The sequence below is a fragment of the Chenopodium quinoa genome, unplaced genomic scaffold (assembly GCF_001683475.1).
Source record: "Chenopodium quinoa cultivar QQ74 unplaced genomic scaffold, ASM168347v1, whole genome shotgun sequence".
Lineage (NCBI taxonomy): Eukaryota > Viridiplantae > Streptophyta > Magnoliopsida > Caryophyllales > Amaranthaceae > Chenopodium > Chenopodium quinoa.
In genome coordinates this window covers 2,999,529-3,071,140 of record NW_018744367.1, presented here as the reverse complement: position 1 = coordinate 3,071,140, position 71,612 = coordinate 2,999,529, and the positions used below count along the sequence as shown (strand labels likewise).

Below are 71,612 nucleotides of genomic sequence, written 5' to 3'. Positions count from 1 at the left end.
TAAAACCTATAATTACTTGATTAGTAGTTTGTGCAAGCAAGGAAATATTGATGAAGCATTCTCTGTTCTCCAAGATATGCTTAGCAGAAACTGTTCCCCAAACCTAATTAGTTTTGAAATACTGATTCATTTCGCCTGTAGATATGGAAGGCCAGATCAGGCTGTTATGTTTTATGACCTTATGGTTTCTAGCAATGTTAAGCCTCATCTTTCGACTCATTATGCTTTCATCAGAGGCTATTTCCATTCCCAACAATTTAAGGAGGCATATAGATATGTAATTAGAACTGCTGCAGAAGATAAATGCTCGCATTGCTGGGTGCAGGAAATTTACAGTGTATTGGCAAGCCTTCACCTAAAAAATGGGGATCTTCTTTTTGCTTACAGTCTTCTTGTAGAAATGCTTGGGAAAGGGCTTAAGCCTAAACATTCTGTATTTCTGAGAGTCAATAAGTGTCTCCACCAGACTGGGCATGCAAAATGTGCTGATTCTCTTAAGGCTCTGTATGACAGTCAAGTTGCTGGGTGATCAACCATTTTGTTCTTCCTGTACCTTTACAGATGATGTATAGTCTCTTCAAAATAGAGTGTTAGCTCTTGGAAAATCTTTTTAGAAATTTCATTGAAGTTTAAAGATGGCTGCCCACAAGCTACACTGTTCACTGTTGCGAATCTTTTTGCTGGGCCAGGTTTGGACTCTATTTTACAATAGTATCTTGGTCTATGTGACTTGTACTCTTCATTTGACCGTAAGTAACTGCATTAGATCCTTGACATTCCGACTTGGGTAAGATCATATGGATACTTGACCCTTCATTTTGGATCAAAGCATGGAAACATTTCATCAAATAGTTGAGCATGACATATACCTGAGTTTGAGTAACAGGGATTGTGGCTACTTCAATCCAAAGCCTCACTTTCACAAATTTACAGAAATGTAATCCCAGTAATCCACTCACCCTTAGACATTGTGAAGTCTTCATCAGTATAAGTATGCTTCTCTGCTACCAGCCACCCCATGGGTTACTGCAGTTATATTTCTGAAGTGTGAAGAGTGTCATCCGTGCATGTTTTTCATTTGGCCGAGGAACACATCCTTTACACTGATTATGAACAAGGCTAAACTCTCTGGATAGCTGATTTTGGCTGTGTGAAAACTCTTCATTTTCTTTAGTGTTGACAATCATCTTTCAAGCGATGGAGCCAAGTTAATGGATTTAGCGCTGCACAAAACATGTTTGATTTGGCCTTAGTAGGCAATCTGTGGAATAGCTGTAGATATTGTGGAATATCGTAGCAGGGATGATTAGCTGGTTAGAGATTTTTTAGTGATTGGTTACCTTGTCAACTGATGAACTTTGTTGTTTCTGTATAGATTGGTAATGCATAATACAATATCTCCTCATTTTGTTCCAGATTCAGGAAAGCTTCCTAGAAGATATTTTACTTGATATTAATAAAATTGATGTTTTTTGTTTTAGCTTATTGTTAAATCTCCTTTCTTCTATTTTCTATTGGATTCATAAGTTGTCAGCAATGTTCGAATCAAACTGAGCAATGATTATAAAAGATTTGGATATAAGCTTATACCTTTATTAGTAGTGATTGCAGAATAAAATTAATATAATCTAAATTATATATGAATTAAACTAAGGAAAACAATTAAACTAAGCATTTTAAATTAAGAGAATATCAATAAACTAAAGCCTAGGGCATAGGTTCACCAATAAATAATATTCCGGGATGAAGAACAACAATCAATTATCAATGCATAAATTAACCAGATTATAAAGGGATTTCGCTACGTATTATAATCACAGAATTAACTTAGCGGTATTAAATTGCATCTCTCGAATCTTGACTTAACCATTTATAAATTAACCTGCCTATTGAAACTAAGCCTAAACATCAATTCTCATATGTTGAATCTCGAATCAATATTGCATAACTCATACAATTAAACTGGGCCTAATCTAATTGCATAGCAGTAAATCAATCCATAGGAAATTAATCTAAAACATTAACATTCAACTATAATAAATCATCCCTTCATATTGTTTACGGATCCCCAAGAACCCTAGAAATAAACTACTCACGCATAATTAAACCTAAACTAATCCAAACAATTAAAGAAGACATAATTTTGGGTCAAAAAAAGAAGAAGACATAATTTAATTAAAGCAATAAATAAAATTATTAAAAATAAAAGGGAAAAAATCATTACCGAAATAAAGGTAAAATATATATAAATTGCATAAACCAAAGAGTAATAATCTTGAGAGTACAAATTGCTAGAAAATCTTAAACTCAAAAATCTAGAATATAATTTAACTAATTAATGAATGACGTGATAAACTCACTTAACAAAAGCGTAATTATACTAAGCAAGAAAATCCTAAAATAATACGAAGATAAAATCAGCTCATCAGGACTCGAAGAAACGCGCGCCCGGCAGGCGCCTGACTGCCCGGTCGGGCGCGCCTCCGGATGCAAATGTTCTTCTATCTCGCTCGGTCGGGCGAGCCTCCGAGTGCATGCTACTTCTCTTCCTCTCACCCATTCGGGCAAGTCCACCGGGCAACCTTCAATTCTTCGACCTTGGGCCTCTTAACTTGGCCCATGTACGACTTCTTCTTTGGAACTTTGCACTTTCGATCCATGCCTCGATTTCATCTTCTTTGTCAAGCTCTTAATAACCGGGCTCGATTACTCCAATATGGTCCTGGGCTTCGGAAAACGGTCATATAAATGCGCTCTATATCCAATGCTCGTAGTGGCTAAATAATCCCGGGAAATGTCTCAAAATCCGCAATTCCTATAAAATAATATCAAAGCTACGAAAACACTAGAAACACATATTAGTAATAAAAATAGCTCCGTAAAGCCAAAAATACTCCTAAATATGACCAAGGGACAAGGGTAAATCACTATATAAAGTATACATATCAAACTTCCCCAAGCCAAACATTTGCTTGTCCCTAAGAAAAGATCTCATCAATGAACAAATAACACATACTTCATCCCAAAATCATTTAGAATCAAATAGATACGATTCAAGGCAAATCCAAAAAATATGCATCAAAATCAACCAATAAAATCCATCCGACTACTAATCCTCCCTAACAATCGTCAAACAAAGCAAACTACAAGTGTATATGGCATTCATGACTAGTGCTCAGACACTCTTCACTCATTTTTGTAGCGGATATAAAATGTATCTGATCTCTCTCCATCCAACCCCTTTTATGTGAACAATGCCCTCCCAAACTCACAACACTCGTGTGTTTAAAAAGACAAGCACTTAACCTAATAGTCGACTTGGAATATGTCAAATCATTCTTTGCATTGATAAACAACTAATTTCACATTCATACAACTCTATGCATAAAAGTCGAAAGATCTTTAAAGCTTGTAATGTAAGGCTAGGGTGAAAAGGTAGGACAAATTTGGGAAAATGTTGGAATAAAAGTCATGCTTAAGGGAGCCAAAATCCTAACAAATAAAACCAAGGCGAAAAATAAATAATGACCAAATCATCTCCAACACAACTCAACCCCACCAAATCACCAAACAACCAATCCAATACTTCACAAATTTTCCAACACTTACAATTTCACTCATACAAATATGATATTATACAACTTAAGTGAACAAAAAACCTTGAACTCTTTCTTTTTTTTGAACTTGAATTTTTGTTTGAAACTTTTTTTTTCTTTTTCTTGAGCAACCTTAATTTAGAACACTTGAACTTTGACAATTTTTTTTTTCTTTTGCTCTATTTTTCTTTCTTTTGAAGTTCACTTTTTTTTCCTTAAACTACTCTTTTATTTTTCACACTTTATTTTCTTCAAGAATTTTCTTCAACTTTCAAACTCATAAAAAATAATCCACAATTATGAACAAACAACTTCTCAAACCCACCCACATTGTGCAATAATAAAGCACACTACAAACTCCCTCATCTCACTCACTATTAGCTCCCCCAAGCCAAGTTTGGGACTAGTAACCAATAAGGCTAATTAGGTTTGTAATGTGGCTAAAAACAATAAATAGGGCACAAGCAACAACATGGGTAGCAAGAAGGGAACAAATGTATCTAAATTCATCTAAAGGCTACCTAAGAGAACAAATACCTTTGTCCTCCTCAATGTGCATAATAATGAGTCATACAAACATTACTCAAAGTTAAAAACCAATACTCAACTTCATTAACATACCAGGAAACTAATACACACATTTCCTCACCAAATCAACAAGTCAAGCACCAAATCCACAAACAGTTGGACAAAGTTGGCTCACATCAAGGCATCAAAACAATCAAACATCAAATCGTGGCTAACCTATCCACAATATTAATCATCATATACCAAGAATCAAAACAATTTCAAAAATTTGTATATGGGGCACAGGGAAGCCTGATTTATCATTCATTGGAATGTATTTTTGAACTTTTGAATTTTTATATTTTTGAATTTTTTTGTATTTTTTTTCTTTTTTCGAAAGTAATAAAAGCTATACTAGAAAGCAATAAAAACTAAACTAAACACACCAAAAATCAAAAAGAGAAAGAAGAAATAAAGGTACCTCAACAAAAAATTTCCCCGAAGCCAAGATCAGACAATGTCGTCTCTCTCTGCATATCCTTAAACCTTTCCCAAGGTTCATATAAAGACTCGTCAACATCTTGGGAAAAATTAAGGATTGAGCTTCTGGTTAAAGCTGTCTTCTTTGGGGGATAGTACTTCTTATAGAAAGCTAAAGCAAGAGAATTCCAGTCAGTAATACCAAGTGGAGTTTTATTCAATCCATTATACCATAATTTAGCTTTACCACGTAAGGAAAAAGGAAAAAGAATCTCCTTGATTTAGTCCTGCATGACCCCAGCTTGTCTAATGGTGTTGCAATATTAGCAATAATCTAGAATATGAAGATTAGGATCCTCATTCTTAGCGCCACCAAATTGCTTCCTCTCTATCATGCTAATAAACTAAGGTTTGATCTCAAATGGCACTCCTTCGAGATCCGGTGGAGGAGCAAGGTGTGGAAGCTCTACCTAGGAAAGCTGCGAATAATCGCTACCATGGTGGTGCGTGGTGGATTCATGTCTAATTCTTCTATAGATGAACTTGTGTTGCTAGAATCTGATGGGTGTTCCAAAAGGTTGTTACCTTCGGAATTGGCTCATACTTGTCTGTAGAGATTAATCTCTCTATGGAAATAACGTTCGATTTCAGGATCGAATGGAATGTAACCTAATCTAGAACCCCTGGCATAAAAACAAAAATGAACAAACAAATATGAGAAACTATCCCAAAGAACTAGTGTTCTCTAAGATAGAAGAAGATAACCTAGACTACAAAAATAATCAGAAATAAAAAAATTAAAAACCGTTTCTCTGGCAATGACGCCAAATTTTGACAGGCTAAAGTCGTATCACCAAATCAAAAGTAATTCCTAAGTCCTCTAACAAAAGCAGATAGGGAAGTAGGGTCGATTTACTCCTAATAAATTAATATAATCTAAACTATATATGAATTAAACTAAGGAAAATAATTAAATAAGCAATTAAAATTAAGAGAATATCAATAAACTAAAGACTTGGGCATAGGTTCACCAATAAATAATATTCCGGGATAAAGGACAACAATCAATTATCAATACATAAATTAACCAAATTATAAAGGGCTTTCGCTACGTATTACAATCACATAATTAACTTAGCGGCATTAAATCGCATCTCTTGAATCTTGACTTAACCATTATAAATTAACATGCCTATTAAAACTAAGCCTAAACATCAATTCTCATCTGTTGAATCTCGAATCAATATTGCTTAACTCATACAATTAAAAGGCCTAATCTAATTGCACAGCAGTAAATCAATCAATAGGAAATTAATTTAAAACATTAACAATCAACAATAATAAATCACCCATTTATATTATTTATGGATCCCCAAGAACCCTAGAAGTAAACTACTCATACATAATTAAATCTAAACTAATCCAAGCAATTAAAGAAGACATAATTTAATTAAAGCAATAAAATTACTAGCTAGAAATAAAAGGGAAGAAAATCGTGACCGAAATAAAGGGAAAATATGAATTGCATAAATCAAAGAGTAATAATCTTGAGATTACAAATCACTAGAAAATCTTAAACTCAAATATATGGAATTTAACTAATTAATGAATTTAAATTAGGCCTTGTACTATAATACTTTGTACTCCAAGAGTACCTAAGACTAATTGGTGTTTGATTAGCATGATTAAAATTCAAATAAGACTTGAACCGACTTTTCTAGACCCGACTCGACTAGACTTGACTTAACCTGAAATTGACTTAATTCAAAATTCAACTTACACAAACATAATAATTTAGCGTAACTTAAATCTAAACCAAACTCGACATGATTAAATTTGACTCGACCAAACCCAACCTATGAATCTAGTGAGCCAAATTGACACCATTGTGAACGGATACGGTTTTTCCCCACTAATAAGTAATAACCCAAGTCGTCATTTCTATGGAAAATTGTGTAGAACTACCCGTAAGATAGGGTCATTTGTGAACAACTACCCGTTTATTTTTTTTATTTGTTTAGAACTACCCGCAAGTTTAAAAAAGTTTGGGTAGCACTACCCATTAACGTTTTCCATCCAAAAAACCGTTAGTGGGCCCCACATTGTACACGTGTCAATTATTTATTGGATAAAAAAAATTAAAAAGTAAAAAAAAATAACAAAAAAAAAAAACACTAAACCCAAACCCCAGCCACCAGCCCAGCCGCTGGCGGTCCAGGAACCCCAGCCGCCAGCGGTCCCGGAACCCCAACCACCAGCCTCCACCACCCCGAAACCCTACCCCCCTTCTCTCTCGTCGCCATTTCTCCGCTGATGCCGGCCCCTCCCCTTCCCCTCCTCTTCCAAAACGCACAAAAACGCCATTGAAGCTCCATTGAAGCTCACGCATGAAAGCTTGAGGAACATCATTTCTTCACCAAATATTATTAAACTTGTACCAAAATGTTCGCAATTCAACATACAATCAATTAGAGCAAACAATTTTGTGAATTGCTTCACCAAACAAAAAACCCCAATTCAATTTTTTTAGGGTTCATCACAAAAATTGGTGGTGATTGGAGTTTAGGCTGGTGGTGATGGTGGTTGTTTGGTGTTGTGGGCTGTAGGTTTTCCAGTGGAGAGGGGAATGGGGTTGCTGGGTTCTGGTGGCCGGTGGGCAGTGGGGATGGGGTGGTCAGGGAAGGAGGGTGGGGTTGGGTTCTGTTTTTTTTTTTAATCCAATAAATAATTGGCACGTGTACAATGTGGGGCCCACTAACGGTTTTTTGGATGGAAAACGTTAATGGGTAGTGTTATCCAAACTTTTTCAAACTTACAGGTAGTTCTAAACAAATAAAAAAAAGGGTAATTGTTCACAAATAACCCTATTTTACGGGTAGTTCTACACAATTTTCCCTCATTTCTATTTCACCCAAAAAAAAAATCGTCATTTGTATGTAATATTAAAAAGCATATTCTCTCTCCTTCTCTCTCTCCTCCCTCTTGTGTCTGCATCCATCTCTCGTCCTTTTCATCTCTCCTCTTCTCTTCTGTTTCAACGTAATTAATTGGTTAATGCTTTCAGATTCTTCTGACCCTCTTCTCTTTTCCCCTTCACTAACTTCCTCCTCCCAATTTCCACCCAAAATTCAGTACAAATTTAGCAATACCCACCAATTTTTGATCGCAAATCATGGATCTGTGGTCTGTTCATGTCAAATACAGTAACCCAACTCCCATTTTTGCTCGAAATTCATTTCTTGATAAACCCACTTCCTTTAATTTTGCCAAGAATTCACCATTTTCAGTTGAAGATTGTGGGCGTTTATTTGATATCAGTATTAATTCAAAGCGCAAGCATTCTTTTTCTTATGGGTATAATACTAGTTCTTCCTTCATTGTTCAAGCTAAGGGGAAGAAGAATTCTGATAATTTTTCATCTTCTTCAGGTACCCTTTCTATCATTCTTGTGAAAAATTCTTCTGGGTTGCTTTAATTTTTGCATTTTAATTTACCTGTAATTGTTTTTAGTGCTGATTTTATTTGCTTTTTTACTTATTGTTATTGTTTTGATATCTGCATTTTGTTATTGGTTTTCTGGGTTGTGTTTTAGGCATTATCGTAGTTACAGATTTTGTAACTGAGTGGATGTCAATTAGCTTAGTCGGGTTTGTGCCCAAGACCTCGGATCAATAATTTCCATTTTTTGCTCTTTATACACCAAGAAAATGTATATGAAATATTGAATAAAAATGAAGTAGTCTTGCAGTATTAGTGACTGAATTGGGAATATGATCGGGTGGATGTTTGTGTATTGGAAGCGATTATTATGTCTTCTTGAGTATTAAGGTTTCGTTTCGAGGTTTTGGTACATGGTTTGGTACTTGTAATGATAGAAATTGGTACAAAAGTCTGGACTCTTGGTTTCTTGGCTTTTGATTAGTTGCGCACTGATAGGCGCCGAGATGAATGTTACAAGTACTGGTGCTCGAGATGGATCACATGAACATTAATATAGTTTGTTGCAAGTTCTTTGTTCTAGCTTAATAATCAAATTTGTACTAGTTATCTTAGTATTTATTAGGCATAGGTGATTGGAGTGACGTTTGATCACGTACTACTACGAAGTTTGAACTACTGGAAAAACATATTCCTGAAATTTGGAAGGGTCTCATCAGAACTTGTTAAATTTATGGCTTCTTTTTTTTTTTTTTTTTTTTTTTTTTTTTTAATGTTTTGGTACTTATACTGGTAGTGAGTAAACAGGACTAAAAAAGCAATTAGAAATTTGATTGAAAAAAAAGGATGGAGAATTTCTCGAGAACTTTCTTTATATTTTGTTGCATTATTTGGGTCTAGAAATGTTGTGTACATATGAAGTCAGTAATATGTGACTCAATGTGCTCTTTATGTTACTTTATGATGAAGTATGCAAGGAAATATTGTATGCAAATGTAAATTAAGACAAGTGTGATATGGTGAAGTTGGAGTTAAATCTGTTGAATAAAGTGTTAATATTCTGGTTATATATCATTCACTTTGATAGTGAAGATGGGTTATCTTATAGCCATGTAGTTTCTCAGTTGTAATATGGAAGTTATTCTCCTGAAAAAATGTGCCATATTTTTTATTCTTGTGGGTCAGATTTATTAAGGCTTCACTTTCAATTGACGAAACAAAATACATTGAAGAGAAACATGCTGGATGACTTGTTACTGGAATATCTTAGCAATCCCGCGTCCCCTATCCATGAATTCGTGATAACTGTGGGAAAAAAAATGCTGACATTGCTGACAGGATAAAGAACTAAAGCTCTGCCTACTGCCTTCCATGCCCAACGTTTCACCACTGCTTCTTCATTATCACATGCAGTAATCTCACTATTGTCTGGACTTCTATGTATTACCTGAGGTCCTGAGGTTTATGGGTGGTCTAACCTAGTATAGGTCTATGAGATGAGCTGGATTTTGGTTTTTATGTACGATACTACGATGTATTCCTTATGAAGAGGCTATCTTTGTGGTGGTTCTATTTTCAGAAATTTGGAGTTACTGACTACTGAGTGTATCTTATGTAGAAAGAAACATATGATTCTTCTATGAATTTGGTGTTTAACAATGAAGTGCAAAAGGTTTGGATGGGGATTTAAAGACTGAGAGTCTGAGATTGACTGCTGATGTAGTGGTCTATTTAGCAAGTTAAGTAAGTCAGCTAGCTTTAGATACTCTTAAGGTTTGTTTGAGTAATGACCTTTATTTCTTTTATTTATGAGCAGGGTATAATACTTGTTGCAGCTGTATTAATAAGGAGCAGGAATTCAAATCCTTTCTTTGTTGTTTGGTGAGGAGAACTAGATATGATATTTTCTAAAGAGAGGAAAACATCATTGTTCAGATGGAATCACCAATTCATGTTTTTTAAAACTATATAAGTTGTCTACACAAACGGTTATAATGATGGAAAAAATAACATGTAACTCATAATTAAGGGCAGATCTATGCAGGATCCAAGGAGGCATGTTCCCAGTTTTTATAATAACCTTTTGATGCAATATATGATAAAATAAATTAAATGTGCAAGCGTTACACAATTACACATTGAAACAATAATTTTATTGGTTGAGTCATACCCTGCACAGCCCATGCACTGGAGTCCATGTTTCGAGAAATCTTTGGTTGATCATAACTTTTGTAGTTGTAAGTTATTGAAAAGCTGCAATTGCTTGGCATTTAATTGTAGCTATAGTGAAATTTTGGATCATAAATTCTTGAAGCTTTGAAAGCTTGAATGTAGAGATTATTCAAGCTATATATATTTCTATACATCTTTAGTGTATATATATATATTTCTTTACATCTTTGTTGTATATGTATTTCTTTACATCTTTATTGCTATTGGAAGAAAGAGATTGTAGAGACGTATAAAAAGGCACATTATGAGTTGTCTTACATTTGATAAGTTGAGAGATAATAACTAATCTGTCAGCTACATGTAGAAGTGATTATTGGTTTTAAGTTTCTTATTTTTATTTTTGGCCTACCATAGTTTCAAATCTCCCTTTTTGGGCACCAAGATATAAAGGGAAATACATAATAATCAAATCTTGGTCCAATTTCAGCAAATTGCCTCCTTAATATCTTGTATTCGTGACTTCGTGTTATATTTCCTCACATCAAAACAGACCTTTAATTGTGCTTATATATATATATATATATATATATATATATATATATATATATATATATATATATATATATATATATATATATATATATATATATATGGGAGGGATCCGGTGAGAATAGATCCATATGTGAGAATTCATACTTATATGAGAATTGATCTATAATTTAGAACATACGAGTAAAAATTTAGAACATGTGATTCCAATTTAGATTTAGAACATATGAGTAATAATTTAGAACATGTGTGTGAATAATAATTTAAAACATCTGATTTAAGAATTAGAACATGTGAGTAAAAATTAAAAAAAATCTGTTTTATGAAATTTAGAACATATGAGTAAAATTTAGAACATCTAATTTATTAGTTTAGAACATGTGAATAAAAAATTTAGAACACCTGGTATAAAATATAGAAAATGTGAGTAAAAATTTAGAATGTAGTAAAAGTTGGAACATATTCTTTCAAATCTAGAATATATAACTAAAAATCTTAGAACACACGTTTTAAAATTTAGAACATATAAGTTAAAATTTTGGAATAAGTCATTTAAAATTTTTAACATCTAACTTAATTAATTTATGGTTTAGAACATGTGAGTACTAATTTAGAACATTTGATTTAATTTAGAACACCTAGGGAAAATTTTAGAACATCAGATTTAAAATTTAGAACATACGAGTAAAAATTTAGAACATAAAAAGTGTTTTCACACAAGAAAGAGTTCTCACATAAAGGAGGGGTTCTCACGAGAGCCTTCCCCTATCTATATATATCCACCTGCTGAAAATTTTTGTTAGAAAATGAAGCATAATAAATACTTTCTTGTGAATCCAGTCAAAACCAAAGAGAGTTTTGTGAGCATGGCGTCTTTCTCTCTAATGCATGAATGCATCCATCATCTTAACTTTGAGCTCCTTGATAAAAGCTCCTCCTATAAAAAACCCAAAAATATAATACATGCTTTATATTAATGCTGAAGCCCTATCCAGGTGGTATTGGGGGGGGGGGGGTGGGAGGGTAGGGATTGTATGTAGGTAGCAATGTCAAATTTGCCACCTAGGTCAGGGTGAAGCCAAGTCAAATGGATTTGGCTCATGCTAGATAAGTATTTCATGCAGATTGAATTTATGTTCATGTCACTTTGGGTTTGGTCTGGTTGTTCTCAGATCTGTTTCATATAGCTATAGATGTTGGCAGCCATATTACGTAATTATAGGGGGGTTGTTTCTAGTTGACTTATGATCCAATATACACGGACTATTTGCAACCAAACATTCAATATGATATCTTTGGGTCATTAAAAGCCTTTTTAATTGTGGATATGATTGTAATGTAGGAAATGGTGACCATTCAAAATCAGGGGGCAATGGTTCCAAAGGAAATAATTCTGATGGGAAGAAATCAAATAACAATGCAAATCAAAGGCCTCAGCAAATAATCCAAGACTGGAGAGAGTTTAGAGCTACACTCTTTGCTCGTGAGCAGGTAATTGCCTATTTTTTTGGGTTATCAATTATCTTTGTTGCTCAATTCTTGCTGGTACCCTGTAAGATATCTTCATGTCCAAGATTGCTATAGATAAGTTTTACAGTCACAATAATTCTAGAAAGCTCTGCAATGTCTATGATGCTTTGGTTGCCTGTCTGGTCATTTGATCTCTGCCACTTCTGAATCTTGAATAAATTTACTCATGGCTCCTTTTTTGTTTTTTATGCCTTTTTTGACACTCAATTTTGTTGCAAAAATTGTATATTAGTGCTTACAAAACTACAAGTATGTTAGAATATGAATCCTTTGTACGATAGCCATGTGATTTTCTTAGTATATTGCTGAAGATCTTTGCACAGCTTGTAGAAATATTCTTAGGCTTTGCAACATTGAAAAGATAAGTGAAATAAGACTTTTATTTAGAGATGGCGGGAGTAAGTCATAAGATACACTTATAATTTTGATTTTGATTACTAACTTGAGTTTCGATTCAATCATGCATCCAAAAATTCCTTGGGATTTTTAGATAGTTATCTGTGATGCCCTTTTTATTTTATTTTATTTTTCATTTTCTATGAGGCTGTTCTAAACTGTTTGCTGTGATCTCATATGGATTTTGATCACTCTAAAATTAATTTTCGTGATCTTGTTAAATGAGCTCTTAATTCTTATTGAGGAGTTTATTTTGTTTGGGTTCATGCCATGTCCACTGATTATCAAAAGCAATGGACAGTGATGCCGTTTTTGCTGGGTTAAAAGTAGCATGATGGAGTTAGGTATGGTAATGAGAGCTGAATTTTAATTTGGTGAAGGTTTTAATACAGTTGATGCATAGTTTAGTCGCTTCCTGGGGTGACAGCAACTAAATTTCTACCAGCTAGATATTCTGGAACCCACTTTTAGCTCAATGCTATTTAATTACTGAATTGTCAGTAAATTATCAGTTGACAAGTTAGTTTTTGATGATCTCAAACATGGTAAAGCATTGGTAAGATGATTGAAAGACATTGTGTACAATGAGTTATTTCTAGCTCGAATTTCCAAATGGCTTCATTTTAGTTGTTATGCAGTATGCTTTCATCCTTTTGTTAACATTGCCCTCCTATTAACCCCCAGTGTGAACTGCTACTATCTTTAAATACCTTTCTAATAAGGATATTTGACTGATTGAGTCATATTATGGGACTTCTTTTTACATTTGCATAATGCTTAATACAGCAATTGGCTTTGTCGAGGAAGTAATTCAGACTGATTGTTGGCTGCTCTTTCCTTGTGATATTTGCATGGGTAACCTGGTGCATTATTAATATTCCATCTCTTCTCCTAATCTATGCTTGTAATCTTATTAGGCAGAATCAGTTGACTCCAGCAGTCATGGCCATGATGGATCACATACAGAATCAAAACCATTAGGCATGAAGTGGGCCCATCCTATTTCAGTGCCAGAAGCAGGCTCCGTTCTTGTTGCCACAGAAAAGCTAGACGGTGTTCGTACTTTTGAGAGAACTGTGGTTCTCCTCCTCAGATCTGGGACTCGACACCCTCAAGAAGGCCCCTTTGGAGTTGTAATCAACCGCCCTCTTCATAAAAAGATTAAGCACATGAAGCCCAATAATCTTGAATTAGCCACCACCTTTGCTGATTGTTCATTGCATTTTGGTGGGCCCCTTGAAGCAAGCATGTTCCTGTTAAAAACAGGGGAAAAACCTAAGATTCCTGGATTTGAAGAGGTGATCCCTGGCCTGTGTTTTGGTGCTAAAAATAGTTTGGATGAAGCAATGGGATTGGTGAAAAAAGGTGTGCTTAAGCCCCATGACTTCCAATTTTTTGTTGGATATGCTGGGTGGCAACTTGATCAATTGCGGGAAGAAATTGATTCTAAGTATTGGCATGTGGCTGCATGCAGCACAAACTTGTTGTTCGGCAGTTCACTTGATTCATCAGAAGGTTTGTGGGAAGAGATTTTACAATTGATGGGCGGTCAGTACTCAGAGCTCAGTCGAAAGCCTAAGCAAGATCTGTAATTGTACTTTCTTTACGGTGCAGGAACTTATATAGTTAGTAATAAGCTTGTGGTGGAATATGAATTAGTACGAAAGTTTGTATGTTGAAGTGTTGAACTGAATGTACATAGAAGGTTGGAGAATGCTTCAAATAGTAGATTGTGCTTTTCAGGTACTTGTATGTAGTTATACTGCATCATCTTTAATGCCAACTGCAGATTGGTGAAAAATTTTAGACTCATTATCTATAGAGAAATTTTGCCCGAACCATTCAGATTTTTGCTGCTCTCTGCTGTCATTTCGAGTTTGTAAATTATTTACTAGTACTATGCAGTACTTAGTAGTATATAAACTCCCTCATGCTTACAACTGCACCGTGTAATCTTAACAGCTTGAGTAAAAATAGTCCATGCTATGTATCGACTACTTAGTACTTACTACTATATACGAACTATATCTATGTTTGGCTTTCGAAAGTACCTTTGGCAGAAAATTGCTCTTATTTTATACTGAGTATTCACAAATCTTATCATTATACTTTGTAAGAAATTTGGGTTAGTTATAGTCAGAAATTTTGGCATTGAAAAAGTCCATGGCACGTATCTTAAAACGATGTAGTATATTTAGGTATGAGTAGTGTATATAGCTGGACCAATATCAGCTAAGATGCTTGATGATGCAAAGTTCTGTGAAGATTAGAAACAATAAAAAAATGCACAAATTGGTATTAGCAATGAAAGATGGCGGGTGGGGCTAATTAGGTTGGTAGTCAATGAAAGGATTTTAAACAAGGGTTCTAAAGATGGTAGCTGGTGCTAATTAGGATGATAAGTCACAACAAGGTTCTAAAATATGGATTCTAAAGATGGCAGGTGAAGCTAAAGCGGCAAGTGTGTAGATTGGGTTGGCAGTAACATAGTTTTTAAACATGACTACAGATGACAGGAGCGTAGATTAAGTCGCTCCATCGCTGGTCATGAAATAATTCAAAAGTGTAGACGCCTCTTTAAGTAACATTTGTAACGTAACAAGCTAATTCAATGTTCCAAAGAGGATGAAAATATTAGATAATAATTTGCTCCTTTGCATGGTTGGAAAAATGGGACTGTATAGCTGATACCTTATGATATTGTTGATATCCATACAATGTTCTTCATATTAAAATATTGAGATTTGTTCATGTGATTTTCCTTTTAATGTTGATACAAGTAAATAATGGTAGAGATAGTAAACGAATAAGGAACACTATGTTAACAGCTAAACACATTGTTAGGTTAGCGCTGATTAGGTTGGTAGTCACGGCAAGGTTTTTTAAACATGAAATTTAGTGATGGCAAGTGTGTTAATTAGGCTGGTAGTCATGGCATGGTTTTTAATGTAAGAACAGATAGAGGGTCGCGTGGGCTAGGTTGACAGTAACGAAATAATTCACGACTAGCATAGCTGCCTCTCGAATATTTAAAAAATTTAACGTAAGTAGCACGAGTCATTGTTCCGAAAGGATGTACGTATCTGATAAAATAGTTGTAATTTGCTCCTTTACATTGATGGAAAGATGGAACTATATGGATGATACCTCGTAACACTCTTACAATGTAGTATATACAGCTGGACCAAAATCACCTAAGATGCGTGACAATACGAAGTTCTGCAAAGATTAGAAACAACCAAACAGGCACGAACTGGTATTATCAATGAAATCAAACTTTCAGGTACATGTAAATATGGACATATAAATCAGCACTCTACATTGTATACATATAAGTGTATAGGCTTTGGATTTACAATTTCCCTCATCTCTTACTCTTTTCCTTTACAAATAAATCTCCTCATTCTAAACACTTGGAAAACACCAGGTAAAAGAGTTTGTCAATCCTATTCTTCTCCGACACTCACTGGAGCTCTGTTCGAATCCTGGTTGATTAAAGTTTTTTTAGAATGTATATACCTGCTTCTCTCAAATGTCATGTTGAGCTCCTTTGTCATCAGCCAAGTTCACGAGGAGAAACAGTTTCTTTTGTGTTATACAAGTTACCAGCCATTTCTTCCATTAGAGTATTGCAGCTGAACCTCCCCAACATCATTATTGGTTTTGTTTCTGGCTTTCTCCATGCGCGATTTTCTAACAGCCTGCTGAATTTGCCTCTCATGCTCTTTCAACATATCTTCAATATTTCCCCCAGGAGGAACAAGAGGTCCAGAGTAGTGAATTCTGTTTTTCTTCGGCATGTAACCCTTTTACATAGAGAAACATAAGAAGATTAAATATGTGAAACAGCGCCATTTGTAGCTGAGTAAAGTAAAGAATGAAAAACGTTTGGATACCCAAATATAATTGCGATTGTTGAGGATACTTACATTATCTTTGCCAGAAGGCCAGTCGTCCCTTGTGTATGAGTCTGCTCTGTCTGGAGTCACAGCATGTTTTTGAGACCTTGAATCTGGTCTATCTTTCGAAGCGCTGTAAGCCCTTCCTGGAGCTTGGTGTGCATCATTTTCATCCTTAGCCTTTCTATTCCATGCCAAACCAACAGCACTTGGGTGAACCATTGAACTGCAATGAGACAGACCATTGGCTGTGTTTCGCGTTTGTGCATCAACTGTAAAGGCATTCCCTCCATTTCCTTGAGCATTGTAATTTCTTGCACCTTTATCTCCCTACAATAAAATGTTTCAAGCATAGTCAGGTAATGAGGCACATGAAACTATAACTATCAAATGATTGAGAGTGGAAAAGTACCTTTAAAGAGACTTCTCCATTCGCATCATACTCCGGGGTTGGTTTGGAGTCTCTTGGACCTCTCCTAACAGATTCAGGCCCTCGTCCTTTAACAGAATCTGCCTTTCGCCTGAAATAATATTACAGGGAATTTAACGTAGGGTGAGTTTTAATAGCCATTAAAATTAAAGGATGGTATAACCTTGCCTTGATATCCAAGCTATTTCTTTTGACATCACATGCTACTGCTAAAGCCTAGATTTGGGGGATTCTTAATATCAGGCTTGTAATTAATTAAATTGTAGTGGCAAGGTAATACATGCATCTCCTTCTATGTTGTTGATTGTGATATAGTGCTCCAAATAACACATATTTTCTACTCCATTTTTCTGATCGCCAGTTTGTTATGTATTCTTTCGAAATAAATGAAAATTGGTCTTTGTCAAGGAAATTTATACTTCGTACTACCTCTGTTTCTTATTATTTACAACAAAGGAATTTTAATGTCTCATAAATAATACCCTTTACTGCAAATAATAAGAAATGGAGGTAGCATATAAAATCTTTCCTACATGCTGTGGACTTTATACTAGCTCCAATGATTTTCTGTTGTATGAACTTTGTTCCAGGGTATTGAAGGCTTAGCATATCTGCAGCTGTGAATATTCTGTGTTGAATAATACATAATTTTATTACGTTTCGTGCAATATATAGACAGAATTAGTGATTGGCATCTTGAAAGATAAGTATCAATGAATACTCAATCCAACCGTTCCACCCCTAAAAATGTAAAATTTGCTCAACATTTCATGTACTCTACAAAATACTATGAGGCAATACTAATGAGAAAAAAAAAAATGGTGAGAGAAAAAATAATGCTGTTAAATTGAATACTAAAGTTTAATACATACCTTCTGGCTTCTTCATCACGGACTTTTATGTCAAATTCCTTTGTTGGAGGACATTTTGGCAAGCATAATGGATCACAAGGAAGTGGATGCGTTGTGAAAAACTGGATGGGAAGATTCGTGTCAAATGAAGTTTTTACAAAGTGGAATAGACAATAACATGCTAATAGATTGCCACAGAATAAAGTTCACTGACTCCTTGCTTTGATAAGAAACAGGTGCAACTATGCAAGGTCAAAGCAGGCTAGAAGTGGAGCAACTTAGGAAAATGATACAACATTGAAATACATAATATTTGAGTGATTAAAAGACAGTATAAACAAACCTGTTGCAGATGTAACCTTGTCATCTTTTTAATATACCAAAGGTGATTTTCACATATTTGAGCGTAAAACAAGCATTGATAAAAAATTTGAGCGTAAAACAAGCATTAATAAAAAAATATTATACAAGAATATGATTTTCACAATGTCCGTCCTAGCACTAGCAAAGTCATGGTTCAGACTTTAAATGAAAAATCCACAGCAGGATCAAAATGTGAAATTTCATTAATGCATATATAATGGTAACCACCTCGCTTTTTAATGCAGCTGAAGCTGTTCCTCTTCTTTCTGGTTCAATAGAGAGAAGGGCATCAACAAGCGTTAAAGCTGAAGCAGGAAAGTCTTTAAATGTCTCCATGAGACGACGCTTATAGGGTTGTGAGGGTTTGAAACTAGTTGCATGCGGGAATTTAGTCCTCTTCCAGTATAATTCAGATGGTGAGCCACAAAGCTTGAAAATCTTGTGCATTTGCTCCACCTATACAGGTTTACAAATGATCGATAAACATTTGAATTATGATGTTAGTTTAAAACAACAATATAGCTAACTAAAAGTTTTCAAAAAAAAAAAAAAAAAAGAAAAAAAAATATAGCTAACTAAATACTTCGTATATAAGTTCTAAAGTAAGGTGTTCATCAAGAATAAAATTGATGCAATCAAATTTCTGGCTAGAATTTGCATTTATTTGTGATGAAATATTGTGATCTCCAACTGAAATTTTTAAAGCACTGGAAATAGGAATAGTCATTGTTATTGCAGACAAGAAAGATCTCAATATCAATAGTTTGTGAGTGAGTTTATACCAATTTCTCACTGAAATTAAAGAAGAAGATGAATGTAGAGTATGACAAGGAGCATTTTTAAGTTTTCACAGGACGTGACTAATGAGTGACCTTTTTGCAGACTAAAGATCCTTACTAAGAAATGAGGTGTAATTGACACTTATTTTGTAGAATTCAAAGTTTGCAATATCAAAGATTTGATAGAGGAACAACTGAGTTTCTGGTTCACTTCAGATTACCTCTGTTCTTCCAGGCATGATTGGCTTCCCAGTGAATAGTTCTGCAACTATGCAACCCACACTCCACATATCTACAGCAATGCCATAGTTAGTTGAGCCCAGCAAAAGTTCAGGTGCCCTATACCATAAGGTTACCACACGACTTGTTAATGGCTGCTTTTGGCCAGGCTTGAAGCAAGTTGCCAGACCAAAATCTGCAATTTTGAGCACACCGTCATTGTTGATGAGAAGGTTGGAACCTTTGATGTCTCGGTGAAGGACTCCACGACTATGGCAGTGCACTAGTCCAGAGAGTAGCTGTTGCATATAGCACTTGATCTGAAAGAGTATCAAAATTAAGATAAGAAGAAGAAAAAAAAGGATATTAACACAAAAGTATGGATCTCTCTTGATAAATAATTAAATAGAATACAGTTTCGTGAATAAGTTGACAGGAAGTACCTGTGGTTCTGTGAATCTATTACCAGGCCTTGCTAAAAGCCCAGCTAGATCATGCTCCATGTACTCAAACACTAGGTACAAGCTTCCTGACATCCTTGATGTGACTAAACCCTCAAGCTTCATAACGTTTGGATGATCTAATTTACGTAAAATAAGTATTTCCCTAGCCATAAACCGAACACTCTCTGGATCCATGTTGACAAACCTCACTTTCTTCATAGCAACTAATTTCCCAGTTTCAAGGTCACGAGCCTTATACACGCTGCTGTAAGTTCCTTGTCCAATCTGTGTACAAGTAGCAAATGAACTGGAATAAAAAATCTAGACAGTTAAAACTTGGTTAATAAACTTCAGAGAGATAAGCTTGTGTAAGCACTAGTGCATTTATACAGGAAGATGCATGTTACAACAGATGAACAAAATAAAAAACAAAATAAAACACCAAAAAAAAGTCGGCATTGTTTGTTACCTTTTACTATCCAAATGCAATTCAATCAAATCATACCCCTAACTCTACATTGTACAATGTAGGAACCTTAACCTTGTATACAGATTCATGCATGCATGGATATTATTGTCTTGAAATCCCTAGTTCATTTTCAGTAAACATTGATTTCAATTGAAAATATGCAGACTACAAGAGTAAAGTTTTTCCTCGAAGAACAATTTAACAAGATGTTAAGCTCTTTGGGTTTCACATCGTATGACATTTTTAATTAAAGGCAATTAAATTGAACAAAACTAATAGATGGGATATTTCTACAGTTCTACTCATGCATGTAGCATCAAGAATACATTCTTGCACTTTTAATGCTGCAAACAGATAAATAAAATCTTTATACAAGGAAAAACAAGCTGAAGAAAGATGACATAAGTTACAAATGAGACACAAAGCACACGATACAAAAACATTCTTGAGAGGAATCGTGAATGAAAACTAAAATAAAAATTATGCAAGAGACAAACAGAATTCGGCTGCAAGTCAATGGAAGCGAAAATGCAAGCACAATCAAAGAGTCCCAACAATCATAACATGTCATAATGAACTGTCATAGGAACAAAATGAATACAAACCAAGAAATAAGCAATAAATATAGAAAATCCAACTGACTTTGTCCAACTTCTCAAATGAATCTGCCCTTCTAGGCACCCATCCTTGTATAGCCTCTCCGGCAACAGAGCTCAACCAAGAAGGCCAGCCAGCAATAATCTGCTCGCCATGAGGGCCTCGCGGTATACTAACTATCCCGGTCACAGGCTTAGGACCTCCATTAACTCCTAAATCCACGGTAGCCCCCCTTCTATGATGAGACCCTCTAGATGATGGTCTTTCTACAATAATTGTCTTAGGTTTCTCCCCTTGATCCTCCACTTGTTTATTGGATAAAGAACTCGAATAGCCATTCGACAAAGTACCCGAATTGACCTTCGAAGGAGGCCTGCTAGACCCACTCAGGGAACCTGAAAGATTGGCACCAGATGGTACCCTTGATGGTGGCCTACTCCTAGTTGACCCCTCACCAAACCCATTCGAATTCTCCCTTGTTGTTGAAGGAAGCAAATGTACTTGAGACTTATTCACCTCTCTTTGTTCATTATTAGCAGATGATTCCTTAAGAGTAGAACAAATGCAGCCCATAATAACAATCAATCCCTTTCTAAGCCACCTTTCTACAAACAGGTTATGTGCAAAAATTCTAACTCGACCGCCTTTTGATAATGTCTTGGCATTAAAACACCAACTTAAACCCTTTTATGCTCTTTAAACCAATATGGGCACACTTCAAATTGGTCAAATTTCACAATGTACCAAATTTTTTCCAGGTTTGTCAATTGGGTTCTTCAAATTACAAGAGAAGAACTCAATCAACAACCCGAAAAACCCGAGAAATTCCCAGTAAATTGAATGAAACCCAGAAAATTGAATGAATGAAATGAATTTGATTTGCCAATTTGGCAATGTATGCTAAAAAAATTGATTGAAAAATTAAAGTCAAAGGCAATACAACCCAGATGATAATATTGATCAAAAAATTATAATTGTTGGAAAAGATAGCAATGATGAAAAAGAAATGATCAAAATGTTGAAATTGTATTCTATTAAGATTTGGTTTAAGGAGAAAAAATAATGAAATAATGAAATAATTGAATAATTCAATGTTTAAAAAAAACCCAGACCAGAAATCCAAGAAAAAAAAGATTAAGAATAAATTTGAAAGACAAAAATACCCAAAAAATTAAATTATGAATTAAGAGTTTCTGGTCTAGGTGGGCCCTCACTGCAGCTTCCCAAGAACTCAAAAAAAGCTCAAAAATCTAAGGAAAACTCCATTAAAATAAAGCTCAAAAGAAATTAATTAATAAACAAACAGAGGGAGAGAAAAAAGATTAAAAATTAAAACAGGGTGAATATTTTAGAAATTTTTTTTTGTTATTTCAGTCTTTTTTTTTTTTTTTTTTTTTTTAATTTCCAGATGGATTTGTTAGTTGTTTAGGGGGTTATTTTCATGGAATCCTAAAAATGCGAAGAGCCACAAATTATGATGCAAATGTTAGAGAGAGAACGAAGAAGCATGAAGATGGAGGGGAAGAAATAAACAACTCAAAACAAACAGATTCTTTTTTGTTGTTAGTTTGTTTAGTTTCAAATATTCAGTTAAAGTAAAGGTGTTGTTTGCCACGAAGAAATGCCACGTTGGCTATAAAACTAACCCAAAAAAAAATTGCCACCCCTTAGGGGGCAATTTATTAATTGCACTCATTTAAATTTTATATTTTACAAATTACAGCCATTTAAAAAGAATTGTAAATTGGATTCTAAAAGTACTAATAACTTGTTAATTGCCATCAAAATCAATTTTTTCTTCGATTTGTGTGATGAAAAATATTTTGTAAAGGTTTTAGGAGTAATTTTAGTTCTTAACGGTCCAAATTAAGCTCGGAATTGGCAAAAAAAATAACGTAAGTGCCTCGTTCTGCGTATAAAAATGTATCGATTTGTGTGTAACTATTTTTTGTCGTGAAAACGAGACACTTACGTTAATTTTTTGCCAATTCCGAGCTCAATTTGGATCTTCAAGGGCTAAAATTGCCCCTTAAACCTTGTCGGAACAATTTTCGGACCCAAATCGATGAAATTTATAATTTATTAATATTTTAGGCTGTAATTTGCATAATTTTTGTAAATGGCTGCAATTTGTAAAAAAACATACTTTAAATAGCCTTAATTGGCAAAATTTCCCTAAAATGAGTAGTAAGCTAGTGACTATGAATGAGAGGTGGGGTGGCCGGGTGGGTTGGGTTGGGTTAATTAGTCGCAACATGGTTTTTAAACGTGAATTATAAAGATGATGGGTGCGGCTAATTATGTCCGTGTTAATGGTGAGTTTTTAAACACAAATTTTAATAGCAAGGTTGGTAGTCACAACAAGGTTGTTAAATGTGTATTATAGAGAAGATCGTTGGGATTGATTAGGTAGGTATTCAGGTTTTAACACTGTAATCCCCCATATTTTTAAATATTTTATAAATGAAATTTTATTTTATTTATAATATTTATTTGTATTTTTTCAGAATTTTATTTTAAAGTTTCAAATTATTAATTTGGGTCAAAAATTATTTTAGACTAAATTATTTTATAAACCTATATCCTACAATCCATGATCATAAAAACAAAGCCTAACCAATTTGTATATTTAATTGGCCCATTATTTTCATGAGGCCCAATTCTACCCTACAATTCCTCCAATAAATACCCCATGAATCCCCAAATTTTTCCCCACACAAAAAGATTAGTCTTTATTTCATTTCTCTTTATTATATTTCTTTTTCTTTATCCTTGTTTTTTTCCCTTTCCTACGTGAGTTGCTGCTCACTGCTATGCCTCACGTGAGCCACCTGCCGGCACCACCCCTGACCGACCACCGTCCCCTGCTTGCCGGCGAACACCACCAACCACCCACTGTGGCTTCCCTCTCCTTCCTCCTTTTTTTTTTTTTTTTTTAATTTTTTATTTTGCTTAAAATTGTTAATTTGTTTTGGGTTTTAGTTTTAATTGTTTGAAATTTATTAGATTAGTATCAAAACTATATTTTTGATGGTTTAACCTATAAATTTCAGATTTTTAATGTTGTTTAAATTTTCAAATTTTGTGATATTAAAACCTAGGGTTTTAATTTAGTTAAATTGGGATTTTAGGGTTCTGATGATCAATTAATTTGGGGCTTTTGTTCCTATTGAATTTCTAATGATTAATTAAGCATAAAAACATGTTTTTAAGGAAGTTAAATGAGTACAGTTTTAAATCAAATTATATTGCTGGAAATTTGTTTCGGTATTAATTTATGATTGCTGGTTGTTTTCTCGGAAGTGATTATTCCCTAGGAGACTTTTAATTTATTAAAAGTGGTACAAAGGATTGTTTATACAAGGTACGTAAATGTCTACTTCGTTGTAAGTAGTATCATGTTAGATACCAAAAGGAAAGAACTTAGTTTCATGCCTAGAGAACTCTTGGATGGAAATTTTTTGGTTAAATATTAAATTATGAGAACTCTTGTAAGTTTCATGTGCTTATGTTTATGAGACATGTTTTTGTGAATTGATTATGTTTGTATGGAATTACGGATGCAAGCATGTTGAATTATATCGGATTAATTGTTTGTATGAAATGTTGATACAAGGATATTTTTATTGGATTGGTTTGTTAACCACATTTGGATTATTGAAGGATTGAAATTGAATGGTTTAAGTAGAATGAATTTATTAATTATTCCATGAGATTATTATTATTTTATTTATGACTCAAGCATGACTTGTTAGTATGTTGAGTAAAGGTAGATTAAGCCGAAATGGCTAGGTGGATCGACTATGTTCAACAATTTTGGATATCTTGGAAGTTTAATGAAATTAAAGGTCAATTTTTGATGTGATCATCGTTGTCGTAAATAAGATTAAAAGTGAATTATATGTATGATTATTATGTATGGTTTACTTGAATGAGTCAGCTATTTATTAAACTTGTAAACACGTAAAGTGAAACATGGATGAGCAATAAAATTTTGGAAAGCATGCACTTTTGGAGTATTGACAATTATGGGTGGGGGTATACGGTGGTAGCCCGTGGCTTTCCAAGGCTTGTTTGATCAACATGTCCTCTTTTCTTTTGGTATTTACATTTTTATTTTATATTGAAAGTTAGATGGGATCCTAGACTAATTTTGTGAGAATGGAGTCGCGCCCATTCTTGCATTGCATCGTGCTTTATTTTTATTTTAAATGGTCATTTGGGACCAAAATGATTTGGTGGGTTGGACAACCTCGTCTATTGCTTACTCCAAACTAAATTAATTAAATTAAATATAAAGAGTCAAGTGGATCGGAATTGGTAAGTGAGTATGTTGAGTTGATTGAACTAATTATTACACTTGTATTATTGGGGAGCAGTGTTGCACAGGTTAGCTTGATGATGTGAAGTTCAGGGATTTGGCATACACATTGTCAAACGATTAGTGTGATCAAGGTTATCAGGATCGGGATCCCACTTTGGATCGGTGAGAGCAGTAGGATCGAATCGGCAAAATCGGATCGTAGAATCATAAGATTCTACAAAATTGATAAAAATAGTAATAAAAGGGTTGTTACATAATTAGATAACATTTTTTAAGCCATAAAAATGGTAAAATTTATAGTTTTAGTAGTTGGATAGTAATTTTCTTAGCTTAGAGAAAAGTTTGATTACATTAGGCTCATTTTAATAAGTAAAAAGTAAGATCCTACGATCTTGACCGATCCTACTCGATTCTGACCGATCCTGCACGATTCTGTCCGATCCCGATCGATCCTGTACAAACTCATAATAGTTTAAATGAAAAACAGGATCGTCCGATCCTGTACGATCATGTGCGATCCTGACCGATCCTACAACGATCCTGCTTACTCTGCGATTCTGCATCCGATCCGAATCATTTGGCAAAAATGGGATCGTAGGATCGCACGATCCTACGATCTGGATCGCGATTTTGACAACAATATTTGTTTTTTGTATTGAACTTATTTATATTTTGTTATTTCATTTATGGTTTTGGTTTTGAATACTGGTTGGGTTTTAAATTAGGGCCTTTTTGGTTCTAGTTTCTAAGTTTTGACTTATTGGTTTTTCTAAACTTTGTTATTTTAAGGACTTAAGTTTGGTTTTTCCGCTGTGATACTTTGATAAAGCCTTAACATTTTAACACGTGATGGTAACATGTCAATGGTTCTCCTCTATTTTATTTAAAGTAAGTGGTTTTAAAAAGGGAGAATTATTGAGGTGTTACAAACACGTGCGTGGATTATGAAGATGGTAGGTAGGTATCATATTAAAGTTTTTAAACATGGATTCTAAAGATGATACGTGGGGCAAATTATGTAGGTAGTCATAGTAGGATTTTGGTTATATAGGTAGTCACAACAGGGTTTATTTTTAAACATGGATTGTAAAGATAACATGTAGAGCTAATTAGGTTGGTAGTCATAACAAGGCTTTAAAATGTGATAAAACGATGACTCTTCACAAATGCAGACTCTCTCTCTCCCTCTCTCTCTTTCTCTCTCTCTCTTAATAAACTAAGAATTTTTCCAACATCAATTATCCGTAAGGATTGAACCTCCAAATTCATAATTCGAAGGTGCTATCTATTTCACTAGACTAAACTTAGTTTGGTAGTGTAAATGTCTCTTATAGTCTTAACATATTTTACATAAGTATGAGTTAGTATTTTAAAAAAGATGAAAAATATAAAGATAGTTTTTAGGATTTTTTAGAAAATAACACCACAAAAATGTCACGATTTTAATTATAACACCACAACAACAACAACAACAACCAAAAAAAAAAAAAAAAAAAAACCTATTATTATAACACCACAAAAAAAAATCCAAAATTTTTATTTCACCACCACCTAACGGATCTTTAGATGGAATCCGTTTAATGAGGCCCGCCATGTACACGTGTCAGTTGTTTATTGGTTTAAAAAAAACAAGAAAATTAAAAAAAAAAAGAAAAATTGATATTAGAAAAAAATAAATCCTAGACGAACCCTAACCCAGCCACCAACACCACCGCCGGCCAGCCCCACTTCCGCGTGCCTAACCAAGCCGCCGGTATACTACATCACCCCACCAACCCTATCCCTCAATAACTCCATCGCCTTTACCACCACCGTCGCCGAGCCACAACAACATCACGCCACCACCACCTACCACAGCAGTATCACCACCACCATCGCCGAACTTAGCCAGAACCGTCACCCTAGCCCAACCAAAGACGCCGCAATAGCACAACCCCGAAGTAACCCAGGCCAGTACAAAAAATCCGGTAACCCTGATAACGACGACGACCCTTCCTTACTTTTCACCCTCAAAAGTCAAAACGACCGAAATCGACCATGGCAGCCCTCGATTGGTCGATTTTGGCCGCCGATATCAATGGTCCTTTCAAGGTTTGGGGAAAAGGGTGGATTTCGCGGCGGTTTGTGCTGCGGGCTGAAGAAGTTTGAAAGGCTGGGTGGTTTTGCGGTGGTTTAAAGGGCTTTGGGTGGTTTTCGGGGAGGGGGAAGGAGGGAAGAGGTGGAGTTCATGCTGGTTTCGCCGGATTATGTGAGGGCAGGGGATGTCGGCGGCAGCGGCGGCTGGGGCAGGTGGTGCGGTGGTGGGGCTGGCTGGGTTAGTGGTTAGGTTTTTTTTTCTTTTTTTTATTAATTTATTTATTTTAACCAATAGACACTTGTCACATGTCTTTAAAGGCCCCACTAACTAATTCCATCCAAGAATCCGTTAAGTGGTGGTGAAATAAAATTTTTGAGTTTTTTTGTGGTGTTATAATAAAAGTGTTTTATTTTTTGGGTGGTGTTATAATCATAATCGTGACTTTATGTGGTGTTATTTTCTAAAAAATCCTAGTTTTTATACATGAATTATAAAGATGACCAGTGGAGCTGATTAGATAAGTAATTACAATAAATACATAAGTTTTTTAAGCGTTTTAAAAAGATTACAACTGGGTTAATTAGGTTGATAGTTAAGCCATAGTTAATCTTTACAATGTTCATATTAAAATATTGAGATTTGCTAGTTAAATTTCTTTTTTTTATCGTGTTAAAAAATATTTACTTCATTTGATATGCAAGTAAATAAAGGCAGCGGAATTAAATAGACAATCAAGGAAACACAACATTAGCAACTAAGAACATGGTTAGGTCAATTAATCACATGGTTTTAAAATGTGAATTCTAAATATGGCAGATAAGGTTGATTAGGTTATTACTTACTGTAAGATTTTTAAACGTGGATTCTAGAGATGACAGGCTGAGGGGCAGATTAGGTTGATAGTCATAGTTTCAAAACAAGGTTTTATATGTTGATACTAAAGATGATAGGTCGGTAATCACAACAAAATCTTTAAATGTGAGTTATGATTATGAAGATAGTTGGGTTTTAAAAATGGCATATGAGGCTAATTGGTTAGGTAATCACAACAAAGTCTTTAACATGGATTATAAACATAGCTGTGCTCTAAAGGTGAGAGGTGGATTTGATTAGGTAGGTAGTCCCAACAGGGTTTTTAAACGTGAATTCTGCAACTGATAGGGGGCTGAATAGGTAAGTAAATCACAGTAAAGTTTACAAACGTAGATTATAAATATGATAGATGGGTTTAGTTATGTCAATTATTACACCATAGTCTGTAAACATGATACAAATGACAAATAGCGCAAATTAGGTTGCTAATCATGACAAATATCGCTAATTAGGTTGCGAATTATGTCAACAATTCAACGTAACAAGCATGAGTCGATTCCAAAAAGAATGTAAATATATGAAAAATAAGTCTTAATTTGCTCCTTTGTATGGTTGAAAAGATGGCTATATTGTTGATAACTTATAATACTCAAAAGGTAATTTATGATAAAATATCAAGATTTGCTAATAAAATTTCTTTTTTTTTTTAATAAGTAAAAAAATCTCTTTTATTTACAATGCAAGTAAATAAAGACAAAATAAGTAAATGAACTAGAAACATTACAGTAAGTCGTTAACAACTTAGCTGTAATCCCCCGTATTTTTAAATATTTTATAAATAAAATCTTAATTTATTTATAATATTTATTTGTATTTTCAGGAATTTATTTTAAAGGTTTCAAATAAATTATTATTTTTGGGTTGATAAAAGATTTTATTACAAAAGGATTTTTATGTGTCCATTCTACAATTTATGTCCATACAAATAAATACTAAACCATTTTTATTTATTTAATTGGCCCAATATTTTTATGAGGCCCAATTTTACTCTACTTACCCTATAACTCTCTTTCCTATATATGCCCCATGAATCCCCAAATTTTTCCCCACAAAAAAGGTCAGTATTATTTTATTTTCCCTTTTATTTTTCTTTCATTCCTTCCTTTTTCTTTTTTTCTTTTTCTTTTCTTTTCCTTTCTTTTTCTTTCTTTATTTTTCCTCCTTTCATATGTGAGCCACTGCTTACTTTCTCAATGCTGCCGCCCCTTGCTACTGTTCACTGCCGGCCGAATTCCGGCTGCCGTCGCTACCTCCATCGGCCGGCAACCCACCGGCCCACCTGACCTTCCTCTTTTTCCTTCTCCCTTGTTTTATTTACCTTGTATAAATTTTAATGTATTAGTTTTGGGTTTTGATTTTATAGTATAAAGATTATATTTTTAGTATCAAAATTTCATTTTTGATGATTTAAACTCATAATTTCATATTATATAATGGTTTTAATATTTCAAATTTTATGAATTATAAACCTAGGGTTTTAATTTATTAAAATTAGTATTTTAGGGTTCCAATGATCAATTAATTTGAAGCTTTTGTTCCTATTGTATTTCTAATCATTAATTAAGCATAAAAACATGTTTTTAAGGAAGTTTTAATGAGTTTTAAATCAAGTTATATTGCTGGCAATTAGTTTGGGTATTAATTTTTCATTGTTGGTTGTTTTCTAGGAGGTGATTATTACCTAGGAGACTTTTAATTGATTAAAAGTGGCACAAAGGATTATTTACATGAGGTACGTACATCTCTACTTTGTTGTAAATAGCGTCATGTTTAAGTACCAAAAGAAAAGAACTTAGTTTCATGTTTAGAGAACACTTGAAGAAATTGTTTGGTTAAACATTGAATTAATGCATGTGCTTATGTTTATGAGACATGTTTTGGTAAGAACTATGCTAATACTGTCTGTTTTAAAAGAACTAAAGTGGTAGTATTTATAATCCCCGAATTACATAGGTTAATCCGTCAAAAGGAAACGGATATCCAGCTAGGAGCGCCCGCTCCTGAAATCTGCACGCCCGCTCCTCTTGGCTTCAGATAGAAGCAGATTTGATGATGGCAGCGAGGAGCGCCCGCTCCTACAAGGGTGCGTGCCCGCTCCCCTGTTCTTCAATAGATGACAGATTCAAGTTGTTGGGGAGGAGCGCCCGCTCCAAGGAGGGTGCACGCCCGCTCCTCCCTGCTTCATGATTAAGGCAGATTCTAGCACAACATCTAGGAGCACCCGCTCCAGCTCGAGAGCACGCCCGCTCCTCACAGGGGCGGAGCACGCGCTCCTACGTAGTTGCGCGCCCGCTCCTTCTTTTCCAGAAGGTTGGCAGATTCTTGAGTCCTTGAAGGAGCGTCGGCTCTTGGGGAGGTGCAAACCCGCTCCACCAGGAGCGGCCCCTCCCTTCATCACTTTCTGCCTCTATTCTCAATCCATGAACTTCCTTGCTTTACCTCACTTCACCTATACCTGCAAATTAAGTATACAAACACACGAGGAGGGGGCAAAGCCAAAATGCAACATTTATATAAAAAGGGGTTAGAAAGAGGGGAAAACATTACAAAACTGGGTTAAAATCACCACAATAAGTGGTCAAATAAACCACTTATCAGTACTCAGCCTTGCTGATGGCGTGCTTTTGTGTGTTTTCCTTTGGTCATGGCCTTCGCCTTTCAATGACCCTGTGATGATCCAATTATTACACTTGTATTATTCGGGAGCAGTATTGCACAGGTTAGCTTGATGATGTGAAGTTCGGGGATTGGCAACGCATTGTTAAGGGATTAGTGTGATTGAGAGTACTCGTTCTTTGTGATGAACTTATTTATGTTTTGTTATTCATTCATGCTTTAGATTTTGAATATTGGTTTGATTTTAAATAAGGGCCTTTATGGTTCCAGTTTGTAAGCTTTAACTTATTGGTTTTTTAAACTATGTCATTTTAAGGCTTAAGTTTGGTTTTTCCGCTTCGATACTTTGATAAAGCCTGAACGTTTTAACACGTGGCGGTAACATGCCAATGGTTCTCCTATATTTTTATTTAAAGTAAGTGGTTTGGAAAGGGGAGAATTATTGGGGTGTTACAAAGTGGTATCTGGGAGCTTAGGTTAGATTTTAATTACCATTAAAGCCATTTTAAAGTTTTTAGGCGCCTAACGTTTTAAACCTAATGAGTTTTGTTAGAACTACTTAATTTAAAGTGTATTTTAATTTTCAAAAATTATTTATTTTAATAAATTTAATTCGGTATTTGCAATATATATATATATATATATATATATATATATATATATATATATACATATGTTTATATATTTTCGAGTTATTTAATTATTGTGAAATAAAATGAATTTAATCGTTTATTTTATTCTTAACTAGTGTGCCTATTTTTATTTTATCAGTGAGATTTGGGTAGTATTAGGAAGGGCGTATAGGATAGATTATTTCTTTCTATATGCATTGTAATTAATTCTTTTGTGCTTTTATTTTGTATGAAGTGATTATGCAAGTTATTTAATTGTATGTTTTATGTAATCGTGCAAAATTGAGTGTAATCACCTAGTATAACATTTAAGGTTTAAAGCATGTATTATGGAATGGTATGTGATGATTTGCTTATGTGAAGCATGTATTTATGTGACTAATAATATATGTTTATTTAATTATGTTATTTACTAAATGCTTGGATTTTGGTGGGGATTGAATCAAGGGAATTATTTTATTTAATTTTCTTGTGCGTAGGAATGATTAAAATTTAATAATCATTTCCCTTAAAAGTTACTTATTAGGGGCAATCATGTGGCCTTGTCCACCTTTCTACCTTAATATATTTTATGTTCATGGATGTGGTGTGTTGTGCAAGTAGAGTACTTTGTGTCGACGTTGGCCTAAGAGTGCATTATACTTCCAAGCAGAGAAGGAGGATGGCTAACAACGATGCTTTAGTTGATGCCATTAGGTTACTAGCTGAGAACTTGAACCAAAACCGCAATGATAATCCTTATCCCGCTGGTGAGATGTTTAAGAAGCTTGCTCGGGTCAAGCCACCATACTTTAACGGAGGTAGAGACCCAACTTTTCTGGAAAATTGGATTAGGGAGTTCGATAAGATCTTTGCTGCTTTGAATTGCCATGAGAATATGAGAGTGGACCAAGCTGCCATGTATTTAAAGGATGAGGAAAATATTTGGTGGAGGGATAATGGAAATGTGCTTCACGCTGAGGCTAATTTTGGTTGGGAGACTTTCAAAACCAAACTTAGAGAGAAGTTCTATCCACCATTCTTAAGGAAGCAAAAGGCTCAAGAGTTCATTAATCTACAAATGAAAAACATGTCGATTACTGAGTACTATAACAAGTTTATGAACTTATCGAGGTTTGCTCTTGAAGTAGTACCTACTGAGGAGTTGAAGGCTCAAAGATTTGAGCAAGGTTTGACTAAGCAGTTATAGAAGGACTTGGCTAGAAAGACCTTTAAGACTCTTGATAAGGTTTATGGGAGAGCAACGCATATGTACAGTCTGAATGTTAGGAGTGCGCCTGAGAGTGCGAGTTTTGGAGAAAAGTGAAAGGATTTTGGGGATTCGAGTAAGCAAAGTAACTTCAAGAAGCCAAGGAACGAGAACTTCCAGAATAGGAATTTTCAGAACAATGGAGGATCTTCTAGAACTACTGGCTAAGCTGAGAGGCATTACAACTGCAAGAGATGTGGCAAGGATCATCCTGGAAAGGATTGTGATGGGAACCTGGTTGTGTGTAGGTTCTATAACAAGATGGGTCATAGGGAGTTTGAGTGTTTCTCCAAACTGAAGCAACAAGGGAATGGGAACAAGTTTACTCCAACAAGCAATCAAGGAGGGAATTCGAATAATAAAGAGAATGCAAAGAATAGAAATGTTGGCAACAACAACTCTGGGAATAAAGGAAAGAATGTCACTCCAGGTCGTTTATCTGTAATGAGCAAGAAGGAAGCTGAAAGGTCTTCTGATGATGTCACTGGTAACTTTTCTATTCATTCTATTTCTGTTAAGGCTTTGTTTGATTATGGAGCCACCTATTCATTTATTTCTAGTTCTGTTGTGAAATGGTTAGAATTAGTTGAACATAACTCGATTGACTTGCCTATTAGTTTGCCTACTGGGGAAGTTGTGAGGTGCATCAAGATGCATATGGGTTTACCTTTGAGGATTGGAGAGACTGATTTTCCATTCAATTTTATAGAATTTGAGTTGGGTGACCTTGATGTTATCTTGGGAATGGATTGGTTGGCTACTTATAAAGCTAATATTGATTGTGAGATACAGAAGGTTTATTTAAGGAGTCCTTTGGGAAAAATTATGTCTTATAGACGTTTTGGGAAAAAGGTATTGGGATTATTTCCGCAATGAATTTGTCAAAACTTGTGAGTAAAGGGTATCCTTTGTTCTTTTGTTCTGTGCAAGACTTGAAAATGAGTAATAAGGTGAATGTGGAAGATGTGTCAATTGTGAATGAGTTTTTGGATGTATTTCTCGAAGAGATTTCCGGGATGCCACCAAAGAGGGAATTGGAAGTTACAATAGATTTGGTTCTGTAGACACCTGATTGTGTCTCCCCAAAAACCAAATCTAGTGATGAGTACCTTTCACGTCTTTGATTATCGAGCTAGGTGAAGAGTTGAAGAGTCTCGTGAAATTCCCTTTAGCCTTGACCATTTCTAACCTTTCCTAAAATGTTTTAATCCAAAATCATTTATTTTGTGCCTTTAAATACAAAATCATTTATTTCGTTTCCTTAAAGCCAAAATCATTCATTTTGTGTCTTCGAAAATCATTCATTTCGTGTCCTCTTTATAAAATCGTCCAAACAGTTTATTTTGGTCCATAATGAAGTTTGAAAAGAGCTTTCCAGCGATATATTATAAGCCCAAATCCGAGTTATAACGAAGAAGTTATGGCCAAAATACTAAACCGAGCCCAAACCGAGCTTTACCTGCGACTTAATGACCATGTGGAGGTCCATTAACCTTAACATCATTCTTAAACCAATTAGGATTTATTATGAGCTTCTAGAATCCTCCAGAAGGTTGTTTTCAATCCTAAATCCCTTAGGATTAATTATTAGCTTCTGAAATCCTCTAAAAGGTTCTAATTTATCCTGTTTTTTTAAAATATAAAGATTTAAGAATTTTATATCGAATAAACCACTTGTTTTTCAATGATTTAAACTGATGAAATTAGAATACGTACGGAAATTCAATTAACCCAATTTGATTGAAAGTCGGATTCCGTACGGATCCTATCTTCTAAAAGCATCGTTGAACGATAGAAATATCGCGCTGCGATAAGCCTATTGCGCGACGATAAATCCATCGCGCCGCGATAGATTCCTATTTTGCTCCGTGTCGGATTCTGACTCTTTTCAATCGTTCGACCCTCGTTTTTCCCTATAAATAAAGGTCGTTTCACCCCATTTTTAATCATCAACAAGCTCGATCACCAACAATCATCAACTAATCCCCTCTCTAAGCTAAAAGCTTTTCTCTCTCTCTTTCTTTCTAGCCTTAGCCTAAACACATCCTAACACCTTCTTGATATCATACACCATACTTCCTTCACGAGCTTCGAATACTCCAAGTCAATCTTGTAGTTGCCTTCGACCTCGATGTGAAAGGTTGATAGTTCTGAGGGTTTGGTCCCTAATCTATATTTCAATGATTATTTGATCTAATTACTTTGTTGATTTAATCTTTCTTGAAGTTACTAACGTGTTTATTATTTTGATAGAAAGAGATACGAGGCATCAAATCTAGTATTCGATTACTTAATTATTCTTTTGATAGAAATCATGCTTAGAATATTATATTAATTCCTAGTATCATGTTAGGATGTTGATTTTGATTCCTAATATCATGTTTAGGATGTTAATTAATATTTCTAATGTCATGCTTTCTAGTATCATGTTTAGGTTAATGCTTTGATCTTTGTTTTCAGTGACATTATGCTAGGATTTGTTATTAATCCGTTTAGTATCATGCCTAGGATCTTACTAATAATGATTTGAGGATATTATGATGATGATGATTTGTTGTGCCAATTATACATTGCTTGATTATTCATGATTTATTGTTATTGCTTGATCATGCCCTTTCTGCAGGTTTAAAGGGAATTTGCACTTGAAATCACGCCTAATAAGATAATTAATAATTTGATTTAGGCTTAATTTGATTTTAATTCAAGTCATCGCCAATAATAGATTTATTTGTGCATTAATAATCAACCAACGTAGATTAAACAGGTTTAGGGGCTAACTTGTTGTATGTATGTTGATCGAAAGGAGCACACAAATATCATAAGAATTATGCAGAGGCCGATTTACGGCGGGTTCAATCTCTTTTAGGTTGGATTTGTCCCATCATCCCCGAATATCCAGTCATGGTTCCGGACAACTATGGAGTTAGCGATCTCTGTGATCGTGAATGGGATGTAACCTTCACACCCCTAAACGGTTTACAAGTTCCTAAAACTTGTTGGCGACTCTTTTATCTCTAGCTTCTTTCCCTTTTGACGCCACCATGCTTAAATGCATGATCCCAGCGGGGCTCAAAGTTGATGTTTAAAATATTCCGTATATGAAACTGGAACGACACCGATTTCTAAGGCACCATATAGAATGGCACCTGCTGAGATGGGGGAGTTGAAAGTGCAATTGCAAGAATTGTTGAATAAAGGGTATATTAGGCCAAGTGCATCTCCTTGGGAAGCACCAGTTTTGTTTGTGAAAAAAGAAGGATGGGAGTATGAGGTTGTGCATTGATTATAGAGAATTGAATAATGTGACGATAAAGAATAAGTACCCACTGCCCATAATTGATGATTTGTTTGATCAATTGAAGGGAGCTAATGTATTTTCCAAGATTGATTTACGTTCGGGGTACCATCAACTTAGAGTTGCTGATAAGGACATACCTAAGACTGCTTTTAGGACTAGATATGGGCACTATGAGTTTATAATTATGTCTTTTGGGTTAACCAATGCACCTGCAATCTTTATGGATTTGATGAATCGAGTATTCCATGAGTATTTGGATAAGTTTGTGGTTGTTTTTGTTGATGATATCTTGGTATACTAGAAAAGTGAGGAAAAACATAATGAGCATTTGAGTACTGTGTTGAGAACTCTTAGAGATAACAAGTTATATGCTAAGTTTTCGAAGTGCGGATTTTGGTTAGAGAAGGTTGCATTTTTGGGACATTATGTGTCTAAAGAAGGTGTTTCTGTGGATCCAGCAAAGGTTCAAGCAGTGAGTGAGTGGCTTATGCCTAAGAATGTGTCTGACATAAGGAGTTTCTTGGGACTAGCTGACTATTATAGGAGGTTTGTGAAGGATTTTTCGAAGATTGCTAGACCCTTAACTACCTTGATGAAGAAGGAAAGTAAGTTTGAATGGGATGAGAAGTGTGAACAACCCTTTCAAACTCTTAAAGAGCGTTTAACCACCGCACCTGTTTTAGCCTTACCTGATGGGAGTGATGGGTTTGAAGTATATATTGATGCTTCGAAGAATGGATTAGGGTGTGTGTTGCAACAAAATGAGAAGGTGATAGCTTATGCTTCTCGTCAACTCAAATCTTATGAAGTTAATTACCCTACACATGATCTTGAGCTTGCGGCTATAGCATTTGCATTGAAGATTTGGAGGCATTATTTGTATGGAGTAAGGTGTAAGATCTTTACGGATCACAAGAGTCTTAAGTATATTTTCACTCAGAAAAATCTCAATATGTGACAGAGGCGTTGGTTGGAGTTGTTCAATGACTATAACGTAAACATACAGTACCATGAAGGGAAAGCAAATGTTGTTGCGGATGCCTTGAGTAGGAAATCAAGTCATGGTGTGAATGCTTTAATCGTGCCTGACGAGTTATGTGAAGATATGAAGCATTTGAACTTGGAGGTTGTGAACTATGGTGAAGTAGAAGCTAGGTTGAGTGCTCTTTCACTTGGTAGTTCATTGTTAGATGAAATAAAAGAGTCAGAAAGGTGATGAAGGAATCCAATTGATTAAGGAGAAAATAAGCCAAGGGAAGAATGTAGATTTCAAGATCCATGATGATGGAAGTTTGAGTTACAAAGAAAGGTTGTGTATACCAGAAAAGTGTGAGGATTTAAAGAGAAAAATCATGGAAGAAAGCTGTTTCGGGGTTTTCTGATGTCCTGCGGGAGAGTTACAATTCCGAGACTGGAACCGGACGCCTGTACCTGCAAAACAACGGAGACTCCTGTAGTGGTGGGAGCTCCGCCTCCAACGGTCAAGTTAGTACTTGATTAAGGAGTAATTACTGCGGAAATTAAAGTGATTGGGTCTCTCTAGGTGAGAGTGTTTAATGTGAGTTTTTAACGTAATCTGCTTTGTTAGCGTGATCAGCCTGTAACTCGTGTGTGTAATTAATGTCCTCTCCCTTAATGAGGATTAAGGGAGGTATTTATAACCTTGGGAAACGTGTCAATCCTAGGTTTAGGTTAACCTAGGGCTGATTGGGCTTCCCTCGGAAGTTGGGCCTGGGTGGCCGGTTTCTCCATTAGGCATGGAGTATGCCACGTGTCATGACATAATAGGTCCAAGGTGGACAAATAAGCGGGTGCCACGTGGCAAGCCCTGACAGTTCCAACTGAGGGACACTTGGCAGGACCTGATTGGCCCACGTGGCGCATTCCGATTGGTGGGAGCAAAATCCCCTAATCATTTGCCCCTCACAGGTGGCACGTGACTGGTCACATGTTACCTGTGACAGGTGCCGCACTGTAACAGGCGACGGCCTGCTACAGGTGTCACTCGGCGAAAGGCCGAGAGATTCTCCCGCCCAAATTTTGAATTCTGGAAGTGACCCTTCGCCTTCTCACTTCGCCTATATAAAGGAGTGTTGACTTCAGTCATTTTCACTTGAGAACTTTTGAGAGAACATTCGGACCCCTGAACTTGCTCTGACATTTTGGACCCTTTCTGCCTACCGCCTGTTTTGACAAGCCGACTGCAAAGGATTTTCAGAACTTCATCAACCGTCACTCGTTCAGGTAACTGTCGGTTCTCTTACTCTTAATTTTCTTTTTATTCTTTTTTGAAATGGCACCACGGAAGCACACGACACGACCTAGGTTAGTGATCAGTCGGTCACCGGGGACGGCTGAATCTAGGACTAGGAGTGTCGCCTGCCCTTTTCCGGACCCATCTTTGCCCTTTATACAAAGTCCGACTGTATCTGTGTCTATGCAGAGCAGGATGGCCAGAACAAAAAAGACTGCTAGGATCTCAAATTCAGACGGCTCCTCCCACAGGGTGCCGATTAGTGAAACATCTGACCAGGCGCCAGATGTGGAAGTAAAACAAAGCGGCCTGAAAGCCGGCAATTCTGAGGGAGGAGTCATAGTGACCCCTTCCCATTTTACAGTTAACAATTCTGCTCCTTTTCAAGGAGAGGAGGCGGGCCCCTCCGGGAGAGGGGAGGAGTCGTCCTCTTCGGACTCGTCAGAGGACGATTCCGAGTCTAGCTCTTCTGGCCATGCTTCTCTGGACACAGAAGAGAAAAACAGTCGCCTACAAGAGGCGAGGCTTTCTCACGCAGTTGAGAAGGGGGACAATTGGGCGGAGCCATCCGCCTCTTACCAAGAGCAAAATACCCCCTACTACTGCACGGTACCTCGGGGCCGGATCACGGCCATGCAAGAGAAAGTGGAGAGCTTTATCGCAAACCACACAATGGGCCCCGGCTTTTTAGTGTTTGTGCCGGATCCAGAAGACACAGTCGTCTGGCCGGCTGGTACCAGTTATGATAGCGCCTGCTTTGGCTGCTACGAGGCGGCCATCAAGGCTGGGCTGCGCTTCCCATTACATCCAGCTGTTCAGCGGATCTTGGATGGGTATGAGTTGGGGTTATGTCAGTTAGCCCCGAACTCCTGGGTCAACGTACTCGGCTATGTGGCCGGGTGCGAACTGCACGGGGTGGAGCCGAGCTTCGAGGCTTTCGCCCACATGAACTACCTCAGCCGGACCCCTAAGGCAGGCGGTACCGGCTGGTATCAATTGACGAGCCACAGGGGCTACCTCATGACGAGAGGTAAAGCAAACAAATGGAAGGACTGGCGGTGCACCTTCTTCATCATTGAGAGTTCAGACACAGAGCTGAACAAGCGCCTCAACAGGTGGAACAGGAATCCGCCCCTTCTTGCAGGCGGCCGCAGCATGCCGCCTGTTCCCCCAAGGCTAAGAAAGAGATCCTGGATAAAGGACTCTTTAAAGTAGAGTCGAGGGTCGACTCTACTTCAGGGGTACGAGAGCAAGTACCCCTGCACTGCGTCCCGAGCTTCAAATGGCTCTACGACGAGTACTTTTTGGCCGCCTGTGGCCTCAGCAGTCGGTGCTCAAGAGGTAGTCGGCCTGTCGAATACTCTGTTGTTCCATACATTTCTTGTTATGACTTTTATTAACTTTGCTGTTTGTTTTTGCAGCTGACGTCATGAGCAAAATTACCGCCTCCAAGACTGCGGCGGCTATGTTGCGGGCCTCCATCATGCAACAAGCTTCAACCGACTCCCCCAAGAAGGGGGCACCCTTGGTGAGCTCCGAACCTTTCACCCTCTTTTTGGAGTTGTGTTTATGCATATACTGACTTTTTTCTTCTTTTTTAGACGGGTGCTCCAAGAGCTTCATCTTCCCAACAACCGGACCCCAAGGCCCGGAGGACGACTGTTGCGAGCTCTCCTGGTTCTGCCAGGAAACATGTGGCGGCTGAGAAACAGCCGGCCACTTCTTCTAAAACTCCAGCTGGGCCGCCTAGAAGTATGAAGTTGTCCTTGTAAATTTTAGACTTGCTCCCTTTTTACTAGGTCTAATCCGTTTGTTTATGCTTGATGCAGCCGGCCCTCAGGAGCCTGACTTGGTCGAGGTGGCCAAGTCTATGATCAAGGTCGTTCCTCCAGCTGAAAGGGAGGCGGTCAGGGGTGTCGGCACCCTTGACCTAGACAGGATTGCAGGGGTCCTTGCTGAGGTATACTTAGCATATTTTTGAGTATTTGAATTCCACGACGCCTGTTTTCTTTTTGTTTGGAAACTGACGCCTGTTCCCCTTTTTACTTAGGCCCTGCTCCGAGTGAACGGCCTTCGCAAGCCGCTTGACCGGAAGAACAAAGAGGTAAAGGCTGCAAAAGCTATGGCCGCCTCCAAATGTGATAAGGCAATGTTTCAAATTGCCCAAAATGAAGTTCTGACCATTGATATTCTTTATTATCAGGCGCAGGCTACCGCCGCTATTCGGGCTCAGTTAGAGGCGGCCCAGAAGAGGAATGGCGAGCTGGAGGCGACCATCACCAATCTCAAGGCCGAGCTGAAACCCCTTCGCCTAAAGATGTACTCATACCAAGCCTTGGAGAAATCCTTGGCCAACGTAAAGGAACGCCTGGTGACCCAGGAGAAGAGTCTTACTCAGGAGCTCTCGGAAAAGGCCGAGCAAGAAAAGAAAGAGCTGGTCCGGGAGATGATGGAAGACTCTGCTCAAATCCAGCGCATGACTTGGGGCCGCCTCTTCCCCAATGCCGACTTTGCCTCATGGGAAAAAACGTACCGCCAGTGTTCTGATACATATAATCAAGAGATCCTGGCGGCTGCTGAGGAAGAGGCGTTGGAGGAAGCGTTGGAGGAGGAGGAGCCGGTAGTGGCGCTTGTGCCGCTTGGGGGTAATGCATCAAAGAAGAATGCAGCTGAAGCCGAGTCCAGCAAGAAGAGTGCTGACCAGGCGGCAGCTGCTAATATTGAAGATCTGCCCCCTTCTTAAGCTTTATGTATTCTTTCCACGGCCTGCGTGCCGTTTGTTTTGTATTTATCCGGCCAGGGGGCCGGGGCTCTGAATATTTTGCCGGTCTTTAATGACCGGCTTCTTTTTAATGAATTTTTTGTTTTGCTTCAAATTTGTCTAAGTATTGAATATTCTGATATCCAATTGTTCACTATACCGACTGTTTTATATGGCCGATAGTTGCAGACATGTACGGATAGTTAGTCACGCCACCTATGCCCCTGGACGACTGGTTGTCTGTTTCCAGGCTAGACGATCAGTCGGCCATTTATCTAATCGGTATTCGAACCATTTTAAAGACTGGATCCCCTTTAGGCAGGCGGTCCTGTCATTTGTAAAATTAACCAAGTAGGAAAGTGGTCTGACCAAGTAAACATGATTGTTACCTATTTTCCAAGTAACTGAGTAGTAGAGGTATCAAGCGGTGGGTACCGGTTGTTCCCCTTTATTTGCCAATGTTTGTTGGCTTTTAACTCATAAGTTGTTAACCTAGCAGGAGTAGTGGTTGAGAGCCCCTGTTTGCTAAAAACAGGCGGACGACTCATACCTTTTATGCTCCATACTAAGTTTGAGAGAGTGACTATGAGTTAACTTTGGAGTTACTCAGTCGCCGTCACTCCTGCTTGAGTAGTAAAGGTACCAGGCGGCGGAGGCCGGCTGAACCTTTTTGATTCGCCAATGTTTAATGGCTATTAACTCAAGAGGTTGTTAACCTAGCAGGAGTAGTGGTTGAGAGCCCCTGTTTGCTAAAAACAGGCGGACGACTCATACCTTTTAGGCTCCATACTAAGTTTGAGAGAGTGACTATGAGTTAACTTTGGAGTTACTCAGTCGTCGTCACTCCTGCTTGAGTAGTAAAGGTACCAGGAGGCGGAGGCCGGCTGAACCTTTTGGTTCGCCAATGTTTGTTGGCTATTAACTCAAGAGGTACCCCCTGCATTTATCCCAAGTAATACAGGCGGTCATCTGACCCAGATGTCAACTGCTACCACTGGTTTGGTTAGTGATAGAGTTATCCTTGTCTCAAAAATGGCTACGTGGCTGCCCTTGGGGGCAGTCGTATAGGTGCCGTGTAATTAGTTTATAGAGCAATGTTCCACCCAAAAGGGAGCTGCTCTCTGCGACGAATCTCATCCGGAGGGATGCCGCCGGACGCCTGCTATGATGTTGGGACAGGTCGTATTAGTTTTGAAGATTGGATCAGTTGGCTTGGCGCCTGGACTGATCATTCGGCTTGTGGCCTTGGTTAGTTCTTGGTGAACGTAGGTGCTAAGTAAAAGGAGGGTAGCCGCCTGTTAGGCACAGGGTCGGCAAGGCCCTAATCTTTTTTAGCTAAGTATAAGGGGGGTGGCTGTGTGTTTGGAACCAGTCGGCCCTCATCTATGGAGAGTAGCCAACTATATGTCCAGACGGCATGCCCCTCTGAAGATAGAGTGAAATACTCAATGGAGAGTAGCCGACTGTAAAGGTACAGACGGCATGCCCCTCTGAAGATAGAGTAAAATACTCAATGGAGAGTAGCCGACTGTAAAGGTACAAACGACATGCCCCTCTGGAGATAGAGTAAAATACTCAATGGAGAGTAGCCGACTGTAAAGGTACAGACGGCATGCCCCTCTTAAGTAAGAATTTAAACATGGAGAGTAGCCGACTATTTGTTGGTAGGCGTGCCCCTCTTAGTACAAAATTGAATATTAAGTGCAAACTTTTATTAAGTAGCCCTTGATTATTTACATCATTCAAAAGAAATACTTCTTAAGATTATCTACATTCCAAGTTCGAGGCAACGGTTGTCCGTCTGGTGTTTCCAGCCGGTAGGTACCGTCCCTGACCTCTTCACAGATTCGGTAGGGTCCTTCCCAGTTGGGAGTTAGTTTGCCAGACTCATTAGCCCTACCAACTGCTTCCATTTTTCTAAGTACAAAGTCCCCCACTTTGAGTGGACGCCTGTGTACTTTTTTGTTGTATGATCTAGTCATTCTCAGGCGGTAAATTTCATGGCGCAGGACAACATTGCCCCTCCTTTCAGGAAGTGAGTCTAATGCCAGGCGCATGGCTTCCCAGTTTGCCTCTTCGTCATATAGCATTACTCGAAGAGTCGGCTCGTAGTGTTCTATTGGAAGAACAGCATCCGCACCATAAGTTAGGAGGAATGGAGTTTCTCCAGTCGCCCCTTTTTCAGTCGTCCTAATGGCCCAGAGAACATGTGGTAATTCATCCGCCCATAGGCCGCCTGCTCGTTCAATCTTTTTCTTGAGACCGTCTGAGATGATTTTATTAAAGGCTTCTACCTGGCCGTTTGCTTGTGGACGGCCGACAGATGCAAAGTAGTTTGCAATTCCTTGGTCACCCAACCAGCTTTTGAGAACAGGCGTCTCAAATTGGGGACCATTATCAAAAACCATAGACATGGGAACCCCGAACCAAGTGATGACATTTTTCCAAATGAATGAAATTACATCCTTCGTCTTGATTCCCTTTACAGCCTCCGCCTCTACCCATTTAGTGAAGTAGTCGACGGCCACAAGTATGTACCTCCTTCCGCCTGTAGCAGGCGTATATGGACCCAGAATATCCATGCCCCACTTAGAAAACGGTAGTGGGCTATGAATGGTAGTGAGGTCAGTAGCCGGACGGTGAATTAGCTTGCCAAACCTTTGGCACTTGTCACATTTTTTCACCATCTCCATTGCATCTGCTTCTAAAGTAGGCCAAAAGTAGCCCTGCCGCCTTGCCCGTTGAGCAAGCGTCCTACCGCCTATATGAGAAGCACAGTAACCAGAGTGAAGATCGTCTAGTATCTCTCGTCCCTTTTCTGGAGTAACACACTTTAAGAAGGGTTTAAGGTACCCCTTTTTGTGAAGTTCTCCTTTTATTATTTCAAAACTGGTGGCTCGTTTTTTTCAGTGCTGCCGCATGTTGATGATCATCCGGCAGGGTACCGTTTGTCAGATATGCCCTGATTGGATCCATCCAGGTTGAGGTTCTGTCTAGGATTCCAATAGGGTCTTCCTCGATGCTTCTCTTCTCCATTACTTCCCAAAAAACAGTTCGAGGAGTATCAGAGGAGGCGGATGATGCTAATTTTGACAGTGCATCCGCCTGGTTATTTTCTGATCTCGGCACTTGGATCAGATGGAAATCCTCAAGGGAGCCGACTGCTTGTCGGACCGCCTGTAAATACTTGATCATGGCCGGATGGGTTGCTTCGTATTCGCCATTGTACTGACTCACTATCAATTGTGAATCGGAACAGGCGTCTATTTTTCTTGCCCCTGCCGCCTTGCACATGCGGATTCCGGCTAGTAAAGCTTCATATTCTGCTTCATTGTTTGAGGCCTGAAAACTGAAGCGTAAAGCATACTCGTACCTGTCTCCCTCTGGCGACTGACATATGACGCCTGCTCCACAACCATTTGAAGTAGATCTTCCGTCCACATATACCTTCCAGACTTGGTCTGGAACTTCAGAGTTAGGGGGACGAGTCATCTCAACAATAAAGTCAGCAAAGGCTTGCCCCTTCACTGCTTTTCTAGGCTCGAAAGTAACTTCTAGGCTCTGAATTTCTATGGCCCATTTGATCATTCGGCCTGACGACTCCATGATGGTCAGTGGCCGCTTGATAGGTTGGTCTGTATACACGACGACTGCATGTGCCAAAAAGTAAGGGTTCAATTTTTTAACAGCCATGAAGAGTGCAAGACCAAATTTCTCCACTAGGGAATACCTCAACTCGACATTTTTCAGTACATGACTGACAAAGTAGACCGGGAGCTGACAGCCGTCTCTTTCAGCAAGGAGAACAGCGCTTAACGCATGATCAGAGACGGCCAAGTACATGTAGAGTACTTCTTTGGGCAAAGGGCTGACCAGCCTCGGCAAGGAATGCAAGTGAACTTTCAATTTCTGGAAGGCGGCCTCAGCATCCGGCCCCCATTCAAACCTTGCCTTTTTCTTAATTGCCTGGAAAAAGTATAAGCATTTGTCGCCTGATCGGCTTAGAAATCTTCCCAAGGCCGCCAGACAACTTGTTAACTTCTGAACCTCTCGGATGGTACGAGGCGACTGCATGTCAATGATCGTCTTCACCTTCTCAGGGTTCGCCTCTATTCCTCTCTGATTGATAAGGAATCCGAGAAATTTCCCAGACTCAACTCCAAAGACACATTTCTTGGGATTGAGCATGACATGGTGCCGCCTGAGTGTGGCGAAAGTTTCTCGGAGGTCCGACAGATGATCTTTCTGAAGTTTAGTCTTGACAATCATATCATCAATGTATGCCTCGACGTTTCTTCCAATCTGATCAAAGAACACAATGTTTATCATTTGCTGGAAAGTAGCCGAGGCATTCTTAAGACCAAACGGCATGACCGTGTAACAGTATAACCCCTGATCAGTGACGAAGGCCGTCTTCTCCTGATCTTTCTTCCACAAAGGAATTTGATGGAAACCAGAGTAGGCGTCCATAAAGCTCATCAAAGCATGGCCGGCTGTTGAGTCGACCAGATTATCAATTTTAGGCAGAGGGTAACTGTCTTTGGGGCACGCCTTGTTTAAGTCTGTGTAGTCTACACACATTTGCCAGGTGCCATTCGGCTTTTTAACAAGCACCACATTTGCAACCCAGTCTGGGAAGTAACATTGCCGAATGAACCCTGCATCAAGTAATTTTTTAACTTCGGCGGCTGCCGCCTGACTTCTTTCTTCGCCATGGTTCCGCTTCTTCTGCCGTACCGGCTTCTTTTTCGGATCCACGGCCAGTTTATGTACCGCCAGATCAGGACTAATGCCTGGCATTTCATGGACTTCGAATGCAAAGATGTCCTTGTATTCTTTCAATAGTTTGTGAAAGTCGTCACCAAGGTCTCTCAGAGCAGTCGTCCCAACTTTGACTGTTCGATCAGGACGTGAGTCGTCTAAGATCAGGTCCATATGCTCACCAGCCGGCTGAGGGCGGAATTCATCCGACCGCTCCTCTGCCAATGATTGCTATTTTTTGTCTTTTCTTGCGGCCCCTGTCTGGGATGCCTTTCTCTTTTTGCCGCCTGCTTGTTGAACAGGCGCACTCTCCTTGACATTGTCAAGGTTTGTTTTTCCACCACTTGACCCACCGCTTGACATCCGAGAGATAGCACTCTCGGGCCATCCTTTGATCTCCCCTTAGGGAGCCGACTGTTCCATTATCCCTCTCAAACTTGAGCAACATAAGAGATGGGATTATAACAGCCTTGGAATTATCCAGGGTTAGTCGTCCCAGAATTATGTTGTAGGCCGAGAGTTCTTCTACTACCAGGAACCGGACTACCATGTGTCGTCCTTCCCCTTTTTCGCCTAGGCGGATGGGTAAATCCACTCGTCCCAGTGGGTGGACGACTCCTCCTCCAAACCCTACTAAAGGATGGGAGGCCGAATGTATGCAATCAGTCTGATATTTTAGTTTCGACAGACATTTGCTACTGATGAGATCTGAGGAGCTTCCGGTATCTATGAGGATTCGGCCAACTCTCTGGTTGGCCACTTTACATTCAATAACGATAGGGTCGTCATGCGGCCCTCTTACCCCTCCTAGATCTTCTTCAGTGATGACAATCTCAGGAAATGAATATTTGGAGGGCCGTTCTTGGTGAACGGAATTTACATCTAAACGCCTGATATTGGCTTTGTTGCCCCTAATAGTGGGGCCGCCTCCTGAGAAGCCGCCTGCAATGGTGTAGACGACTGCATCATCTGTATCAGAGCTGTCGGCCTGTTGATTCTTTTTGGTCGACTGCTTTTTTGAGGAAGTGTTCCCCGTAGATTTCTTGACATAAGTGTCAAGATCACCTTGCTCAGCCAGGCGGTCCAGATACCGCATGAGACTGATGCAATCATTGGTGTGATGACCAACATCTTCATGATAAGCACATAATTTATCTTGGTTCCGGTTGTTTGCAGAACCCTTCATGGGGACCGGCTTCTCAATTGAGATCCGTCCCTTGATTTCTTTTAGGACAAACTGGTTATCCTTGTTAAACGCATACTTTGGGGAGTATGGTTTGAATTCTTTTTTCTTTTTCTGGGCCGGCTGTTTAGAGGAATCAGCCGCCCAGACCTCTTTTTTCTTCTCGTCTTTGTTGGACGTCTGTTTCTGTCGTCCTTCTCTTTTGTCGAACCTTTTCCCGTCCGACTGTTTTACCGTACAAAGATCAGTCGCCTGTATATAGGCTTCCGCTTCAATCAAGGCCTCTTGAAGAGTCGCCACCCTCTTTCGGACCAAATCAAATTTGAAGGTCGACCCGTCCTTGAGACCTCTGAAAAAGTCAGTATAGGCTACTTCATCCGGTAACCCTTGGATCTGTATTCTCATCAGGTTAAACCGCCTGATGTAAGAACGAAGCCCCTCCTTCTCGCCCTGCTGAATTGTTCCTAAATCAAGGGTCGTCTTCTTCGCAGGGATGTTCATGGCGAAGTTGGAGGTGAATAAGTAAGCAAGCGTCCTGAAGCTATTTACACAACCAGTCGGCAGGTTGCCGAACCATTGTTGTGCGATTCCTTTGAGAGTCGCTGGGAAACACTTGCACCAAGTGGGATCATCCAACCCTTGAAGGTACATCAGGTTGGTGAAGGCCATAAGATGGTCTTCTAGGTTAGTAGTGCCATCATAGGCGCCTACTAATACATTTTTCACTTTGGCCGGCTGAGCGGCTTCAGTAATTTCCTTGGAGAAGGCCGACGGCTGTTCACCAAGTCTAAGCAACCGAAGCTGCCAGTCCATAGGTTGGACATTTTTTTGCTGCATGACCACCAAACAGAGGTGGCTGTAAAAAATACTGTTGTTGCGGCACAAACGGTAAGTTTGGTACCGCCTGGTCGCTATGAAAGCCGGACTGACGGGAGGTGCCGCCTGACTGACTCTCATGATACGACTGCGTATGCCTCATTGAGGTATTTCGCAGACTGTCTTGGAAGTTTGAAGTAGAGGCCGACTCTGACAATCGGTCACTCTTCTTCTGCTCTAGCAGTAGCCGAGCGTCTGTGTATGATTTCCTCGACCCGTCCGCCTGAATATGACGAACAGGTTTCCTATTTCCTGGAGTAGGAAAACGGTATTTTGTGAAATCAAGGGCAGTCGGCTCCCGCTTCCTAGATTTAGGATGAGGAGTCGCCTCTCGCCCTTGAACTGGCTTCCTCTTCAGTGAAGTGGAAGGTTTTTTAGCCGACTGCTCCTTGTCCAGAGCAGGCGGCTTATTGTTGATCAACTCTTGAATTTCTCCCTTGAAGTCCCTCATGAAGGTCATGAGTTCGTTCCTTGTGATGGGAGCAGATCCATCAGTCGGCTGCTGCCGAACAGGCGGTGCGCCTGCTGGCTCGCTTCCTGTATGAAGATGTTCCCGTTCCCTTCTTTCGGTATGACGGGTACGTCGGGCCCTTAGGGTCCCGTCTGAAGCTGTGTGAGCTTCAACTTCAAATTCACTCTCAGTATCGTGGTCCGACTGAACTTGAGGGTCGTCTAGGGGACACCTCTCTTCAGGAGTCGGTACAGACTTGGATGCCATCTCAGAAGTACTCTCCCCACAGACGGCGCCAAATGTTTCGGGGTTTTCTGATGTCCTGCGGGAGAGTTACAATTCCGAGACTGGAACCGGACGCCTGTACCTGCAAAACAACGGAGACTCCTGTAGTGGTGGGAGCTCCGCCTCCAACGGTCAAGTTAGTACTTGATTAAGGAGTAATTACTGCGGAAATTAAAGTGATTGGGTCTCTCTAGGTGAGAGTGTTTAATGTGAGTTTTTATCGTAATCTGCTTTGTTAGCGTGATCAGCCTGTAACTCGTGTGTGTAATTAATGTCCTCTCCCTTAATGAGGATTAAGGGAGGTATTTATAACCTTGGGAAACGTGCCAATCCTAGGTTTAGGTAAACCTAGGGCTGATTGGGCTTCCCTCGGAAGTTGGGCCTGGGTGGCCGGTTTCTCCATTAGGCATGGAGTATGCCGCGTGTCATGACATAATAGGTCCAAGGTGGACAAATAAGCGGGTGCCACGTGGCAAGCCCTGAAAGTTCCAACTGAGGGACACTTGGCAGGACCTGATTGGCCCACGTGACGCATTCCGATTGGTGGGAGCAAAATCCCCTAATCAAAAGCCACAATACTCCATATTCTGTACACCCAGGAGGGGATAAGTTTGTACAAGGACTTGAAAGAGTTGTATTGGTGGCCAAACATGAAGAGAGAAGTAGCTGAGTTTGTGAGTAAATGCTTGACTTGTCAAAAGGTCAAGATTGATCACAAGAGACCTGTGGGAAAGGTTCAACTTTTGGAGATTCCATGTTGGAAATAGGATTTGATATCCATGGATTTTGTCACAGGATTGCCTAGAACCAAAAGTGGCAATGACACCATTTGGGTGATTGTAGATCGACTTACAAAGTCTGCGATATTTATTCCAATAAAGGAAACATGGAAAATAGAAACAATTGGCAAAGGTCTATGTGAAGAATGTAGTTCGACTACATGGAGTGCCTAAGGACATCATCTCCGATCAAGATTCAAGGTTCTTATCCAAATTTGGCAAAAGGTTCAAGCCAACTAGGGAACAACACTGAAAATGAGTACTACGTTCCACCCAGCAACGGATGGACAGACAGAAAGGACCAATAGAACTATGGAAGATATGCTAAGGGCGTGTGCCTTGGATTTTCAAGGTACTTGGGAGGATCATATGGATTTAATTGATCCTTCTTACAATAATAGCTACCATGCTAGCATTGGCATGGCACCTTTTGAAGCATTATATGGTCGAAAGTGTAGAAGTTTTGTATGTTGGAACGACTATAGTGAGAATCTTTTCTTAGGAACAAAGTATATTGAGGAAATGGTGAATAAAGTGAAGTTGATTCGCTCGAGAATTCTAGCTGCACAAGATAGGTAGAAAAGCTATGCCGATTTGAAAAGGCGAGATGATGAGTTTAATGTGGGTGATAAAGTCTTTTTGAAGGTCTCACCTACTAAAGGAGTGATGAGATTTGGAAAGAATGGCATATTGAGTGCCAAGTACAAATTGGCATTACCTATGGAATTTGAGAAAATGCATGATGTGTTTCATATCTCTCAATTGAAAAAGTATGTTCCTGATTTAAGCACATGCTACAACCTGAATCAATTCAATTGAATGAGACTTTGACCTATGAGCAAAGACCTGTGAAAATTTTGGATCATCAGGTGCGTAGTAAACGCAATAAGGATGTGAGAATTGTTAAAATTCTTTGGTCAAACCAAGAGTGTGAAGAGGCTACTTGGGAGGCCAAAGATGATATCAGAAAGAGGTACCTTGAGTTATTTAACGAGTTGAGTTACGAGGGCGTAACTTTTGTTCTTTAAGGGGGTAGAATGCATATAATTTCACGCTTTTTTTCCCTATTTTATGCTATTTTGTGGTGTTTTTGATGCTTTTTATAGCTATTTTATTGTTTACGTATCTAGTGAAGTACGTAAATTGGGATGGTGATAAGGTATTAGTGTCGATATTATAACACAATTGGAATTCCAGCAACATAATATTGAAAATTTTCAAATGGGTTTGTGTAAATGTTTTGCAATTTAAGGGATTTTGTGCTAAGTTTCGGGACGAAACTTCTTTTAAGAGGGGTAGATTGTAATCCCCCGTATTTTTAAATATTTTATAAATAAAATCTTATTTTATTTACAATATTTATTTGTATTTTCAGGAATTTATTTTAAAAGGTTTCAAATTATTATTTTTGGGATGATAAACGATTTTATTACAAAAGGATTTTTATGTGTCCATTCTACAATTTATGTCCGTACAAACAAAGTCCAAACCATTTTTTTTATTTAATTGGGCCATTATTTTCATGAGGCCCAATTTTACTCTACTTACCCTACAACTCTCTCTCCTATAAATACCCCATGAATCCTCAAATTATTCCCCACACAAAAAGGTCAGTATTATTTTCTTTTCCCTTTTATTTTTCTTTTCTTCCTTTTTCTTTTTTTTTTCTTTCTTTCTATTTCCTCCTTTCATACGTGAGCCACTGCTCACTTTCTCAATGATGCCGCCCCTTGCTACTGTTCACTGCCGGCCAATTTCCAGCTGTTGTCGCCACCTTTGTGGGTCGGCGACCCACCGGCCCAGCCACGGCCCACGTGGCCTTCCTCTTCTTCCTTCTCCGTTGTTTTATTTATCTTGTATAAATTTTAATGTATTAATTTTGGGTTTTTATTTTATAGTATAAAGATTATATTTTTAATATCAAAATTTCATTTTTGATGATTTAAAGTTATAATTTCATATAATATAATGGTTTTAATTTTTCAGATTTTATGAATTATAAACCTAGGGTTTTAATTTATTGAAATTGGTATTTTAGGGTTCTAATGATCAATTAATTTGGAGCTTTTGTTCCTATTGTATTTCTAATTATTAATTAAGCATAAAAACATGTTTTAAAGGAAGTTTTAATGAGTTTTAATCAAGTTATATTGCTGAAAATTAGTTTGGGTATTAATTTTTAATTGTTGGTTGCTCTCTAGGAGGTGATTATTCCTTAGGAGACTTTTAATAGATTAAAAGTGGCACAAAGGATTGTTTACACGAGGTACGTACATGTCTACTTTGTTGTAAATAGTGTCATGTTTAAGTACCAAAAGAAAAGAACTTAGTTTCATGTTTAGAGAACACTTGAATGGAAATTGTTTGGTTAAACATTGAATTAATGCATGTGCTTATGTTTATGAGACATGTTTTGGGAATTGATTATGTTTGTATGGAATTATGGATGCAAGCATATTGAATTGGATTAATTGTTTGTATGGAATGTTGATACAAGCATATTTTTTTATTGGATTGGTTTGTTAAACACATTTGGATTATTGAAGGAATGGAATTGAATGGTTTAAGTGGAATGAATTTATTAATTATTCCATGAGTTTATTATTATTTTATTTATTACTTAAGCATGACTTGTTAGTATGTTAAGGAAAGGTGGATTAAGCCAAAATGACTAGGTGGGTTGACTTTGTTCAACAAATTTTGGATATCCTGGAAGATTAATGGAATTAAAAGGTCAATTTGTGGTGTGATCATCGTTGTCCTAAATAAGATTAAAATTGAATTATATGTATGATCATTATGTATGGTTTACTTGAATGAGTCTGCTATTAATTAAACTTGTAATCACGTAAAGTGAAACATGTATGGATGAGTAATAAAACTTTGAAAGCGTGCACTTCTGGAGTATTGACAATTATGGGTTGGGGTACCGGTGGTAGCCCGTGGCTTTCCGAGGCTTGTTTGATCAAAATGTCCTCTTTTCTTTTGGTATTTACATTTTTATTTCTATAATGAAAGTTAGATGGGACCCTAGACTAACTTTGTGAGAATGGAGTCGCGCCCATTCTTGTATCGCGCTATATTTATATTTTAATTGGTCATTTGGGACAAAAAAGATTTGGTGGGTTGGACAACCTCAACTATTGCTTACTCCAAATTAAATATAAAGAGTCAAGTGGATTGGAATTGGTTAGTGAGTATGTTGAGTTGATTGAACTATTTTGGTGTGGAGTCTTGGTTAATGAAATTATGTTGAATGTTATTTATTTTAATTAGTTTAGCATGCTAGGTTGGTGCGTTGTAGCTTGTATGTACTCAACCTTACTGATTGCGTGGTTTTGTGTGTTTTCCTTTGGTCATGGCCTTCGCCTTTCAATGACCCTGTGATGATCCAATTATTACACTTGTATTATTGGGGAGCAATATTGCACAGGTTAGCTTGATGATGTGAAGTTCAGGGATTGGCAATGCATTGTCATGGGATTAGTGTGATTGAGAGTACTCGCACTTTTTGATGAACTTATTTATGTTTTGTTATTCGTTCACGTTTTAGATTTTGAATATTGGTTTGGTTTTAAATAAGGGCATTTATGGTTCCAATTTGTAAGCTTTCACTTATTGGTTTTCTAATGTAATACCCTGTATTGTTATAAGTATTCTAATTTAAATAAATATGGTTTTTATTTATTTAAAAATAATTATTTTAATTAAAAAGTTAATTTTTAATTATTTATTAATCTTGAGAATATTTTATTTTATGATTTGGAAATATTGGGGCATATTATTTTATAAAAAGATAAAAAGATAATTTTTAAAGTCAATGGTATTTAAGGAAAGTCAAAATACTAGTTTGACTAGGAAAAGGATCATTAAGAGTAGTAAAGGAATTTTAAGTAGGAGGGATTTTGAGAGGGGGTATAAATACTCATCATATGCCTAAGGTGGAGTGCACCCAAAGGTAAACTCTCTCTCTCCTCTTATTTTCTTTTCCCCTTAATTTTTCCCCTTCCCCTTTAATTTATTTTATTTTATTTTATTATTGTTTTAATCACCACCCACACACCACCACCACACACCGGTCGGCCACCACCACACGCCACCACCGGTCGCAGCTACCACCACCAGCACTCTCCGGCAATAGCAGCGACCAGGCGGCGCGGCGGCAGCCAGCCTAGGTGGTTGTGGGCGAGTGGTGTTCAACAAAAAAAAAATTATTATTGTTTTATTTTTAATTAAATCTACCCTAAATCTAATTATTGTTTTTGGGTTTTGTGATGGTTTTATGATGTTTGATAATAAGTATTTTGTATATAAATTTTCAAATTTGGTTTTGAATTAAAAAGCCCTAAACTGAAAACCCTAGGTTTTTAAATTAATGTTTATTGATGGAATTTGATTGTGGTTGATTAAAACTTTTGAAATTAATGTTTTTAAACTAAATTCCAGCAATTTTATAAGTTTTAATAATGCTAGAATTTTTATATATAAACTATAATTATGTTTCTTAAAAGGATTTTTAATTACCCATTAATTGGGAATAAAAGTAAGGGTTTTAGATAAAATTTCAGCTTATTTTAGAGGGTTTATGAGTGATTTAAAGAGTGTATATATTGCTGGAAATTTGTATGGAAGAGGTATTAATACTTCTTTGTAATTTTGGTTTGTAGAAGACTTTCAAGTGAGTGATTTTATTTAGTCGTGGCGATTTTGAAATCATATTCAAGGTACTTTCGCGTACTTAGTAATTATTTGAATATGTAGAAGCATGCTAGGTTTTGCTTAATTAATTCCAAGTAGTATCATGATAGGTGTTGGTTGGAAATTGTTGATCTGATTGGTGTTGTAAATGATTTATGAAGTATGAATTATTTGTGATGAATTGGTGATTGGAATTAATTATGTTGGCATGTTGATATGAACCACACTTTTATTATTGGCATGATATAGAGCATGTTTAATAAAACTAAGTGTTAATTTGGTTTGGAATATTGAAAATGAATTTTATTATGGTTCATATAATTTTTATTGATGCTATAAGCATGAGGAATGAGCTATTTAAGTGTCTATGAATACGAGGATTAAATTATATTTTTGGTGCTTAAGTGCACTTAAGGTGTTCTAAACACCGAGGGATAGGATTTGTGGTGCTTTATGCGCTTAAGGTGTTATTTAATACCGAGGTAGTTTAAAAGGGATTCAACATTAAATTTATGTGGTCACTAATTATTCAAGAATTAAATTGGTATGTTTGATTGCTTGAATGAGTTATAAGGATTGGTTGTATTGTGGTTTTAAACATCACCAAGTCTAATAATATATAAATAACATAAAGTGAAAGAGATTATACACCAAAACTCTTGGAACGTATATACCTTGAGTATGAACATATGGGGAGAGTTATGCGACTTTATATTTGACCATAACTTCTACTGGAGTACAGGACGCTGTATTTTCCTTTTTATTATGCGTAGGAATTCCGCCACTTACAAGTGGTATATTGTATACCGGCACGGTTAGCTCCCGTGTTAGTACCCCTTTATTGGGGCAGGTTAGGGGAAAACCCGTTCGATGCGTAATCAAAATTAAATGGATATTGGTAGTTATCTAGTTAAGTGTTGAGTGTATTGTATATATGCTTGAGTGCAACGAGGTAAGTTGTGTGATGATAGGATGTAAGCATGTTAGTGTGTTTTATTACGCTTATGTACTCAGCATTGCTGATTGTGTGTTTGTATGTTTGTTTGGCCTTGTCTTTACCTTGGCCCTACAACGACCCATTTCTAATGCCGAATGTGGGGATAAGTAGAGAGAAGCTTTTCAGGTGATGAAACATTTTCATGAAGGGCATGAGTGAAGAGCGAATCATGCTTAGTTTTCATAAGAATATGATGTGTTTTATTTGCTTTGAATATTATTTGTTTTATTATATATGATCATGAGACTAACGCAAATGTTTTAAATATTGATTGGGTTTTAAGGGCCTACAAGAGTTCCAAGTTGTAGGTTGATTTTGTTTGACTTAGTTTGACTTTTAGTTTCATTTGGTTTGACTTTTTAAATTGACTTGTTTTTAAATGGTTTTAAAGTAGTCTTCCGCTGGTTTGACTTTGATATTTGCCTTAGTCGTTTTCACGGTGACGGTAATGTCTTAGATTTTCCTTTTCCGTATTTTAAAAGGGGCAAAATGGGTATTTTAAAGGAAATGAATTTCTAAGGTGTTACATCTAAACTATGTTATTTTAAAGACTTAAGTTTGGTTTTTCTGCTGGGATACTTTGATAAAGCCTGAACGTTTTAACGCGTGGCAGTAACATGCCAATGGTTCTTCTATATTTTTATTTAAAGTAAGTGGTTTGGAAAAGGGAGAATTATTAGGTTGTTACATTAGCACAAAGCCAAAGGAAACATCCTTAAAGTTCGCTGAGAAGAATGTTAGAACATATCGAAATAATATGGAAAATTTGTTAAAAAAGACCTTTTAAATGCACCATTTTGCGAAAAAAAAAACCTTTTAAAAGACCATTATGCGAAAAAAAAAAACCTTTTAAAAGTTTTTTGGCAAAAGAAAACTTAATTTTAACATTTTGGCAAAAGAAAATCCAATTGTGAATTTTTTGTTGTTGAAGACAACCTAGTGCCTCTAATTCACTTAATTAACCACTAATTTCTTCTAATTACCCTCTAACTCTCACTTAGAATATCCTCTAAATTCCCTCAAAATATCCTTCAAATCCACATCATCCTCCAATTTTTCACCTCCATTTTCCTCAACAACCTCATTTTCCTTCCCCGTATCCTTCAAAATCAGCTTCTTCAACACCTCAAAAGCTCCGAAATTATATATTTTGTTCTTCAAGTTCTCTATTTCAGTCGAAGTAAGCACATCATCCCCAATTCGAAACCTCAAAACCCTAGTAACAAAATCTCCATTATTCGAATTCTTCGTATCCTCAGTCGATGATTTACAGGCTAAAATGGGTCACCAATGAGTGAATTTAACTTCAACTCTTGTAGCATTGAATTGCTGAGAATGTTTCCGAATTCGAATTCAAGTAATGGTTGAGCAGCTTAGATTTTTTATTGGAAATGGTGGGTCGGCCACCGAAAGAGGTGGGCCGCCGAGGGTGGGGGGCTCAAGGCGGCTGCCGCCAGGGGAGGGGGAAAGGGAGGGGGTGGCTGGTTGGTGGTGGAGGTGATTTTTCTTTCAATAAATTAATCTAATTTTAAATAGTTAAGTGAGAGTTAGAGTAATAGAGGATATTTAGAAGATTTTAGTGGTTAATCAAGTGAATTAGAGGTAATAGGTTGTCTCCAACAAAAAAATTTTAACTTTGAGTTTTCTTTTACATAAAGCTTTTAAAAGGTTTTTTTTTCCACAAAATGGTGCCTTTAAAAGATTGTTTTTGACAAATTTTCCAAATAATAAATTAACTGCAGCTACCTTTTTCATAAATGTTAACATTGAACTTTTATATGTAAAACTTTGAGCATCAATATCTATAACCGTTGCCATAAACAAAAAGGCTCTTCCAACTTTCCAAGTAAAGTTGCCTTAAATTGAAAGGATAACCACAGTAAAGGTAGCAGCCAACACCACATATTCTGCCAGTCACACCTAATAGAAGACACCAGATTGACAAATATACAGGTAAACCCTCAAAATAATTACAATTTACGACAAACATAGGGGTTTTAAGCCAGTAATAAAGGATTCCTGAAAAAGGAAGATATGAAAAACTAAAGAAAATAAAGAGCTGTAAGTTCAGAAATTATATTTGTAACACTTTGGACTGCTAAAGCAGAAATTAGACTATCCCAAAGATCCTACCATTTCTAAAGAAAAAAAAAAAGAAAGAAATAAATCTAAAAATAGAAAAGTAAAATCTTTTCGCCCCATCCTACTGTAAATCGAACCTGGGGGATTTACTGTTATGTGCCATTCAATGTCACAGCACGGTGAGCTGATCGCGATGATCCATTTAATGCCTCATGAATCCTACTGAAAACTATCTTCAAGGGAACGCAAGCAAGTGTTGGACCCTTGGAACTCTGAACCATCGGCTTCCTTTTCCCTAGGTTTAGCTTTAAAGGACTAGTTAGTGAAGACAGTCTCCTTGTCTTCTTTGATGAAGAGCCATGCCTCTTTTTTGACTTGGAAGATTTACCCTTGCGTTTACGACGAGAGCTATGGGATCGGAGTTTGATGTGCATAGGTTTACGCACTTTTGGCTCAACTACATAATCCATCTCTGTATCTTCATCGTCCAACTCACAGCTTCCACTTGCTGGGTAATTTGAGGTCTGAAGATCACAAAACCCGTCTTCTAAGGCTTCAACTGCAACTGGATGACCTGTGATAGGTTTACAGCTCAACTTGCTCATAAGGGAGATATATGGAACATGTTGCGTCTGAGGCCTGGTAGCTTCCACTGTCACTTCAACCTCAAACAGTGATAAACCACCGGGTGACTCCCAGCTTGACGGAAAGAAACGGCGCTGACGATAAGAGAATGATCTCTCGGTAGAACCAGACATGGAAATGTGTTTCCTCAGACCTGTGAGCCCATTCATAAAGCCATTTGAACTTGGGGGGAAGTGGACCGGAGCCTCAAGACCCATGCCATAAGCATCCGACTTCTTTTGGGAATTCATTTCGTCATTTTTGCACAAAAATCTTGCCTTCCTCTTTCCTTTTGACTGCCATTTGGAGGCACCATGTTCATCGGCTGCCTCATGCTCTAGAGACGAGGTTTGAACAGTTAAATTGCGACTGGATATCCCTTTGAAAGCACTAACACGAGGTTTCAAGGGGGAAGAGGGTTGCCAGACTGAGGAGATACCTGATAAAGATAAGCACGAAATACTTCATTAATCTCAGCAAACGTACTTATAGAAAAGCACCCAAAAGAAGCAACACACCAGATACCCTATGAGGTTGACTAATTCTAAACATATATTTCAGGTTTGCACACCAAACCAATAAACAGCATGCTTGGCCAGAACAATAGAAAGCAACACAACATTGATTGGGAGTTGAGCATAAAAAGAATGTATTCTGATTCAGGGGAAAATTTTAAACTAGCAATAACTGACATGCTGAACATTAATAGTATCATGCAATTGCAGATATAGACAGACTGCATACATACCGGATTGGGGTAGTTCTTCGTCAATAAATGGGGCATCAAACAGTGTGTCTGGAGAATCAACCTCAGGAAGGTGTTCGTTCAACAGATCAGTATCCTTGATACCATCTTTACCATCATAAAAAGGTGATATAGCATCAGATCTCTCAAAAGGATTTGCAAATTCATCACAAATTATTCGAACAGGAACCATTGTTGTATTCTCCAAAACCTTAGTTAATGGCCGCCGACGATTTTTCCTTTTCAATAACTCATGAATATGTACCACCTGAGATCTCTTTTTCTTAAAAGTTGGCACAGCACCTCCATTTGTCAAAGTTCCTACTGCTGTACAATTAGCAGCACGAGTATTATGTAGTGACACACTACTTGATTGACCTGGATTAGACAACGCCAACACTCGAATTTTCCGCTCTGAGCCTACACCCAGGTCATTGAGTCCTTTCATACGCTTAAACCCTTCATGACCATCATCTTCTGAATCATTTGGGGTCTTCCTCCTCTTTCTTTTATGTTGCTGCCCCTGCAGGCAGGTGGACCCATTAGTCTCATATGATATACCAGAGTGAGACAACTCTTGCGTAGAATTTGAATTCTCTTCACATGCACTTGTTGTTTCCTCTGAACTTGTTTCTTCAGAAGAACATTCACTTCCTTTGTTAGCATGAGACCTGGATGCAGAGCCATTTTCGCAATTGACCGGTGCTTCATTGTCTGGACTACGATCATGGTTTGAATCATTTTTTAACACGCTAGATTTTTCAATTTCAAGAGCGTAAAAAATAGCAATTTCTCTCCGAGGATATTTCAATGATCTCTTTAAAAACTTAGGCGCAGAGACCTTTGCTTTCTCAATGCAGGTGTCATATTCTCCACAACGAAATGCCTTGACCCCTTTAGCTGTCTCAAGATCATACCATTCCCTGAAAAAAATAGAAGACATAAAACTCACTTAAAAATTCGATCAGGAAGGCTCAAAGATCAGTATCCTAAAATATTTAGTTTGCAACATGCAAGGAAACCAATCTTCTTAGAAACAGCACAGAAGTCCAATAAACTTTATAATAGCCTAAACAAACTAAAGATAGCTGCTAGCCAACACAAAAGACCATACATTCATCTAGAGCAAATACATCACAAGATTTTGCTATTTGGGCAACCCAAAATAAAAATGAAAAAAAAAAAATACAAAAAAAAAAAAATCCTCCCTACAATTAAAGAGCCAACAGAAACTTTCCAGAGAAAGAAACACAAGATAGCATCTGTAATCCACATTCCAAAAACTGCAAGTTTGCAATAATAAAAAATGATTCCTGCAAGCTGATGCCAAAGAGTTACATTGAGGTCTTATTCCCACAACAGAGTGATATATTACCAAATAAAGTAGCAACCATACCAGATTGATCAGCTTTCTCCCTTAATCTTCTAATAAATTGCTACATAGCCTTAAATAAGGCTCAACGAGAACAATGTGTCACTCAAGTAACCTAAAGCCCTTCAGAACATAGAATCTAACCATCACCAAATACTATTGTTTGCACCATGTCCATGTCATTTGTAACCGCCCGCCCCCCCCCCCCCAACACTCCCCAACCGCCTTTCTTTTCTATTATCTATCCAGCATTGCAGTTATTAAAATTACCATTATTACTTGCAAAACCTTGCCTCTACCTTTTATGATGTGAAGAAACCACTCTCCCCTGTTTTGTTCCATTACTTGTAATTAACTGGCATTGAGGGGCTTTATTTATTGTTATTTTGCTTCTTTCCCCCCTAAACTAACAAACCTACTTTACCCAAAATTTTAGGAATCAATTTGGAATATGATATAATTTAGCCAGCTCTTAACCTACTTGCCCCTATCCACACACAGTGTTACTATGACTCATCATTTTGTATTTCGTACCCGTGGGCCGTGGCGGACACTTGACACTCCAACAAGGGTATGGAATCCTTACCTGACACTTCAATGCTCAGCCAAACACTTCAATTATCATGAACCATATATGGCAGGAAATTTTATTTTTTAAGAAAAAAAGGGTTAAGAAGAGTATGTGGGATATGAGTTTGGAAAATGGGCTTGAGAAAAAGTTTTTAACAAAAATTAAAAATCAAGTTAGCCTGAAAAATATGTATGCATGTGTACACATTAGAGCTAAGCAAAAAGTATTCTAAAAAAACGTTCCAATTATATGCCATGTCCCTGCACCCATGTTGGACAGTGTTCCCGACGTTCATGCCCATGTCTAAATAACGTAGTCCACAAGAATCCAGATTAATCTGACATATTCAAACTTGCAACAAAAATTATGCTTAGTTTTTGAAAGTCGAGCAGTAAACAACACAGCTAAATACCTTTACAAGTCAAGTCACCTATTACATTAAATTTCATTACTGGCATAAAGGGTTATAACACATAATTCTCAAGAGATAAATTCTCCGACAAATTATCATTTACTTCAGGGATTGAAAAAAAAAAAAAAAAAGAACCAGCCAGTGAGAATCTTGTTGGGATCAGTGTCGAAGGGAAATCAACGCTTATTTGCTAGTATGTGCATAGGTTTCGATATTTCTTTTAAAAAAAAATAAAAAATAAAATAAAATAAAATAAAAAATTCACAGAAAATTCAGTTGTGGGCCTTGTGGCAATACACTTAAATATAGACCCAAAAATATGAAATGGCTGGACGATAAATGCTTGCACAGAATAAAACTCAATGGCAAAAAAAAAAGTTTATCTAGCTCCCATTATCCTTTCACTCTAAATCAATACATAAGACCCCATTGTGGTTGTTATATAATACAAAACACACAACATTTTGGTATATACACTAAACTTTCAGTTACATAGTCACCACTCACCAGTAGAAAAGGCATCAAACCCTAATAGTAGTTCCCATCAAAAATCTTCACTAAGCTTCAATGTCAAAGAGTCAAAATGTGTTACAAGAGTAAGAAACATGCTACTTCAACATTTAAAACATTTGTAATAACAATAATTTTCCATCCCTATTCTTTCCCTCACAATGCCTAATGGGTTCCACCTACAAAATGCTATGTCTATTATCCTCAGTAAAGGGGAAAGATCAGTAAACAAACTAATAGAAATAAAGATTATAAATTTATAATAGCTTCAATACAGGCCCTCATTATGATGTCTTAACTGGTTATCTGAACTACCCTGTGCACTTTCAACGATTATACAATTAAAGTAGTTCAATCACAGTATTCATGATGAATCATGATATCAACGATAAGCTAACCCTAACCCATAATTTGGTCATTGATCTCAGCGTTTTTAATGCTGTTCTGCCTTTTCCCTTGAGCGGTCTAGTAAATTTTCTAGAGCCAACATAAACTTTAAAGCTCAATACACAAAAGGACATAGTAAAGATAGATTAATCTATGGCCAACAGTAAGGTCACTTCTTTCAGGTTTTCCATGCAAAACAGCTTCAAGAAACATCAAACAATCCCAAAAGGTAAGAAAAACATACACATTCCAACAACAAGCGGCGAAGAACATATACAACAAATGCTTGCATTCAAACCAATAACCACAAATCCACAATGGAGTAACACAAACTAAACATTGGAAAATCAACAGACTAATAATTGCAATGCTGGAAAAACAGGCTAAACATTGAAAACAAATATACAAAAAAAAGAGTAAAATGTAAATGAGGGGACTCACACACTTGAGTCATCTCGACCCAATAGCCTGATGGGTGTCCCGGATCTTGGCGAACTCGAACCCGAACCGTCCTCCGGCAACTCATCCAGACCCATAATCTGACCCGGCCACCAGCACCCATTTCGCCTTTGAACCCAAACTAATGCTCCAACTGTTGAATCTAATCCCTTTTTCCTGCCTTCTTCCACATTTGAGCCACCATTACCCACCATTTCTCAAACCCCCTCCACAACTCTATTATCAAAAACACCCCAATAAAAAATCAAAATTAAGATTAAAGTAAAAACACTGAGAAACAATTTTTAAAGAAAAAACTAAGACTTTGACATCCGCTGCTCAAACAAGAACGCTTTCTACAAACTCCTACAAATTCCAGATTGACACCATTACCTAAAACATCAAAAAGAAAAATCAAAATTAAAAAAAAATAAAAAAATAAAAAAAAATGGATAAATTCCTAGCATGCGGCAAAATATCAAAAAAAAAAAAAAAACTACAAAAATGAATAAACAAAACAAAAAAAATGATTAAAACAAGAAGAAAATACAAAAACCCAAAAAAAATAAAAGAAGAATAGAAAAACCCTCTACTAAGAACTACAGCAAGATTGTGTGGAGGATCTGAGAAAGAAAGAAAAACCCCAAATTTACAACGAAAATAAACAGATGGGGTTCACAAAAAAAAAAAAAAAAAAAAACGTTTTTTTTAATAAAATTTTTATTTTTTTTTTTCTTATTAATTTGTTTTTCTTCTAATTTACTTGAACTTCAGAATAAACTGAGAAAAACCCAGATTGAGATTTGATGATGTCGGTTTTTTTATTTTGTTTTGCTTACTCACAGTGAAGAGGGTTTTTGTCAAAAACCCCCCACCTTTGTTTTTGTGAAGTTTACGAATATTATTAAGTAGGTTTTTTTTTTTTTTTTTTTTTTTGAGAAGAAAAAAAGTTTTAGGCAAATGTTTTTGTATTTAGAGCGAACGTACCTCCTTTTATTCAACAACTGACGTTATATCATATATATGATGAAGAATTGATGATGTCCAAACCTTGCCACAAGGAGAGAAAGAGAGAGAGTTGAGGGGTGGAGAGAAAGAAGAGACTTTTTTTTTTGTTTTGAATTTTTTTTTCTTTGGGATTAAGGGAAGTGTTTGAGAGAAAATAAAATAAGTTTAGGAGGTTAATTGTGGGGGAGTTTATATCTTAACACATGTCTCTCATGCATTATTGGTCCTGTGTGGGACTCACATAAAGATTACAGTCAATGACATTTTAAGCTGGATCCCTCCTCAAAATGAGGTTGTCATATAAACAGATATTAGCTGAGGTGGTAACTGATAATTGTTCTGCTAGCGGTATGTTTTTAGCTTTTTATTTCAAAAAAGTTACGGAGTTGATGAAACCTAGTTTTGTAAGTATGTAGTGTTTTAAAGTAGGTTTTAGAGTTATTTCAAAAAAAAGGTAGGTTTTAGAGCTAAATATAAAGCAGCCAAGTACGTAGAGTTTTTTAAAAAACGACTAAATTACATCGTTATAAATTGGGGGGGAGGAGATATTACATTTATTGTTCAATGATGCATAGTTTGATCGTAAAATTGTTTTAAACACAGACTTGGCAGATAACTACCAACGGTATCTGATATTTTACCTTTAACAATTAATGCAAGAATCAATATCACATGCATTACTGCAAACATTGCATGAACACATACAATATGCGTAATCGAACTTTACACCTTTGTTGTCTTTCAATGCACTTTGTTCACATAGATCATATTTGAATGATTTTTTTTATATTTGAATCTCCCTATGTAGTTGATACATATGGTTACGCACTCATGTTTGCTCAAGTTTATGTTAGAATCTTCAACTCTTATATACGAAGTTTTTTTATTTTTTTATTTTTTTGTAGGAAAGATGAAGGGCCCTCCGGAATTCCTTACAGGTCAACCCGGCCCGGGTTATATACGTAATATATATATTCTTTACTATATAAAATATCAAGTTTCGTTTGGAGTGTATTACATGTTAGATATAGTTTCTAGAAATTTGTTTTTGTTAATCTATTATTTCATGAACTTTTCGGTGATTCAACAAAGAAAACAACGCCAAGCACAATTAAGAAGAATTATCTGACAATATGTAGTATGTTAAAAAAAATATTAATGAAGGTGTGCGATAATAGTTATTAAACATTAATCGAAAACTGACTCTTAATGTTTGTATAAAGAACTAATAATACCAAAATAATCCTTAAAATTTCCTATTATAGGTATTGATTAATGGAGTGGTGTGATATTATGATCCATGATCTCATATATGTTACGTCTCTGGCAATTTGTATTATAAACTATCTATTAGATGTAAGTTGTTATTTATTCAAGCTTCATCACCATCATCACTAATAATAGTGATAGGAATTTTAGAGTCACCTATATATAAGGTGTGATTTATAAACCTATCGAGTCGCCTCATACTTAATAGACGACTTGTTATGTTGGGGTTAAAATTAACAAAGCACCTAATGAGTCACCTAATATTAATGAGACGACTTTATAGGTTTACAAGTCGCATCATATATGCATGCGACTCTATAACCCAACTTATTTGGTAATTTAAATTAGATTTTCAAAGGCATCATCACCTGTACATAAGGTGCGACTCGAGAACCTGTCGAGTCGCCTTATACATATTAGGCAACTCATTAGTGAGTTTTATTAAATTTGACTCCCACCTAATGAGTCGCCTAATATATATAAGGCGACTGGATAGGTTATGAGTCCTACCTTTTACACAAGCAACTCTAAAAATAAAAATTGTTAGGAAGTCAAATTAGCGTATAAGTTGGACTTTTGGAGTGCATGTGTATGAGGTGCGACTTGTAAGGCGACTAATTAGGTGCTTTATCAAATTTTAACCTAAATTTTACATACTTGACCACTACCTAATAAGTCGCGTAATACGTATGGTGCGACTCGATAAGTTCATCGTTACAATTTATTTAAAATAGTTATCATCTCATATATATATATATATATATATATGAGGCTGCCAGGTTCATCACCTTGATAAACGTAGTGTGTTTAACTTATGGCATTATTGTAAATATTTTGCATTGAAGATTGTTCTATGTAATAAAAAAATAATTTTCTTCTGTTCATGCCAGTTGTCCCAAACGGCTTGATTTTAACACCGTTCACCATGAATTATTTCCTTCTCTCTCCTCTCCTCTCCTCTCCTCTCCTCCCATGGCCACAACCACCTATATATCGTCGCTTCGCGACAATAAACCGGCCGGCCGGCCGAACAAAAGACACCTTAGTAGCAAAATATGTAAAGTAGGGTCATATTAACCCTTTAGGGGAAGGTATGACAAAGATGGCAGTGGTTAATCGCTGCTTGGGGTCGATCTGGTAGGAGTGCGTGGTTGTGCGGTGGGGTCAATCTGGTTGGAGCAGTGGGTCGTGTGGTGGTTGTGCGATCTAAAGGAAGAAGAAGATTGGGTTTGTAAAGGAGAGAGAAGGAACTATTTTTGGGGTTCTTGAATATGGTGAACGGTGAAGAAGCAAGAGCCAAAGTTCAAGATTCAAAGCAGCCAAAAAAAGAAAAGAAAAACCAAAATAAGTGGTTGTGGCCATGGTGAACAGTGAAGAAGATTGGGTTTGTAAAGGAGAGAGAAGGAAGTGTTTTTGGGTTTGTACTCTTAACGACACAAATAACACTGTCAAAAGCAAAATAAGTAAAAAGCCAAAATTCTCCTTACTAAACCATATGAAAAGACAGCGCTACCCCTAGATAAACGAAAAATCGTTTATCTAGGTTATAAACTTGTATTGTCTCTCTCTCTCTCTCTCTCTCTCTCTCTCTCTCTCTCTATATATATATATATATATATATATATATATATATATATATATATATATATATATATAAACAATAACTTTGGCATAATGGCAAGAAATTCAACCTTTCAAGCAAAGAACCAGAGATCAAGCATGCTTAGTAGCATAAACATTGACATTATATGAGCTATTAAAAAGAGTTGGAAAAAATTGTTGAAATTTTACGAGTCGCCTCTTTTAACACAAGCGACACAATAGATTAACCTATGGAGTCGCCTCATCTAGTACAAGTGAATCAATAGCTTAACATATAGAGTCACCCGACAGCTGATAGGCGCCTTATACAAAAGCTATCGAGTCGACTCAAGAGGTGACTCCTAAAGTCGGAAGCTATCGTGTCGGTGGTTGTGGAGTCGCCTCTAAGACGACTCGTTAGGTCATTTATAGGCGACTCGATAGCGGTTTTTTTTTGTAGTAGTGAATATTTTAATTTCTTGATTTACATCTTTGTATATTATGTTTTCCACTAAAAATAATTTCATATGTTTCAACATCATTAAGAAAAAAGGTTACGTGTGTCTAAGGTAAAAATACCCCAGTCGCATGGACCAATCAGAAGCCAGCAAGTGGCCAAGTAATATGTTGACACGTGGCATTCATCTCAGCCTAAGTGACAAATCAGAGCATGACACATGCCAAACCCCAATAAATCACATAATAATGAAAGACTCGAAAGCCCATGAAAACAAAATAACCTCGAAAACGACGACAACTCTAACACATGACACTCGCGTACGTATTGGGAAGCCAATCATAGTGCACCTTTTTAACCTAGGAGCACATAATACCCCTATCATTTATTAATGGGATAGGTTACATTTATTGAAAACGACTAGGCACTGCCCACAAAACGCACTAACTTCTCTGAACTTTCTCTCTTTATAAAATTTATTCCACCGATTGACTAAATTGATCGACAGAGGTATTTATTCCAGTCCTTAGGATATTCATTGTTTTGCAGGTGATTGTACGTGAGCTTGTGGCATGACTTTTGTAATCTCCCGAGAGATCTCAAAAAATCTCGAAACAACATGATTAGTGTTTTTTTTCCTTGGATGTTGTATATCATATCGCTCTAAATATAATATTAGTAACAAAATGTTATGCTTTAAGTAAATCATAAAGATATTTTTTACTATATATGAAAAAATAAAAGATAACATAAAATAACTATTTGGTATATTCTCTTACCAAGTGCTCTAGATGGATGTATGTTACTAATTAAGTTCACTTCAATGTAATGTAGTCTAGTTTTAAGTGAGTTGATATAAGAAAACATATTAGGGTTTCATGCATGCTGCATTGACTTATATAATTCGAGCACGTTAATTAAGGTGTTGTACTCAGTTGTTTAAAAAGTGTTTGAAACATTTCACTTATTGAAATAAATTAATCACTATTGTAAAATAATTTGAAAGTGTAGTAAAAAAAGTCTCGATAAATATTATTTATCAATTCTAAAAAGGTTTTATTACTATACTCCACAAAATAAATATTGTGTATTGGTTAAAATAATTTTTGATTAAACTTGAATGATTAGAAAAAGGATTTTGATTTTGTGAGTTTATTTAATCAAATGAGTTTTACATAATTTATTTTTAGGCATTAATCTATTTATTTTAAGACAAGTGCTCATGCAACACTAATAACCACCAAAAATGCTATCACGCTTTTACCAACAAAAAAATATATTATATTATCTATATATTTATTAGAGTATACATCACATTCATGATAATTTATTTTCTCTCTTAGTCTCACCCCCACAAATTTGTATTGTAAAATCCTAGCCTAGATTGTTTCATTAAGCATTACTCAGTGTGCCTTTATCGAGTGGTCTTTGAAAAGTCATATAAAGATGGTGAGCATTTATGAAGATCTATGCGTTGAAATAGAGAAAGATGGGATCAAGACTTATAGTAGTTTGGGAAATACCAAATTTTGCTTAACACTTTCTATAGAAAGCCGCCACAATTAGGGTTGTTCATCGGTCCAAGACCGGACCGGGCCGAACCAACCCGGATCAAACCGAAGACTGGAAATTAGAATTTCAAGAACCGGAAACCGGACCGATTAAGCTGGGACCGAACCCGGATTTGACCGAAAAAACCGGTCCAAAACCCGGATCGAACTGCTTTGGACGGATTTTAGAATTTTTTAAAAAAAAATCTGAATTTTTAATAATATTATGGAAAACTCTAAAAAGGAAAAACAATATTATAATGTCTTTTAATGTATGATTAGTGCAAAAAAGCTCATATAATTAGATTTTTCTAAGCATATTAAGGATAATCTTAATCATTTTTTAGGGATTTATGCATAATTTTAAGCAAAAAAATCGATCCGATCCAAGACCGATTTTTATAGGGTTTTGGACCGGACCTGATCGAAGAAAATAAATTTCTCAACCCAGAGACTGGACCAATTAATTCGGTCCGGTCCGATTTGAGGTTGGTCCGGTCCATTTTTCAGTCTGAACCGATTTTTGAACACCCCTAGCCACAATATCATCACATTTGATAAATTACAACTATTTCAAATGGTTACTAGAATACATGGAAGTAAATTCTCTCTAACATAAAGATGTATATGTTGCTCGGTTTTATTTACTACCTCTATTTCTTATTATTTGCAACAAAGAGGTATTATTAGTAAAATTTAAATATTCCTTTGTTGCAAATAATAAGAAACAGAGGTAGTAGGAAATTTTGGCTTTTAACACCACAGTAAAAGTCCTAGTTTGTTTTTTAACATATAAAATAAATGTTGTTTTACACTACAAAAAATAATCAAAATTTGGATTTCACTACCATCACTTAAAGGATTGCATCCATAAATCCGTTTGTATGGCCCACCATTTCATGTTTTCCCCTTAATTTACCTTCATTTTCATAATTTTCTACCTTCTTCCACCTTCATTTTCATGATTTCTCCATTATTTCAGTTCTTTACCTAATTCATACCTCAAATTCAATCTCATTCATCTTCTTCAATTCCTTCGTTCTTCATAATTCATATCTCAATTTTCTACCTTCTTCGTTCCACCTATATTTTCATAATCATTATATCACTTCTTTTACCTCAATTCATACCTCAAATTCAGTCTCATTCATCTTCTTCCTTAGTTCTTAATAGTTCATGCCCACAACAATAAAGTTCTTTTTTCTTAATTATAAACTCCACACAGACACAAAGGGAATTGAAAGAGAAGCCTGGTTGGTGTTCATCACCATTGGTGGCTGCCGGTAGGTGGTGGTCTAGTGTTACACAAAAATTGAGAGAAGAGAAAATGGGGAATTAAGGTTTTTTTAATTTGTTAAAGAATAAAAGTAATTTAAGGATAATGTTGAATGAATGAAGATGAAGGTAAAGGTTGAGAGAAGTGAGAGGAAGAATCATGGAGAAGGAAGAGAAAACGGATGACGATAAGCCTTATTAACGGATTTTGTCTATAAATCCAGTAAGTATGCTGAACCCCGAATTTCAATTTGTTGTGGTGTAAAATAAATTTTTATCATAGTGTTAAAGAACAAAACGGCTATTTTATGGTGTTAAAAGTCAAATTTTCTTTTATTTTTAATGATTATATATTTCAACAAGCATAAATTTTACACTTCTTAAAAATGTACTTCATGCATCTAAATCAAAATTTAGTTTGCATTATCTTTTAAACCTATGGAGAACTAATCCTAAATTACATTTCCTTATGAATTTAACTGAAACAATCAATCCCAAAATTCTCAAACCCAGATATAGGTAATACTTCCTCCGTTCTAGTAATATTGCAACAACTGGACTTTTGCACTATTCATCACGCTTGTTTGACCACATATTATGATTTATATGTAAAGTAAAATATAGTCATGTTGGGTCTTGTTAGATTCGTCTCGTAAAATACTTTCACAATATCAACTTTTTATAATTTTTTACTCTTAAATAATTATAGATATTTAACATGTAAAATGTGCTTTGGGATGCGTAATTTCATCCTTGTTGCAATATATGTGGAACAGAGGAAGTATACCAATAGAAAAGCTAACCTAGTTTCTCCAAATTCCAAATTATCAATCTAGTATTCTACTCATACTAGTCAAATATTGACCAACCTTCCATTACACCCTTAACACCCATCAAATATCATTTTAACTAGGTTAAACCTTGCACAATGTACAATTATTTAACTTTCAGTTTGTCAAATATGTTTGATAAAATTTTATGGGGAGTTTATATTGTTTGCATGAGAATATACAACCTTATAAAGTGAATCAAATATTTTGAATACGATCTTAACCAAAATATACAATCCTTCTACTCCCTCTGTCCCACATTATAGTTTTCGGCTATTTCATTAAATGTCACTGAGCACTTTAATAATTCACCAAATGCCATCGGGATTTTCAAAATTCACCAAATGCCACTGACAAACAGTATAATGTCATGTCATGCCATTAATGAGGTCTGGCCGTTAGTTATCTGTTACTGCAAATTGACGATTTTGCCCTTATTGTGTTTAATGGCGCCATAAAGTCTTTTGACTCCCTGAATTGACCTAATAACTTAAAAAATTAAAAATTGAGGTCTCAAAGTCTTCATCGTCTCAACCTTCTCTGTTCTTCATGCAAAGTCTTCATCAGTCAACTCTGCAAATCAATCAAGGAAGAAACTTACTCTAAGTCTAACATTTGATCAACAATTGCAAGTAGCACGAAGTAGTAACTGTGGTTGTATTTGGGGGAATTGAAATCGTTGTTCGCAAGGAGGGGAGCAGTGGTGGTGACTCGAAGATTGAAAAGTGTTCTAACGGTTCCAAACTAGCACGCAAGGTAGCACTGTGTTCATCGATCTTTAATTCGAGTACTGATTTTGCTATTTTTTCGATAATCGAATTAGGGTTAGGTTTTTTTTTGAAATGATCAATGTGGAATGGTTGGTTGAGTTGAATGTTGTGATTTAATGTTTAAAATCATGTTATTTCACTGAATTATGGGTTTGACTTTGGCAAATGTCTTTATTTGTATGTTAGGGTTACATTTTTGTCTAATTTTGATTCAAATGAGATTTTTCGACTGTTTGAATAAAATGTGTTTTGGCATGTGTGTGTGTGGATGTGAATTGTGTGTGTATTGAGTAACTTGTTAATTTGTTGATAGGATGAGTAAAGTGTCGTTGGATGTCCATTATAGAGATGGTGGTTTTGATGTGTTGATTGATGATACAGACCGGACTACTTCAATGGATTTGTATGAGTTTATGTTTGAGGACTCTGTGAAGCAAAATGTGTGCCTCCATAAATACTTTACTTTGCTTGTTAACAAAGCTAGAACTAATAGGAAATTGGAGTTATGTGCTGATGCTGATATGTTGAAAATGTGGGAGTGGAATGTGGGTAAGGAAACAATAGAGGTATAATTAGAGGAAAGGGAAAGTCCTGGTTTGGTGTTTAAGGATGCTGAAGCTAATTGGCAAAGAAGGATACAACAGATAGATGAGAGGGATAGGTTAGAGCAGGTAAAACTTAAGAGGTTAGCTGAAGAAGAGGAAGCTGAGAGGGAGCTTGCTCAACAAGGAGCTTACATTGTTGCTGTAGAGGTTCCTGTGGTTGATGTTGAGGACTCAGGAATTGAGTATGTAAGAGTTTTTAACACTCCAATAGCTGAGAGGGTTTTCCAAGGCCCATCCCAACCTCAGGCAGAACAAAGTTCTTAGCCAGAAAACAACTCTCAACCTTCCAACTCC

General features: G+C 36.9%; 6 protein-coding genes across 7 annotated transcripts in view; 4 read left to right on the top strand and 2 right to left on the bottom strand.

Moving 5' to 3' along the window:
• The window catches only part of LOC110696673 (pentatricopeptide repeat-containing protein At5g16420, mitochondrial-like), a 1,455-nt gene extending 926 nt beyond the window's left edge, over nt 1-529 (top strand). Inside the window, exon 1 of the mRNA XM_021874028.1 lies at nt 1-529. This exon is cut by the window's left edge and continues 926 nt beyond it. Coding sequence (XP_021729720.1) covers nt 1-529 — 529 coding nt within the window.
• A 6,618-nt stretch (nt 530-7,147) lies between these two features.
• LOC110696545 lies at nt 7,148-14,509 on the top strand. Its single transcript, XM_021873870.1, has 3 exons — nt 7,148-8,011; nt 12,085-12,233; nt 13,586-14,509. Exons 1-3 carry the CDS (start codon nt 7,756-7,758, stop codon nt 14,258-14,260), a joined length of 1,080 nt encoding a protein of 359 aa, XP_021729562.1. The 5' UTR covers nt 7,148-7,755; the 3' UTR covers nt 14,261-14,509.
• A 1,387-nt stretch (nt 14,510-15,896) lies between these two features.
• Nucleotides 15,897-22,030, bottom strand: LOC110696544 (probable serine/threonine-protein kinase At1g54610). Its single transcript, XM_021873869.1, has 8 exons — nt 20,764-22,030; nt 19,653-19,937; nt 19,212-19,529; nt 18,440-18,667; nt 17,870-17,970; nt 16,980-17,088; nt 16,598-16,897; nt 15,897-16,474 (listed from the first exon to the last, which is right to left on the bottom strand). The coding sequence occupies exons 1-8, from the start codon at nt 21,289-21,291 to the stop codon at nt 16,271-16,273; spliced, it is 2,073 nt and encodes a 690-aa protein (XP_021729561.1). The 5' UTR covers nt 21,292-22,030; the 3' UTR covers nt 15,897-16,270.
• A 9,787-nt stretch (nt 22,031-31,817) lies between these two features.
• LOC110696672 lies at nt 31,818-32,429 on the top strand. The gene has a single exon (XM_021874027.1). It carries the CDS (start codon nt 31,818-31,820, stop codon nt 32,427-32,429), a length of 612 nt encoding a protein of 203 aa, XP_021729719.1.
• A 321-nt stretch (nt 32,430-32,750) lies between these two features.
• On the top strand, nt 32,751-33,553 carry LOC110696670. The gene is made up of 2 exons (XM_021874025.1): nt 32,751-33,284; nt 33,326-33,553. The coding sequence occupies exons 1-2, from the start codon at nt 32,751-32,753 to the stop codon at nt 33,551-33,553; spliced, it is 762 nt and encodes a 253-aa protein (XP_021729717.1).
• Nucleotides 33,554-56,841: 23,288 nt separating this feature from the next.
• Nucleotides 56,842-63,656, bottom strand: LOC110696543 (uncharacterized protein At1g51745-like). Of its 2 annotated transcripts, XM_021873868.1 has the most exons (4): nt 62,961-63,656; nt 61,977-62,210; nt 58,287-59,206; nt 56,842-57,977 (listed from the first exon to the last, which is right to left on the bottom strand). In XM_021873868.1, exons 2-4 carry the CDS (start codon nt 62,186-62,188, stop codon nt 57,067-57,069), a joined length of 2,043 nt encoding a protein of 680 aa, XP_021729560.1. In that variant the 5' UTR covers nt 62,189-62,210; nt 62,961-63,656; the 3' UTR covers nt 56,842-57,066. The 2 variants fall into 2 exon arrangements, with proteins under 2 accessions (XP_021729560.1, XP_021729559.1); XM_021873867.1 differs by lacking the exon at nt 62,961-63,656 and having other exon boundaries at nt 61,977-62,950.
• Nucleotides 63,657-71,612: the final 7,956 nt, after the last annotated feature.

Excerpts from the sequence above, each read along its gene's own strand:
- LOC110696545 (XM_021873870.1), top strand. The coding sequence starts at position 7,756 with ATGGATCTGTGGTCTGTTCATGTCAAATACAGTAACCCAACTCCCATT. Across the intron at positions 8,012-12,084 it reads TAATTTTTCATCTTCTTCAG|GAAATGGTGACCATTCAAAA; the intron begins GTACCCTTTCTA and ends ATTGTAATGTAG. Across the intron at positions 12,234-13,585 it reads CACTCTTTGCTCGTGAGCAG|GCAGAATCAGTTGACTCCAG; the intron begins GTAATTGCCTAT and ends TAATCTTATTAG.
- LOC110696544 (XM_021873869.1), bottom strand. The coding sequence starts at position 21,291 with ATGGGCTGCATTTGTTCTACTCTTAAGGAATCATCTGCTAATAATGAA. Across the intron at positions 19,530-19,652 it reads ATAGATTCACAGAACCACAG|ATCAAGTGCTATATGCAACA; the intron begins GTACTTCCTGTC and ends ATACTCTTTCAG. Across the intron at positions 17,089-17,869 it reads CGTGATGAAGAAGCCAGAAG|GCGAAAGGCAGATTCTGTTA; the intron begins GTATGTATTAAA and ends ATATTATTTCAG.
- LOC110696543 (XM_021873868.1), bottom strand. The coding sequence starts at position 62,188 with ATGGTGGGTAATGGTGGCTCAAATGTGGAAGAAGGCAGGAAAAAGGGA. Across the intron at positions 59,207-61,976 it reads GGTCGAGATGACTCAAGTGT|GGAATGGTATGATCTTGAGA; the intron begins GTGAGTCCCCTC and ends TATTTTTTTCAG. Across the intron at positions 57,978-58,286 it reads CGAAGAACTACCCCAATCCG|GTATCTCCTCAGTCTGGCAA; the intron begins GTATGTATGCAG and ends TATCTTTATCAG.
- LOC110696672 (XM_021874027.1), top strand. The coding sequence starts at position 31,818 with ATGGATGTGGTGTGTTGTGCAAGTAGAGTACTTTGTGTCGACGTTGGC.
- LOC110696670 (XM_021874025.1), top strand. The coding sequence starts at position 32,751 with ATGGGTCATAGGGAGTTTGAGTGTTTCTCCAAACTGAAGCAACAAGGG. Across the intron at positions 33,285-33,325 it reads TTGATTGTGAGATACAGAAG|ACGTTTTGGGAAAAAGGTAT; the intron begins GTTTATTTAAGG and ends TATGTCTTATAG.